General features: G+C 41.9%; 1 protein-coding gene across 1 annotated transcript; it reads right to left on the minus strand.

Annotated features, from left to right (window-relative positions):
• Positions 1–10,390: 10,390 nt before the first annotated feature.
• TMEM178A (transmembrane protein 178A) lies at positions 10,391–53,642 on the minus strand. Its single transcript, XM_033125432.1, has 4 exons — positions 53,134–53,642; positions 23,671–23,784; positions 20,774–20,911; positions 10,391–11,376 (listed from the first exon to the last, which is right to left on the minus strand). The coding sequence occupies exons 1-4, from the start codon at positions 53,531–53,533 to the stop codon at positions 11,135–11,137; spliced, it is 894 nt and encodes a 297-aa protein (XP_032981323.1). The 5' UTR covers positions 53,534–53,642; the 3' UTR covers positions 10,391–11,134.
• Positions 53,643–72,089: the final 18,447 nt, after the last annotated feature.

Genomic DNA, 72,089 nt, shown 5'->3' on the forward strand with positions numbered 1-72,089 from the left:
CCAAATTCATGTATTCAGTGTCTCCAAGGAAAAAATTTTTTTCAACTGTTATTGCCTAAAGGAAGATTTTTTTCTTTTTCCTTTGTGACATTAGAATGTATGAAATCGTGCAGTACAGAACCAGTTGCTCAGTCGTTACTAGGTAAAAGCTTGACATTTTCTGTGACACCCTTCTCGATGATGTAGGTGTATCACAGACCCACAGGCTGATTGCTTTAAAAGTAATGAAACTGTACTAAATTTCATCTTAACCCGTTGCATTCTTCATTCATCTGGCTCCCTGCAGTAAATGGTTTTTGGGTTTTTTTAACAAGTTTATGGAAAGCGGGCGTCCACACGTCCCATTCCACATAGCTGTACATGGCTCTCTGCCCATCAGCCTGCCTCGCCCCAGCTCACCCTCTCCCTTCCCTCACCTTCGCTTCAGCTCTCTTGAAAACCATTCCCCATTCCTGTGAACACTTTAAACTGTTTCTTTATTTGGAAAATTCTTTGTTTAAGAACTGGCTCATCCTTTGAATCAATAATGAATTAATCACTTGTCTTATCTCCCCCAGATTACCTTTCACAGTTGATTTAGTTTCAATTCCTGAGTCCATTTTATTTGAGAAACATGTTGGCATGATAGTGATTTACTATAGTCACAGCAGAGGCATATAAAGCAGAGGCTGAGGCTCCATCGACATGTTTGCAGGAATATAGATACTCAGATATGTCAACCTCAAAACCTACTTAGCTCATTTGCTAGAGAGTTAGCCGTCTTGCTAGAGACAGGCTGAAAGCTCTTGGGGTAATGCTTGGTCTCAGTGTCCTCCCTAGTTAACAGGAATGACAATCAGAGCCTCCATGTACCTCCCAAGGCTGTCTTGAGGTTTGGTTTGGTTTGGTTCTTAAATCACTTGATAACAACCAAACTCTTGAAGAGAAAATACAGAATGAAGTATTCTCCCTGCTGCATAATAAAAACCTGGAAAGAAGTTCTTGTCTTGACTGAACATCAGATGGCTTTATTACACTGTTTGTGGAGCTTACATGCTATGTTTTTAAACATTAGTTCCTGTTCAACTTGGATAAAGAAAATAAAACCTTATAGAGGTGTTCAAAGCATTTCATGGGCTTCTTAAATGTGTGGTTATTGCCAAGGTCCCTGGAAAGCACAGCAGCTCATGAACATCTCCAGAGGATCAGAAGTGGTGACAGACTTTCAGGGCCACCCATCCAGACAGTCTCAAAACAAGGACTAAAATTCAGGAGTCTCTGAGTTCCCATCCTATCTCCAACCACAAAGCTATCTAGCCAACTTTTTTAAATAATTGCTTTCATTTAATAATTTTCAAAAGCCACGGGAATGCTTTTACAGGACAAAGTAAGGAGGACCTACCCACTTAAATATTAATCTTGGAGCAGCCCTGGTGACGTGGGAATTTCTCAAAATGCTCTGGACGAGGAGTGCCAAAGATTAATTAAATTGCTGTCATACCTTTAGGCTACTGCAGAGTAACAGGGTCTTCTGAAGGGCAGTCATGTAAGGAGAGGTTCTGTGCTTATAAAAATAGGTCTGGCATTCTTTACAGAATTACAAAGGGCAGTGTGTGCTCTGGCTTAGAAATACAGCAGCTTGATTAAAAAACTGCAGAGCAGTAACTTCCAAGGGGAACCATGAAAAACACCGAGATGTGAACCTATCTAGATGTATAAAATTTTGAGAAATAAACTCAGTTCAGATACGGTTAAAAATGCACTACTGGTGTTTGTGCTGGGTCTTGGTAAATGATATACATCATTTACCCAAGAGATTGGAGAGAGTAGAAAGAGTAATAACTTTGGAGTGAGCAGGCAGAATCTAAACCTTGGCTCTGCCAGTGAGTACCTTAGGGAAGGTTATTTAACCTCTATGAGCCTTAGTTTCTCCATCTATAAAGTAGGAGTGTTTGTAAAGAGCATGGCTTGGAACAGTCACAGAGGAAACGCTGAGTCAGTCCCTTGGGTGTCTCATCAATGCCAAGAGACAGAACTACAAAGGATTTGAAAATCAGAGCTTTCTTTTCCATTTATTTGTATCTAACCTTCACAAGAAGAAGGAGACCTAGGAATTGACTGGAATGGGACTCTAGCACCATCTTCTTAGACTCAAGTGCTTAAAAGAGAGAGGTGGGTTTTGTTTTGGGGTTTTGTTGTTGTGTTTGTTTTTGTTTTGTGTTTTGAGCTCCCAATAGAGTCCAGAATTAATAAATGGAAAACCAGGGACTTGGGGAGAAATGAAAAGACCTTAACAATGAACGCAGGTCTCTGGATTCTTTTTGCATCCTTATGCTTAACAGCTTCAATTGCTGTGATGAGATATGATGTGAATTACGTGTGGGAATGAGGTTGAAAGCCCACTGAAGCCACAACTGAGTCAAGTTTAGTTCAGGTGTGGCCAAGTTTCTAAAGCAAGTATTTATGTGCTTCTCACCTGACTATGACTGACAGACAAAGCTATGGGAATAAAAATAAAAAGTTTTTTCTGATTCAAGAACTAAAGGTTCTGAGCTTGATGTCTGGTTGTGATTGTGAAGGACCTACAGTGTTCAGGGAGCACAGTCAATGAGTCCCAGGCCCTTCTTCTCAGGATCTAGCAGAGCCTCCAAGAACCCTTGCAATAGCAAGGCTTCCATGCATTTTCCAGAATTCCCAGACGATGTCACTCCACATCTATGCAGATAGTGAGTAAATTTACCTCTAAGATCCTGTGTAGATTTAGAACATTTCCTAAGAACTTGATGGGTACAGTTCCTGCATCCTCACACACCCACACTCAAAAGGTATCATCAGAGTAGAATCATCCAAAATGAGTAGAACATGGGGCAAGTGGTCTGTGCATTTTATGAATGTCATCAATGCGAGCCCTAAGACATGATTGGTGCTTAATGAATAGTTTTACCTGGTGGGATTTAAGATGGGGGTGGCCAATGTGTGACATCTGCCTTTTCCATTCCCTCACGACCGTTATGTTCTTTCCCCCTGGGCCTGGACTGAAATCTCCCCAGTCACCATTAATTGACCAAGTTCACACTCACATTGAATCCTATTTGCCAACCCTGGTAGAGGTAGCTTCTGGAGAACAATTAGAAATCAAAGAGGGTGAAGCTGGCAGTTGGGTCAATTAGAAGGAGCATTAGGGTCATTGGACCATAAACTACAGCTTTTAATCCTGGGCTCCACTCAGCTAAGGATTAATGCCATCCTATGTGACACTGGATTTACCATGAAACTTAGCAGTTTTTCCTTTTTTTTTTCCTTCAAATTATCTTATCCCCTCTTTGTTACAAGAACCATAGTATCCTTAGTTAATAACCTAATTGAAAGTTGCTCAGTTGTCATCTTTGATAATGTCCCTTCTTTCCCCACCCTCCATTCAATTTACCAGCAAGTCTTGGCAAGTCTGTCTCGAGAAGGAGACCAAAGATGGCAGAGTAGATAAACACTGTGTGTGTTTCCTTCCATGAACACATTAAAATTACTACTAAATTACAGAACAATCAACCTTGAGAACTGTCTGAAGTATGGCTGAACAGAAATTTTATAATTAAGGATATAAAGAAGAAGCCACATCAAGACTGGTAGGAAGGGTGGAGACGCGAAACACACTGGTTCCAAACCTACGTGTGGCCAATGAAAATTAAGAGGGATATCTTGGCCACACAGGTTCCCCCCTGGAGGAGCAAAGGGCCCCAGCCCCGCTCCAGGCTCTGGTGCAGGGAAGAGGAGCCTCCACAATATCTGGCTGTGAAAAATAGTGGGGATTCCAACACTTCAGGTGGAATGGAAGGCTGCAAGAAACCTAGATGTCCTTTAAAAGGGCCCGTGCACAGACTCATTCGCTCACAGGCACTTACCTTGGGCTCCGGTGAAGGGCGGTGACTTGGGGATGTCAGAGGCATACGGGGAGCAGACTGAGGTGTGTGGCTTTGAGGTCAGGGCTGGAGATAGTCCCATTTTCCCTGTGAGAGATCCTACTCCCGTCCAGCTGGCAGGCGGCGGCCATCTTTAATGTGTTGAGTCCGCCCCCTACGCTTACAGCCAAACCTCAATCTAATTGGTCTGGTGAGCTATGGGCTACTCCCTGCTGACTCACTGGGACCCCTGCCTCACCTTACTCCCTCAATGCCAGAGGCACTTTCTCTGAGGCAGCCAACCCTGCTGAATTGCTCTCTTTCTTGAAAAACTATTGGAATCTGCAGGACCCACATGAGCAGCAGCTGAACTCAAGGTGCTCTGAGACTTTTGCTGAGTAGCTCCAGGCTCAGCCCTGGCTCCAAACTAGAGTCTACATTAAATCTGTTAACCACAATTCTTCCCACTCTAGTGACTCCCTGAGACCGTGCCTCACCCAACTCATGTACCACATGAGGCTTTATCAGGGGCTGTACCTTAAGGGAGCTGGCAGGTGGCAGCAGGCCTCGGGGTATCCTGGTTTTTTTGTGGAGCTACCCAGGCCCGGTTCTGGCAGCCATATTCAGATCGCAGTGTGGCCTCTCCCACATGCCTCCAGGATTAGTGCAGGCACCGAACAACCACAGATCGCTTTGTAGCTCCTACCAGGTAGTCCCCACCCAGTCACAGGCAGTGGGTGACATGGCCCTGCTCTGGAGATCCTTCCAAGAGGTCCCCAAACCAACATACTTGAAGGGTGGCGTTAGACCACAGCAGAGCAGCACCTAATTAGCCCCACAAGTGGCACACCAAAAGGGTGGTCTCAACAGGCACCAGAGCCCACTGGAGTGAATCCCACTCAGTGGGGTAAGCCCCCTACACAGCAGCCTGTAAGCTGTGAACATGGTGAAACCCCACAGACAATCATTCTGAGAATCAATCCCTCCCACTGATTTAGCCAATAGCAATCCAGACTCAACTATAACAGGGCACTCACAGCCCACACAAGGGTCATTCCTGGAGCACCCAGAGTAGGTGACCAGGGCCCCGTAGGGCACCTACTACACAAGGCCACCTGGCCAAGACTGGCAGACATAGCAGATCTACGTCATACATAGAAACAAATAGAGAGGCAGCCAAAATGAAGAAACAAACACATCCCAAATGAAAGAACAGGAGAAAACTCTAGAAACAAACTAAACGAAATCAAGGCAAGAAACCTACCAGATACAGAGTTCAAAACAACGGTTATAAAGATGCTCAAGGAACTTAATGAGAACTTCAACAAAGAGATAGTACACATAAAAAATAACAGAAATCATAAGAAAGAACCAGTCAGAAATGAGAATACAATAACTAAAATGAAGAATACACTAGAAGGAATCACCCGCAGACTAGATGAAAGCAGAGGATTGAATCAGCGATTTGGAAGATAAGTTAGCAGAAAACAATCAGAACAGCAAAAAGAAAAAAAATGAGGATAGTTTAAAAGATCCTGGAACAACATCAAGCATAACAACATTCGCATAATAGGAGTACCAGAAGGAGAAGAGGGAAAGCAAGGGATTGAGAACCTATTTGAAGAAAGAGTGACTGAAAACTTTCCTAACCTGGCAAAGGAAATAGACATAGAAGTCCAGGAAGTGCAGAAAGTCCTAAACAAATGAACCCAAATAGGCCCACACCAAGACATATTATAATTAAATTCCAAAGGTTAATGTACTTCATAGTGAATATAGTCAATAATGTTGTGATAGCATAGTATGGTGTCAGGTTGTGCTGGACTTATCATGGTGATCACTTCTTTAGGTATATAAATGTGAATAACTATGGTGTACACCTGGAACTAATATAATATTGCATGTTAGCTATATTTTAATAAAAACCTTTAAAAAGTAAAATAAATTGGGGAAAAAAATAGTCTGTCTCCAAAATATATCCACCCACTTCTCTCCATCTTCATTGCCACCCTCTTGGTCCAGGCCACCAGCGTGTTGCCTGGACTCCTATAACACCCTCTTCCTTGACAGCTTCTCCACCTCCAGTCTTGGCTTCTTCCAATCCATTCTCTAACCAGCACAACACTGACATTCTTAAAGTGGAAATCAGATCATATCACTGTCCTTCTTTAAATACTTCCATGCTTTCCATTGCCAAAATAAAACCTAGCCTCCTTACAGTGGCTAGCAAGGCTCTGCCTATCTCGGCAATCTCGCCTGCTCCACTGCCCGCTTGCTCTCGCCACTCCGGCCCCACAGTCTCCTCTCAGTCCCTGTCTGCAGAGAGGCCCTAAAAGAGGACCTGAAAGAGGCCTGTGTGTAGCTGAAGGCCTTGCACATAGCAGGACATATTTTATAGTACTAACATGCTAATAAGGGAAACATGGGAAATAAAGAACAGAAAATTACCTTATTTTATAGCCAACTAATTTGTTTTCCTCTAAGGAAGCTTCAAGAAGACATAATCTAATAGGTTTAGAACAAGTAGAAATTGTACTTGGAAGGCTGGCAAAATATAGATTGTACATGGAGAGGAGATATATTGGATAGCCATTTTCCCAGTATGCAATGGGGCGCCCTGAGCATCTTCAAGCATTGGTGGTTGCTCTGTAGCAAGGAGAACTTCCTCTTTCTGGTCAAAGGACAAGACCCTTGAGAAATTTAAACAATTCTATTTAAAAGGCTTCTTGGTCAGTATAGCTATTTGCATTTAAAGGAAGTCATTTTTGAAGCAGTCCTTTCAGAATTCTACTTAGAAATTTAAAACATACCCATACATAAATGAGAACACTTTAAATTGAGGTGTAAAACCATATTGAGGTTACTAACTTAATATTGTTTGAGCCATCAAATAAATGTTCCATAGTATTTAGTTCATAACACATTTCAAGTTATATCTGGGTTAGTTTGGGTTAATAGTCCCTTTAATTATTCTAATGAGGCCTACTTGCTGCCAAAGCTATATTCTTATTCCATTTAGCCTATTATACTACTGTATATTTTTTTATGGGCTCCCTAAAATTGGTGCTAAGGGAGTCAGTTCTGTCCAGGGAAGATGAGAGTTTATCTTTGTGAATAAACTCTGAATTCATGCATTTATTCTGCAAAGATTTATGAGCACCTACTGTTTTTCAGGGCTAAGCTTTGGGAACAAAACATGAATAAGACTGAGTTTCCACCTTACAAGAGTCTTTATCCAGTTAGGGGTGAACAGGTAATTAGCATGCAGAGTGTAACTGCGCGCTACACTCATGTCAGTAAAGGCATTAAAGCAGCGTAGCGTGTTTAAGGCAGGCTTCCAGGAGTGTTGTGTTGCAGCTGAGACACAAGGGAAAGTCAGCATGAGCCAGGCTGAGGAATGGGCGACCCCAGCAGAGGAAACGGCTTGAGCAAAGAAAGCCATAGAGCGAGCAAGCAGCATCAGCATCCCACAGACACTGGCCTCCACTGGGTCATTTCTCTTGACCTTGTGGCCTGAGTCTCCAGGATCCCAGGTGCTGCTTCGTCCTTAACTCAGGTAACTGAGGCTTTCCTGTGTAATACACCATTTTCATTCTCAGATTTAAGTTTTCAATGGGAAATCTTTAAAAGGCAAAAAAAGTTAGTAATGTACTTTTTATGTTTCTGAGGATAAATTCAAATAATAACGATATGAAGTAAAATCGGCCAATGAAAATGTAATTCAAAAGAAACTTATTTTAATAACTGCATCGAGTTACTTTAATCTGGGATTTAGGAAATCATTTAGGGCTTGAAAAGGGCGACTTTAATTGTTTTACTTGTACTTTAGTGCATATTATCAGAATAAGCTTCACAAGGGCAAGAAACTTTGTTTTGTCTCATTGATGCTTCCCAAGTGCCTAGAATAATGGTTGACACGTAGCAGGCATTCAAATAAACATTTGTTGAAAGATAAAATGACTTTAATGGAGAAATTACATTCTATGTAAGTTTCCTACATCCTGGACCCTTAACTATCAAGGGTCCATGTTGCTCCAAAGGAGGAGGTAGGGTTCGCTCAGCGTGGGCAGCAGTGGTTCTAACATTGCAAATAAACCAAGGACGACACTGTTAAAAGGCAGGGCCTGTGGGGCCTATGGTTATCTCACCAAGGTAGGTGTCTTGTAAATGTCTATACATAGCAGATGGACGTGATTCTTAGTTTATAATCCCAGTTGTTCTGTAAATCCACTTTCTATTCAAAGCCCTATCTTGCAGGACGGGGAGGGGGAAGATTTACCCTCAGTTGTTATTGGGGACACATACACACAGTGTGTCAATGTCACCGGGCCTTCCAAGAGTCAGGCTGGCTACCACTGAGAATCCCATTATTCCAAGGCTGGTCCCTCCCAGCCCATTGGTTCTGCTGTTCATGGTTGGGACATGAGAACTATTGTACCAAGGGCCCCAGTATCCCTGGAAGCGCCACACAGCCATCCTCTCTGAGGTACTGATACCTTCAGGGAGCACGTGGCTTGCCATCCTTTTTGCTTTCCAGTCTCTGGGATGCCCTTGAGCACTTCTAACGCATAAAGTCAGTGCTCTGACCATCCCCCTCCCTTCTGGACCCACTGCATCCTCACTTCAATGAGCTCAGCTACCTCTGCTTTCCGCCCTGCAGAAAACCTCCGAGGCAAAGAAATACAGGCTGGCTATAGGCATGTGGAGGTGAGACAGAGAGAACATAGGGAGAAAACCAAATTATCTCAATAAATTATTCTGCCTCATGCAGTACTGTACGGCCATTTCAGTCATTCTTTATTCACAAGCCAACTAAGAAAATACACCTAAGAGAAGCCCCAGGGCTGGGGGGGCAAATGCCCAGCTTTGGCAACATTTGCTCACACTTTCCTGACAGTAAACAGAAAGCAAGGAACCTTGGGCACATAGCTCTTTGCTCTGAGCTCACTTTGGCTGGAAGGCAGCAGGACTCTGTTCTTGCCAGCACACGTTTAAATCCTGACTGAACTTTTCCTGCTTCTGGGCAAATCTTTCTGGTGCATGAACCCTTCAACCTTCTGTCACTCCAAGGCTTTCTTCCATTCTCACCTCAAATCCCTAGAAAGCTTCGCAGAAACTTCAAAAGTCACTCACTCAGATGCTGCTTTGGTGGTTGGAATATAAATGTTCACGAGTCTTGACATCTTCTATGGGAATCTATAAGGAAGACTTCAAAGAAACAGCGCGCCTGCTTTGAGAATTTCCCACATAAGTAATAAATAAAAATAATTGCCTCTTTCTGTATGTCTCTGATCTCATCCAAAGGGACGGGTTGAACAGCTCTGAAAGATTGCCAGGGATTATACCCACTGGCCTTGGCTAGAACTCGTGTGGTCTCTGGGATCATCGAACCTCTTCCAAAAGGCTCACATGACAATATATGGACACTGCCACTTGGAAATCAGGCTTTATTTGGGAAGGGGATATAGATGATCATTTTCCTTTTATGAGTACCAAATCAGTTTTTATAACGAAGAAAAAAATGTATCCTTTGCAAAATTAAACAGTGTACCGGCAACTTACTTCTGGGTATGGCAACTTCCCCTATTTTAAAGAGCATTTTTATCACACGTTGTATATAGAATAGAGGATAATGTTGGAATTAAAAGGAAAAGCTTAGAAATGAGCTGGTGCCCCCCGACTCTTTCCATCCCCCCAGCCCCCCCCCATTTAAAGATAAGGAAACACAATGGAAGGATTTTAACTTTTGTCCTATATCCACACATAAGAAAAGAATTGAGAAGAAGATGAAGCAAGCATTCTGAGTCTGATCCTCAGCTTCCTCATCAAGAAAATGGAATGATAATATGTACCTACTTCAGATTGCTGCAACCAACGAGGATTAAATGAAATTATACCTGGAAAAAAACATGGCCCAGTTATTGGTCCATAGTAAGAGCTAAAGCAGTGTTAGCTGCTAAGGAGACAATGGCAGCTCTTGCCAGAGCTGTGGCTTTCTGTCCCAGCTGCACATCAGAATTATCTGAAATGTTTTTCAGAAATACTCAAGCCCAGGCCCAGCCACAGACATTCTGAGTCAGCTGGTCTGTGGTGGAGTCCAGTTTAGGTACAGCTGAAGAAATCAGGTACAGAGGACGCTAATGGACAGCCAAGGTCGAACCCCACTGGCTCAGGAGGTCCAAGAAGAAGGGCAGACCATGTATCCTTATTACTGGCTAAAGACCAGGGAGATGGTAAAAAGAGAGGGAGGGAAGGATGGAGGGAGGAAGAAGCAGAGACAGAAAGAGAGAGGTTTAAAATACTAAGGTAAGATTGTAAAAGAAATTTGAAAATGACATCTTTTTTCAATACAAAGTGTGTGATTGCTACAAAAGATAAATAATAATGACTAACCTAATGGAAATGAAGCAATTAGTAAGGCTTAATCATAGTCTTATTAAAACAGGGTTCTTGTCTATCCATATAGTCAGGGAGACCTGTTGCCACAGCTGGATCACAGGAAACACACACTCAGATTAACAAGGGGGCGGTCGTTTAATGCAGAAACCCAGTTAACATAGAGAGACAGAGGTTGCACAACAGATAGGACTTCAAACAATACTGCATATTGTCATGGATTCGCTCTTACACGGTTGATCTGGTTTTCTTATGATCTTGATTCCAGTACAAAGACAGAGAAGAGACTTCAATTAAAACAATAAATAAATAAGGCAACAGAAGAAGAATCTTCCTGTGACGAGGAACGTCCACAAGCACAAACATTTGGTGCCGACACAACGAGACCCCATTCGGACAAGTGCTGAAGATGCTGCATTAAAATTTAACAAGCATGGTACAATGACAAAAAAAATTATACTTGCTTTGTTAGGAATCCGTTTGCAAATAGAAATGACTCTCAGGTCATTGTTATATACAAACTTTCTGAAATAAATGGCAATCATACAAATTTTTTCCATTGCAATGTCTTCTTTTTTCTAAACCTAGAAATAAATGTTCCATGGCACTGCTTCCCTATTCCTCACAGTCGAAGCATAAATAGTCATTAAAGCACTTGAATCCACAGTAGTCTTGTCCTTAGAAAGGTATGGAGGTTTTGCATGATTTTTATATCAGTAATCCAGAAAGGGCTGGCAGGCAACAGGTTGGAATGTCAAAGAGCGCTTTGTGCTTGGGATCCTGATGCAAACTCCAGTCTGTTCCCCTCAGGAGTCGTCCGCCCCATGGACGGGCCCCCGAGCAGTGAACTTGAGTGTGGACAGTCATACCGTGGAGTCCCTGCCAGACTTTAGATGTGCAATCTTGGTCCGGCTAATAAACGGATAAGCGATGCAGAGACCTCCAGCTGCCACAATAAAGCCTAAACTGCACCAGGCGCAAAAGATAGACCAGCTGTAGCCGTGTTCCACATCATCAGGCAGGCTATAAATTAGCTTCGGGAGCCGGTTCAAATCATAGGAGATGCTGGCAGCGTAAGTGCAGAGGGAAATGGTGCAAAATATTCCTATAAATAATACAAAAGGACGGAATGCTCAGTTACAGTTTTGCCTGCTACAGGGCAAATGCCAGGTAGGCCTTTGTGAAAACCAAATCAACCGATGAGGCAATCACTCCAAATTAATAAAGGATCTCAAATTCTTTGACTTGAATTACTTCAACAAACAGGGGCAAAACCTTTATGTGTCAGACCATACGTCAGGTACTAGAGATATAGGAACGAAGAACACGGGAAAATCCTGGTAACTTCAATTATTCAGAATTATCTTGCTTGAATGGTATATATATTTAAATTTAAATTTATATATTTTTATTATTAAAAACAACTTAATAAAAATTCTAATTATTTTTAAGGGAAAATATCTTCTATAGTCACTCAAAGCTAATACAATCTTTATTTCCCCTTGTTCTATACCTGATTTGACACATTTTTATATTGTTGCAATCATACAAAGTCTGCTTTTTAAAATTACCATTTATCATTAATATGTATCATGTTGCCTGTAAATAATATTTTAAATGAATTTTTACAAGTGCTAAATCATTTTTAAGGCACAGAGCCTGGCACATACTAGGACCTCAACAAATCATTGGGAGGTTTTTGTTTGTTTATTTGTTTAATGAGTGAATAACAGTTTTAAGTAATACAAATTAAATCCGGGAAATTAGAATTAATGTAAAATAGCTGAGTAAGGAGATCATACATTTCAACCACTCAGAATGAATGACCTAAAGATTTGAGTGACATAAAGAAACAGGACAGACCCAAAATTTTACTTTTTTATACCAACATATGTATGCAATCCTTCCAGAACACTAAAATCAGGATTCTGATTTAAAAAATGAAAAAATGCCCCAAACACCAGATTTTTAGTACTCAACTGATGCTCCAAGGATGTAGATGCTTCTATTCCACCACAATGGACTCTCAAGGATGCTTTTTTTGGATGGGCAGGGGGTCAGAATCAGGCTGCTGCTAAGCTGAAGATGGGTAAGAAAAACAGAACCTGGCCCCCAGTGACGTATCAGAATGTCCAGTTCTGTTCTGAGTCCTACAGCATCTCTTCTTCATACTTTGGTTTATCCCTGTGTGCAGTGGGGGTCGCACCTGTTTGCTGAAAAATTACTTTGGTAACCTTAGAGATCTGTGCAGCCTCTCCATAGGAAACAGAGACACAGATTTGAGAACTAAAGAGAGGGGACTAAATGAAATAGATTACCACCACCACCACCACCATCACCGCTGCTTTTTAATAGAGCTTTGGTGATCAGAAACACTACCAGAAAAACAAATTAAGAGCACATAGCAATTGGGAGAGAATGAAGATCACCTTAATGCCAAAATTTAAGTGCTGGAGTTCTGCCTCCACTCAAATGAAGTAAGAGCACATCGCCTGAATCCTTTCCCACATGTGCACTTAGAAGGGAAATGTTTTAAATTAAGAGGACACTTGATTGGAGATAATTTGATATTTCCTACTCTTTGCCTAATTCTGTTTTTAAGTTCTAAAGTGATTCTGTTTTTCTAAAAAGGATTAAAATCTTATCTTCCAATTTCTTGCTCCACATTATAATGGCAAACATATCACTTTGAGTTCTCTAAAGAAAGATCATGATGGAAACAATTCTTTTGTAAAGGAGGGAACCAGTCCAAAAAGATTACTCCTCTGCTCTTTTCAAACCTTGTGAAGAGCAAATGTTCTTACATCCACATGAATGTTTTCACTGGCACCAAAATAAAGACAGTGTTTGTATATAACAAGGTCCCTCTAACGAACGTTGGAAATAGAACAACAAGGCAGTTAGAAAAAAAATTGATCTCTGGAGTATCAACAGGTACAATATAATAGTAGAAAATGGCCTGTTCGCAGAAAAAAAAACTCCATTCTGCATTTAACTGTCTGCACACAGCTGAATGCCTAAAAGCAAGGCTTTTTACAAGTAACGTGGTTTTAATGACCTCTGAAAGCCTGAGTTCAAACTGAGACTTTTAAGCATCCTTTGATGTCCAAATGCATTGGGCTGAGATGCAGAAAACGCGTATTCTGGTCCCCAGATCTACTACTAACCATTGTGTGACCTTGAAATTACCTAGCCTCGCTGAGCCTTGGTCTTTCTGTCTAGGAAAAAAAAATGGGGGACCTAGTTACTGAAATCCCGTACTTCAGAATTCGATGTCAGAATTCTATGATTCTGTTATTCCAAAACATGGTATAGAGCAAGAACGTTTCCCAAAACTTCTTAGTGAATCTCGTAAGTGGTATTATGTCACTAAATAAAAAATTGATGATCTTGGAATTTTTCTTTCTATATATACTCCTTTTGATTTTATACTAAATGTTGGTAGTATTAGCATCTCTCCCCTGCCAACTCCATAAGATGGCTTTTGGTGAAATAAAGGTTAGTATAACACCACCAGTTCACACGGAATAGAAAAAGGAATATAAGAAACAATCTAACCTGAGGATTTAACTGGCAGGATGATTTTCTCCGTCCTCGGTGTCATGCATGCTTGTGCTTACCTCATGGACATGGAGAATGATGTCACTAATAAAATGTCTTTCTTTGACCAAGTTGCCAGAAAACTAAAACTCCCTAAAGCTAAATCAGGGGCCCACCATGAGCAAAAGTCAGGGACTTCATGGCATGCTTTTTTTTTGCTAATGTCACCCTTGGATCCATTTGCCTTGCAAACCTGATTGCTCCTTTGTCTTATTTTTATGACTTATTTGCATTTATCTTATCATGAAATACATGCATCTCTGTGTCACTTAAGTTCTTTTTGGAATAAGGCACTCATCAAACCTTGGTGAAAACCTGCTTCATTTTCTTCTGCCTTTACTCAACTCAGCTGAAAGAGGTAGAGAAGGTAATTAAATATATACCCAGTATACACTTCCCCTTTCCCACAAATGTCCCCACAGGCTGCCCTTCACTGGTTTTTTTTTCCTCCTTCCAAAATGCTTTTGCAGTCATTCTGAGAGGAAAGCAAAGATTAACAAAAGAGCCTATCTAAGAGTTCCTACTTTTCAGACCTTCACACCTCTAAGAAAGTTTGCAAATACATAGCTGCCGCAGCTATTATTTGTGGGATGGACAGGATTACAAGCAAATGTACTGAGAGGAGACAAATCATTGTTTCCAATATTTCCAAAAAGCTTTTGTAAAAGAGGCCTAACCCACTCAAGACATTTTAAAAAGGGATGAAAACAAAAACAAACAAAAAACACCTTCAAAGACACCAGGAAAAGGTGTTGGTTAAATGATGAAAACATCTTTGTTGTAGCTGGATTATTAGTCTTAGGTCAATTTTGATACTGTGGAATTCCCTTTAGTTACATAGTATATCTTACAGTAGTCGTGTATTAGTCCGCTAGGGCTGCCTAACAAAGTACCACAGACACGGTGGCTGAAACAGCAGAAATTTATTATCTCACAATTCTGGAAGCTAGACGTCTTAGATCAAGGTGTGAGCAAGGTTGGTTTCATCTAAGGCCTCTCTCGTTGGCTTGTAGACGGCTTCTTCTCCCTATGTCTTCACATAGTCCTTCCTCTGTAACCGGGTCCAAATTTCCTCTTCTTACAAGGACACGAGTCATATTGAATTAGGGCCCACCCTAATTACCTCATTTTAATTTAATTACCTCTTTAAAGATCCTGTCTCCAAATACAGTCACATTTTGAGGTACTAGGGGTTAGAACTTCCACATATAAATTTGGGGGGCACATAATTCAGCCCATAACGTCATGTATGTGTGTGTCTGTGTGCGTCTCTGTGTGTGTCTGTGTGTGTGTTCAATGTGTGAAGTATATTTCTACCCCTTTTACAGGCCTAAGCAAGATTTCATTATTTTAAATGTTATTTAATCAATTTTTCAAGAATTATTTATCAAGCATCTACTATGTCCCAGACCCAATTCTGATTATCTAAGAGGTCGCTTAGTTGAATGAGTTCTTGATGGTCACTGCCATATTTGGTTTGATGTTGATGTGATTAGGAACCTCAAGTGTTCTTTCCACTCCACTTTCCAGCATGTATCTCAGGGAAAGGTAGCAGAGATCTGTCAGACTTCCTGTAAGTTCCACTCAGAGTCTGAGTCAACAGAGCTGAGTCAACAAAACCTGCGGCACAAAACTGAGTTCTGCAACACACTGAGTTCTTCCAACCTAAGAACCAGTTCATCCCAGATTGCCCCACGTAGGTCTTATCCATATAGCAAATTATTTCAAATAATGCTGCATTGTTGTCAGTAGGAATTTAGTTAATGCAAGGTATGGGACGGGGGCATGAGAGATAAGGTACCACCTTATCTTGCATTCAAAAGTTCCAAATCAAATGGTCCTTCCTAAAAATCCATGAGGGGGGAAGTCACCTCTGCCCCATTCTTCCAATGACTTTTCCTTCCCTTCCACTTCTCCCCTGACCAGCTGGGAGTTTCCTGTGGTTACATGATACTCTTCAGCCCATATGGAGGCGCCCAGGGAGAAAGGTTCTTGACTCCCAAGCTAGGTCCTGGCTATTGCTGGTAGCATCTTCAAAAGGGTGAATAACAACTGGTTCTGAAAAGCACTGTATGCAGCTACTTTCCTTATAAAATATTAAAAGGTTTTTTGCCAATATTCTTAATTAGAAGATACCATGACATTATAGAATTTTAGGGACGGAAGGGATATTTTCGGGTCAAAACAGAAGAAAAATTATGCTGCCATTCCAGACCATCAACCTAATTTCCTTCCCCAAAACCTTCCTGGAGCCTGTGGTCGGCTGGTAAGATGTAATTAGGGTAACAGGGCCCACTCTTTGGATCATCCTCTTTTGATGTGCTTGAAAGGCTGAAAGAAGTGGAAGTTACTTCACCCTGGTTAGCCTGCTTGATAAATAGCATAACTGCAACGCCCTAAGGCATAAACATTGATTTTTTTTTCACTCCTTCAAATGGTGAGCTGCTCATTATTCTGATCTGTTTGCAATTACAAAAAAGAAAAGAAAAAACTCATGCTACTTTTCACACAGATCACTCAAAAAATCATTCCTAAATTGTCTTAACTAAATGACTGGGCAGAATAATAGAGATAGGCAAAACTTTACAAAAAGTAAACAAATAAAAGACCCACAGTCTGCAGTTATGAAATCCAGAAACATCCACTCTTTTTCTGAAAGATTGCAGCAATCTCATTTAAAGGCAAAGCCTGACCTAGTGTGACATAAGGCTATTTATAGTTCTTATTGATCCAGCTTAGTGTGAATATTCATATGTTTTGCTGCAAAAATGTTAATGTATTTGATTTCAGACCCTGCTGAGGGTGGTAAATAATATACAACATATGCACCATGTTACTTTTCTAAAATAAAACTTTAAAATCCTGAATTCTAAAACATACCTGGTGCCAAGGGTTTCAGAGAACGCATTAAGGATCTGTAGTTTTAAGTTATAATCAATGGGTAACCTAGATAATTCAATACAGCTACTAACTACAGCAATCTTTTTTTCTTTTGAAGGCACTGAAGCAAAGCAATGGATACCCTAACGTGGGTGTTAATTGTCCCTGAGCTTTGCTGGGGCAGCCCAGGCTCTGTCTCCTCTTTGTCTGCTGTCAGGACACTGGATGTAAGGCCCTACCTCACTGGCTGTGGCCATTCAGGGCACAGCCTGTGAAGGGGAATGAATCCAGGGGCAGTGAGGCCCCCACCAAGGGAGGACCATGCTTTATCCAATTTTTGAAATTCCCGGTATAGTAAAAAATAATAAAAACTTTCCAACAGAGACATGAAAATTGTATTTAAAAATGCTTTGCATAAATTAACCCTTTAAAATATTTATCTTTGTAACAAATTATCATCCTAATTACATGATAATGGCCATCTAATGAAATTAGGTTTAATGTTGATGAAATACTCATCCATGGTGCCCTGAAAGCAGTGTGTTCTAGTAATGGGCCCTCTTTGACAGCTGGAAGAAGAGTGTCTTATTCCCTCCATCCTCTGCGTCCACCTCTGCGACCATGTGTGTAACCTCAGAGGACAGGAAGTCAAAAGGCTACCTTTGGAGCTCCTGCCCCTGGTCCTTTTGAAGGACCCCTAGAGAGGCCCCAGAAAAAAAGCGGGCAGAAAAGAGGACACAACCTGGCTTCCCGATGAGAGCTGACAGTGGGCAGTACTGCTGTTCCACTTGTGGGTAACCAAGAACTGTCTGTATGCAATAAGGCAGAAAGAAAGATTGTTTCGAAGTTTCCATTTTAACATCTCAAACTGTCACATCACTGATGTTCTTCATTGCAGATTTGGCTAATAAGTTCAGGTAGAGAATGAAGGTGCCAATGCACTAGAAGGGGCTAAGTTTAGCATCAAAAAATCTGTGGGAGTAACTGTGTCAAGGGCTGCTGAAGGCACCTCGGGCTTAATTAACATCAATACTTTTAACCCTTCTGGCTCTCATTTCCTGTTACTGCAGCTAATTTATCTCATGCTATGGATTAATGTAGTCATCTCAGTGTTTACAAAGGAAATGTAAAGGCATTGTTTATAGTAAGAACACAAAGAGGACCTCCCTACATCCCACAGTAAGGGAACAGATGACTATTCCGGGGAAGCACATGCAGCTCTTAGAGACCGAATAGAGAACGATGTAGCGACATGGGGAAGGAATCCTTATGGTGTGATGTCAAGTTGAAACCCAGAAGACTAAATACTTTCCATGTGATGGTGGTTGCAAACATTTTCTTTTCTTTTCTTTCCTTTTTTAATGAGGCAAACACATGGGCAATATTTGGCCCAGAATAAAGAAAATATTTAAACAACCGAATTTTTCAAATGGTGGGATCTGTAAGTGAATTTTCCCTTTCTTCCAAAAATGTTGTTTGGGCAACCACAAGCACCGAAAGGAAAACAATGTTGCATTGTGTCTGTCAGCCCTTCAGGACTGCTCATCAAACTTCAAGTTCATAGATCTGGGGTGGCTTTTCTGTTTGCTTATTATGGGTTTTTATTATTGAGGCTATTGTTTTGCTTGTTTTTGTTTAACAATTGCACAGGGGCTTTTGATGATGAATCCTGAGGATCCTTGAGCCAGTCTGGCCCGGAATTACAATCCACGTGTGGATCAGAAATAAGGGCTGAGCAGGGAAAGGTGGAACTAGCCCAGGAAACACGCCTGCTGGCTCTCCTCTGAGTAGACGCAATGCTGAGCTACCCTCCTTGCACTTAATACCCAGCCAGCCCCTCGGCCTCCCAGGGAAAACTCACTAGGCCTGGCTTTTATGGCCTTGTGATTTATTTTACTGCTCACAGTTGTTTTATATGCTGAGAACATCCTAAATTATTCATGTATTACCCACATTAAACGTGTCCTTTAAAAGCTACAGGCATACCTCAGAGATATTACGGGTCAGTCCCAGACCACTGCAATAAAGTGAGGATCACGATAAAGCAAGCCATAGTATTTTTGCTGGTGGAATGTCTTGCCTTTAACTTACAAGAAAAGCAACACCTGGGGGACGCAATACAGTGGTGCGCAAAGTGATACGCAATACAACGAGGTAGGCCTGGACTTCTGCTGAGGTTTTTGTCATCTACAGCTTCTCTCATGTTCCTGACCAGGGCGTGTGACATGGGCCTTTCCGAGGCTGGGGGGAGCGAATCTGCACTGCTCTGATGTGGGCCGAGAGACAGGGAAATAGGCGCTCGGCTAATAAAGGGAGAGAAGACAACAGGGAAGATTTTGAACGACCACTGAGCCCCAGCAGAAGCATGAATGAGTCCTCTGATTCTTTGCTGCCCTCCCCCGCTCAGTCTAGAATTTGGATTTTAAATGAATCCCTTCGGCAGGCACCCGATGGCTGGTCATGAGGGTTCAAATCTTCATCCAAAACCTCAGGAACTAGAATTTTAGCCTCCCTGTGCTACAGACGTGGCAGCCGCTGTGTATTCGCCAAAAGCTGGAAAACCTACGTTGGTTTGGTGCTCACAGCTATTCAGGGGCCATGTGACTTGTGCATGCTCTGTCAGGACACTTACCATGATGATCCACATTCCTCACGGGCTGGGAAAGGAGCAGACGGGAGTTAGAAGAAGGGCCCCTGCCTGTGAATTGAGTTTCTAAGGCTGATTAGTTGACCCCGCCAGAAAGCAATGTGCCACCTCTCAGCCCTGAAAGACAAACTGATAGAAAACAGCGGCGTCCGCAGAGGAGCGCTGCCGCCTCCAGCTAACTCAAGTTTGAGCGACCATTACAGTGAGACTCCCTAGACGACCCACTTGTCACTTGAGGAACAGAACACCAGGTTAGTGGAAATAAGCGTATTCAAAACGGTTACACAGCTAGAGTAACATTAGTTCTGATACTGAGCATACTTTTTGAAACTCTTAATTTGGAATTCACTAACCATTAATACACTAATTTTCTGTGAAGGAGCAGAAGGAAGGATTTCTTTCTTGTAAGTCACCTCTGGTCAGTGTTAGCCGTGAACTCAGCTTCTAACTCCTAGCACAAGTCACCTCTCTGCTTAAAACCTTCTGGTGGCTTCCATCCCCCTTAGATTAAAATCCGTGCCATCGCCTGCCTCTCCCCTCTCAGGTGATACTATCCTTTCCTTCCCTGCCCTCCAGCCACACTGGTCTTTCTGTGGCTCAAAATGCACCCATCCAGCCCTGCCTTAGGACTTGGCACTTCTAGCTTCCTCAGCCTACAGCACATTCCCAGCCTTTGGCTGCTTCTCCTGATTTTACTCAGACATCACCGCCACAGCAAGGCCTCCCCTGAGGCCCCTGTGCCACCCTGTTTATTTTCGCCATAGCTTTCATCACTATCATCAATTATTGTTTATGTCTCCCTAAAACAAAAATGGAGGAGGATTTCGTCTGCCTTGTTCACTATGTGTCTCTCTAGTACCCAGAGCTGTATCTGGTACACAGTCAGTCCTCCAAAAAATCTGTGCAGTGAAATGAATGCATGTTTTATTTGTAAAAATGACACCAAGGACGCCATCACTAAGAGATGTGCTTCGAGTTGACTTGCGACCTGGGGGGATGGGCTGTACTGATCTGTCACCCTCTTTCTCCTCAGGGCTCTGGATAAGCAATGGTCCTTGTCTGCCAAGAGTCCAGGCCAGGCTTGGGGCACAGTATGAAAAAAAAGGGACAGAAAAATCAGAGCTGACTCATATGGAGATTAAACCCAAGACATTTCCATCTAACCTTCTAACAGGCCACAGTGAAGAACTCAGGGATGCATTTTTGACACTGTTCTTTCTTTAAATTCTTTATTACCCACCAAAGCCTGATGACCTTGTAGGTGCTTTTCTCACACGTGAAAACAAAATAAATGGAAAGATAACAAAGGGAAGCTAGCTGCGTGCAGAGTAGCCTTCACTTTTGCTGGGAGAGACATATAAGGGGTTCAGCGTACCTGTCATGAGGAAAAGAAGGCCAGCCACGTGCTGGGTCAGGCTTTCCTCCCAGAAGAAACTGACCGTGGCCACAATGCAGCCGCACAGCAGGACGGCTACGGCCATGCCCAGGAAGCCAGCGGTGATTCTTCTTAAATCTAATCTCAAAACACAAACAGACATGCCACATAATGAGCAGAAGAAGGAAAGGTAGTGACAATTGGAGAATGAAGAGCTTTGTATGAATGTATGTTACGAAAATCATTAAGGTACATGGACGGGCTTGGGGTCTCCAGGGCAGAGGTGATTTAGGGCATCCTCTTCCCAGGTATTTCATAAGAGGACCAAGGGGGTTAGCAAATGGAGGGCTCAGAGTCTACCCTCTCTGAGTTCATGGAAAAGTCCATACCAAGTAGAGAACCAACCAGAGGACAATGCCAAGGTCAACTTGGGTAATGGATAGCAAGTTGCTTAGTAAACGGACAGCGAGGTGGCTTTAGCAAGTATCTTCATTATCCTTAAAAGAACAATAGAAAGGTAGGTTACCACCACAGCAATGGCTATAATTAATCTGACTCGGGAGAAAGAGCCTAAACAGTGAGCTATAGTGAAATATGGTTTTACCTGAGCACCATGGATGCCAATTATTTTCTTTTTCATTCATATCTATTCCTGCCTATTTTCAAAAAGGATTTGGCAAAATGAAGGCAATTGAAATAGGGCCCAAAGTGCACACATGAGACATCTGTTCATAACCGCCCTCTCCCTTTAAACATAGGCCCCAAAACCCAAGCACCCTTTTACCCAGGTTAAGGAGGGACTGTTTCCATGGGTCAAGTGTCCATCACTGTCAGGTCTGATCGATCACAGAAACACAATTGTGATCACTGGGCCAGGAACACAGCCCCTCCCCCACCTTCTAGGCCAAACCCAGCGATGGACTGACTCCACGTACCCGGACACACTTCCACTCTGATTGCTACCCTAAAGCAGCACTCTGATTGTCCCACTACTTTTAGTCTTCTTCCTTCCTTTTTGAATTTGAACCAAACCAACTTCAAAAAACATGTTAGCTAAATTTCTATAATCCTTCTTAAAGCAATAGATCTCAAACATAGGTCTGCAGCCCCTGGGGCCAGCATACACATCCAGCCAAAATAAGGGGCATGCCCCGCTGTTTGAAGTGTGGGCTGCTCCACAAAGGTGGAAGGACCCAGGCAACCGCCACCGCGTTATGCATTCATGTGTCTCCTTGCCACCTCAGGGGTGTTGCATAGAGGATGGATTATGGTAGCTTCCGGTCTTGGACCTAGTCACACGTGGACCATCCCTTTCTTTTAAGGAAATTTGTCACTTCCAACTCACAGCATCTAAATTAAAGCAGGGCTGCCTAGAAGAGCAAGTATAGACACCACAAAGCAAGGGGCCAGGAGCAGTGATAATTTAAAGGGGCTGAATTTCATGTTAAGGGTATAAGAAGTTTTGACACCTCCCCTCTGAGCAGGGGAAATGTAATAATAATTCAGCTACTATTATCTCACAACCTCCTAAATTCCCTGTGGCTCAAGTTGTATTTTCTATGACCATGAAAAGGAATAAGCTTCAGGTATAATCCACACGGGATACGCAATTGTACCAGACAGGTTAAGCTTCTCTGGTAAACATGGTACAGATCAGCAAGTGTGACTTTCTAAGAGCCACGCATAAGACTGCTAAAAGCGTATTTTCATGAGAACCTCAAAAAGGATTAAAAGGAAAATGCTCAAATACTGTCTTGCTGGGCAATAACATGGTACAAACTCTTAGAGTAAAGGAATGAGGTTCTTTTTCAGGATCCTGGGATGATCTTTTCTGACCTGACTAAAATCTGAGACTGTGGCTTTCCAGACAGATGATTACGGCAAAGAATTCCAAACATGCTCACAAAAATTAAGACACAAGAAGGCTTAGATAAGACTCAGATCTGCTGAGAAATGAGAGTTAACATCAGCCAGCAAGAAAGAATTTTCGGGAAGTCCTACTATTAAGACATAAGCCACATTTTAGCCAATGACTTTCCCAGTCCTAAATTTCTCAATCATAATATTTACAATATTTGACCACTACAATAAAGCTTCCATTTATGCATCTCAGATTCAAAACAGAGCCTTTTGATCAGCAGAGATTTACTTTGAAAATGAGACCCTCCAGGGATTTCTGCAGTGGCTTTAGTCAGCAAACAAGCAAGTCTTTGCCACTTATTTCATTGGAAAAGGACAATGTCAACCTCTGATTAGGGTAAACAACAGAAAAGAATTCAGTCTACGTTTTGCTTTCCTGAGTTATCTATCACCAGGCAGCATGAATCAACAGTTTATAGGTAAATATCGGCCCTCTTAAGCCTCACAACGATCCTTTCTGGAGTTTTCCATTTTCCTGACAGTGAAAAAGGTCATACCCACTGTTGAGATGCAGAAGTAACAGACACCCCCTGAGACAATTACGACATACACTCATACAAATATTTTAACAGAAATACCAAGGTCTGAGATAAACACAGTAATCAAAATGAATATTGTATAAACACCACAAAAATAAGAGTACTGAGGTATAAGCTCCTTGGTTTACTAAGATAAGTGACAGAGCAGGTTCTTACACCTGATGACTTGATAAAGAAAAGACTTGTGTACAGACGCCACCAGGGCAAACACACACACACACACTGCACTGTCTCAACAAAGGCTCAGTGCCTGATTTCCACACATTTGATGTGTAAACAAGTTGTGACAACAGCATAGTGAAATGACTCCCTGAGTCTCCCTCCAAGTCAAATTGATCAGCCCAGCATCTTTGAGTCCAAATCTGAGAGGCCTGGCGGGAAATATTTTTGTTCAGAAAGACACCATTTCCCCTCTGACCCTTAACCAGAAATACTCACGGAGCAGGTGCCATTCATCTTGCTGTATTGTCTTGGTTAAATTGAAAGGAATGTTTCGTAAGCGGATTGGCTGAGAAAAGTGGTACTTGATAGCTGTGCATCGCTGCGCAATACCTTGAAGGAAATAAGAAATGTGATTTACTAGGCTGTGCATTTCTAATAGAATTCTGGAGACCTAAGGCAAAACAATGTATTCTAAACTGGTGGAATGGGGGAGGGGATAGGAATTTCCTGATTATTCTCATTAATAGAGGCAAGTCAGAGCAGTGAAAATCTAAAACATGAAAAAAAAAGTAGGGGGGCAGCCGGGTGGCTCAGTTGGTTAGAGGACGAGCTCTCAACAAGGTTAACCGAAAATGGCGACTGGACTTGGAGCTGAGCTGCACCCTCCACAACTAGATTGAAGCCCTGGAAAAACACATTGTTCTCCAATAAAAAAAATAATGATAAAATAAAAATTTTTATTCATGCTTCATTTTTGAATGTATTAAATTTGATAAGTATCTAAACTCCCTTAATTGAGTTACAACACTGAGTTTGTATTAACTAAATACAAAACTCCTCAAGGACAAATGGCCTAAAAGTATACAGATAGTTGGGAGAAATCAGCTTGAAATATTAAGTTAACACAGATAAATTACATGTGTCTGAATCTGATCAAATCTCTAACTCTCAAATGGGTCGCATCAAAAAGTTTATTAGGAACTGTGTTATCTGAAAACCAGAAGCCATCTTTTTTGGTAAAGACAATCTTCTACATGGTGGCTTAGGTGGTGATTAGGTCTCCAGAAAACCTGCAGGAGCCTATTTTACCCCAGGCCAGCAAATGTGATTCCTTAATACAAATTTCACTGACCCGAATTCTGGGCCCTGAGAGAAAGGATAATATTGAAAAATGTCCTCCCTTTCCTGGTTGCACATCATCCCAACGCACCATATTTTGAAATGGGCAAGAGTACCCATCGCTTTATCTAGTACTTTCTCCTACCCTCCCTCCCAACCCATACTGCAATCTGATTGGATTAATTTAAAAGAGATGTGGATGAATGTTAATCCTTTAATCCTGGCAGCTGTTTAAAAAATATTTTCACAAATGAAAATAAATCTCTAATTGGTGGAATTTGAGTAAGTATAATACTTAATGCTGGAGATGGGGTGTGGACTGGGGAGAAATTTTTCACCTATATTCAGAGGGTCTGGCCCTAAAACAACTCCTGTGCTAGGGAAATATGTGGTCCCCTTTACCTCGTTGCAAATATTTTTAGGGCACATCTCCCCCTTTGCCCCTTGCTGGGAACAGGCATGATCCCAGTGGGCAGGGAGAGAAGCAGAAAGGAGGTGAGCAGGCGGCCCAATGCTCTCCCACTTCCCCAGGGGAGTCCTGCATGTGCCAGGGATGAGGTAAGCAGTGCACACATCACCAAGTTACCTTTCCTTTCCCACTAGGCACCACTCAGAAGATCCCTGAAATGAGAAGAGAAAGGAGGCGTGGGGAATGAGAAGGCCTGGCCTTGACAGTAACAAGCAGTCCTCAAAGATCCCGAGGACTGGGAGTCTGGTGGTGAGCCCAGAACTCCTCAGCGGAGTTTGCAAGAAAATGTTCTACAATCCCGGTTCTACTCCCTAGGAAGATGACTAGACTTCAGGCAGAATTAGAGGAGAAAGTGGGAGTGAAGAACAGGTCAGCAGCAGTGTCAGAGCCTGCCACTTGCTGTGGGGTTTTTTTTTTTCCTTGTTCTTAACACTTGTTCCACTGTCAGAGTCGAAAATCTAATAGATTCAAAGAGGAAAGGTTTGGCTTCCTATAGTATACACGTAAAACTGACAAAATGAAACTTGACAAAAATCACACAGGAGAAACCTGTAGTCGCTTGATGGCTTGCCACAGTCAAGTTAGGTCCTCTTACTAAGAAGACAAGTAAGTATACATATATACATCAGATGCTGGTAAAGACAGAAGTTCCATGCAATGTTATGTTAAAGAGCGATACTGTGAAAATCCACAAGGAGGCATTAGATTCAAGTCTTTTTCAATGTCATGCGTGCAAACTTTGAAATTAACTGGCTCTCGGGGTTTAGGGAGCAATGAATCTGGCTCTCTGAAAAGGAACACAAAAAGCATGATCTCATAGCACCAGATGGCATCACACAATGGGGGGAGGAAACATGCAGAGGGTTGAAAAGAACAAGTTGTGGTCTATATTTAGTGATTAATGAGCTTCTTAAAGAGCCAAGTAGAGCCACTTTAATGATGATATAAACCATAGAATAAGATCTATTAATATGCTGCACAGGGGTTAGGAATGGGGTTTATGAGCTGGTGAATTTCTGTTGTTTCTGATGCTTAAAGAGATGAATCAAATTCCAAGCTAAGTCATAGAAATCCATACCCTAGGTTAAATGAGGGAGAGATGTGAGAAACAGCAGAACAAGCTGTAAAAAGTCATTAGTACCAAACAAGATGAAGCAGTATATGTGGTGGCTAAAGGCCTTGCAGTCAGACAGACTTAGATTTGAATCCCAGCTGTGTGACTTTTGACAAATGACTTAACCTCTCGGAGCCTCAGTTCCCTCATCTGAAACAGAGGGGGAATAATGGCAGATACTTTATGGGATTATTATGAGGAATGAAAGCGGTAACTCAATTCAAAGACTTAGCATTAGATGTAGTCCACTCTAAGCACTCGATAAATGTCAACATTTAATGATGAGTTATCTCTTAGCAGCTGCTCACGTTCACCATACAGAACCATTGCCACACGCTGGGAGTCTGTACCCTAAACAGGCATCACAGATGAACCCAGACAGACACATGAAACAGCTGCCTGAACAATGGCCCAACCAATGGCTCTCCTGTTTCCTCTCTATTCTCACCACCTCAGTACAAGACACCCATCACTTTACTCCTGAAGAGTTGGCTAACTGGCCTCCTGGCCACTATTCTCTCCACTCTCCAACCCACCCTGCATGCCTCTGTTAGATAAATCTGCCGTGTGAAGATTTGGGGCCTCTGGAGCCTCAGTTGCCCATCTGTAATGTGGAATATGAAAACCTTTAAGATTTTTGCTATGTCCACCTACCTTTTACAGTATCATTAACTTACGATGTGTCTTCACACTGATTACTATAAATGGAAATAGTTTTACTTGCCATAATGTAAATATGTACTTATTTTAGACTTACGCATTTATTTAAAAATAAAGTGCCACATAGTAAGTGCTACAATAGTGGTTTATTAAATAGCTTGAATGCTGTGCCAGGGTGTCAACTTCCACACGTAGGCAAACAGAGGGACCTGAGGGACCATTCTGAGGTGGCCCCTCAGAGCAATGGGCCTGGGTTTTCATCGTCCGGTTCTGCCTTGCCCTTGTCCAAAAACATACCATCAGCTTCCCCCTGAATCAAACCCAAGGTCAAGGTCCCTATTATGTATTGCTTCCCCTCACCTCAATTTCACTTACCTGTGACTGGTTCCCAGGGTCTTCCACATGCCTCCCAGACATGTGCCCTGACCATGTGGTGCCCATTTCTTCCTCTGCCTACAGCTCTCACCTTGGAACAATCCAAAACCTACTACACCCTTCAGGCCTACTGCCTTCATTCAAAAGACCTTCCCCAAACATAGTAGCCCACGTAGCTGACTCCCTTCTCTGGCTTCATTTTGATATTAGAGGATGAGCCACACAATCTGGCTCTTGCTTACTCAGTCTTTGTCATTTCCTAATAGATCAGAAAGCCTGCCTCCCTCTGAACTTCCCAAGTTCCTTAAAAGTTGAGGCTGTGACTTCTTCCTGGGTCTGTGACGTTTAAGATGTACGTCAACAACAGCTGCTGACAACAGCAGTACAACTGAGGCTTCAGGTTCTCTTGCAGATGAAAGGGTCAGTGAAAAACAGTCTTCACTGTTTCCTAAAACATTTCAAAGGCAACTTGGAATTCTATAACGGGCCTGTGGGCAACAAAGTAAAGATCTCTTTTCCCACCTGCTCTGCCTGCACAGAGGCCAGTTTAAAAGGAAAGATCAATCATGGGGTCACAGGGCAGGGTAGCTGCCATGTTCTTGTCAGAGAGATTTAATTTCAGAGGAAATCAGGTGCTAAGCTGACATAAAATAAAATAAAATGTTTTACTCACTACCTCCTTTCATGGATATGAACAGCCCTCACTTAGATAAATAAATCAAGTACAGTAAGTTTAGAGGCTTAATGCTGACTTTTAAGCCTCCAATGACCAAAACAAGTCCTGAAAGTGAAGCCCCCGAGGGGAAACCCATCACCACAGCTCCAGAATGGAAAGGAAAGAGGCACAAAATTAGTAAATCTAGAATGGCACTGTCCAGTAAAAACATAGTGCAGGTGATATACAGAATTTTAAATTTTCTGATGGTCACACTAAAAAACCAGGTGAGATTAAGTTTCATATATTTTCATTTACCACGCAATATTTTGAAAATTACTGAGATTTTTTAATATACTTTTTTCATCCTAAGTCTTTGAAACCAAGTGTGTGTTTTCCACTTACAGTACATCTCCTGTTGAATAAGTCTCCTTTCAAGTTCTCAAGAGTCTTGTGGCTGGTGGTGGTTGTACTAAAAAGACGAGATTTCCAGATGAAGGCAAGACTTCAATTAAAGTAAAAGCAACTGAAAGCAAGAGTGTTTGATGTAGGAAGTGCCTGAAAGGTGTGAAAGTTATTCCTTGTCTAGATCTCCTCTCCACGATATACTCTCTTGTCTGCTTTGTTTCTTATTTCTAATGCAGAATCAACTTCTTAGTAGTATGAAGCATTAGGATCTGCATTCACTCCAGATTCTCTTTGGAGCAAGACAGTCTGGATTTGCACTCTGGCTTCACCACTCACTAGCTGTGAGCCCTTGGCAAGTTACTTAACCTCTCTGAGTAAACATCATCACAGGAAGATGGTTTTTTTTAAGTGGCAGTGGAAAAACCAGAAATAACAGTGTTCAGACAGGCATGATCTTATGCAAAAGTGGAAATTGTCAGTGTTGGTTTAGGGTCATGGATGACCACTGGTTTCCTGAATTTCGTTTTAAATTTTCTTTAATGTGGTGGTTATTCTGTATCTACAGTAAAAAGTAATAAGACATTTACAACTTTACAACCAGAGATTCTCAGCTTCGTAGAATCATCATGGCACCAAGTAGGTGCCTCACCTGATGGGATGGATATTTATGATTGGAGGCTAAAGAGAGAATGGGATTTTGTGTGGCGCGGGGGGAGGGATTTCAGTCCACTGAGGGCTCTCTGCTTCTCTCTCCCTCCCCATTCTCCTTTTCTCCGCCCCTTTACCTTCCCTCTCTTGCAGGAGATGGGAGGACAGTGTGGAAACAGTTCGTATTCTTTTTTCTCCATCTCAGAGTTGCCAATGTGGGAAAGGGGACAGAACTATGCCATTGGATTGTACCGTTCTTTCTGTGGAAAGCAGACACAGGCAAGAACCAACGCCCCACCCCAAACCTTGTTCCCTGAGCCCTGACTCAGGTGAAACCGAATACAACCGTCTACTCAGTGGATGCTGGACCGCGACACACTGTGGTATTTCCTTCCCACAGAGGATACCAAGTTACAGGGACGAGCTGACAGTCGCTGCTGGTCATTCTTGCTCTAGTCACAACATGCTGACCTAAGAGAGATCAATACAGTCTGAACAAAAGCTGTCTTTTAATCATACATGGGTCTCCAGGTGTTGTTAATACACACCCGGAGGGAAAATCTCCTGGATTCAGGAAAGCATCCAAACAGTTTGTTTGGGAAGTAAATCTAAGCCTTCTTCCCTCTCCAGTATGACTTTTCAATTAGTGTGAATATATATATATATATATATATATACATATATATATGTATATATATATATATATACATATATATATGTATATATATATATATATACATATATATATATATCAAATGGTTAAGCCTGTGTACTCTCAAATACTGGGAAAAACTTAGGAATATGGGGGATTTTTGTGCATTTAATACATGTGTGTGTGTAAGAAGGTCGTAAACTAGAATATTGGCTTTGGAACCAGTTATGTGACTTACAGCCATAAATTCAACCACTCTGATTTTGTAAAATAGAGGTAATACAAGTTCATAGAGTTGTCATGAGGATTGAGCAATATACAGGTGACCTTTGTACAAGTCAGGGGTGGGTGGTTAGGGTGCTGACGCCTTCCCAGTTGAAAATCCTCATTAACTTTTGACTCTGCAATGGGCCCTTGGTATCCCCAATTTGACAAACCGTGGATCCCAACTGAAAACAGCACTTTCGATCTGCAGTTGGGAAACCACGGTTGGGAATGTGGAAATACTGTTTTCTATCCGTGGTTGGTTGAATCTGCAGACGTGAAACCTGCGAATAGCAGGGCCAATAGTATTTACTGGGGGGAAAAAAATCCGCATATAAGTGGACCCATTCAGTTCAAATCCGTGTTGTTCAAGGGTCAAATGTACCTGTAATTTCACCTTCATCTCCAGCATTTGGGAGAGAGTAAGTTGCCAACTCTCAGTCATTACTCTTTTGCCATCAAAAGTCAATCGTTTATTTTTCTTTCACTCATTCATTTATTCATTTGTTCGATAAATATTTATTTAGCAAGTGCCTTTCAGATGAAGAACCTACTTTCCGAATCTAAAATATGGTACCACAAAAGTCAAAAATGAACAAAGTGAAACTAAACTGTAATTCTGAACCAGGGAGAGGGGAAATGAGGAAGGGATGGAGGGAGGGCGAGAGGGAAGGAAGGAAGGAGGGAGAGAGAGAGACAGAGAGACAGAGAGAGAGAGAGATGTCTCTCACCTGTCACATGATGACCTATAAACACTGGTGCCCTTAGCAACTTCCCAAATACTCAAGAAAGAGCAACTTACTGGGGAAAGGCTGCCATTTTAGAATGGGTTGGCAGTGTTCCAGGCAAATTATACTTAAAAACAAGGCACTGTTGGTCATTTCCAGGTGTCTTTACAGAATCCTTCTAATTGAATTACACATTCAGAAGTTTGTTTCCTTTATGAAAATGATCCCTGGATCAAGCTGAATTGACTAATTACTACTCCATATAGAGATTAGGAAAGTAACGTTTGGTAGAGGTAATTTATGAAAATATAAGCAAGGGCAATAGCTCTGCTCAGACTGTGAAAAAAATTTAAACATATTTGCTACTGTGAACAATGTTCTTGTGTCCCCTTCACCAGATGGGCTACTGGATTTATGAGGGGATGTGTCACAGACACATATCAAGATAAATGGAAAGTAGGAGCCCCGTTGAAGCAGCCTGCAGGATCTAAAGGCAGAGCCTGTTCTGTGGCTCACTTCCTAACTTGATAGAATTGTACTCCTGGGCTTTGCTAGGATATGGAAAGCAATTTCAAAAAACAATATAAACTGATTTTAAGCAATATTTTCTACTTTTTCTAAGTCATGATCAAGGCTAAGCAATCATCAAGCAAAACTGACAAATCTGAACTTCATTTTCTTTAACTTCTTCAGTCCATCCTCTCATGGTTAGGTGGCCTGGTAGGTACCAGAGACAAGAAGTAAAATCTCCAGATTGAATGGATGACCAAGGGTTCACTCCAACAAGGGCAGAAGATGGCACTCACCACCTTCCAGGGGCAGAACCTTATGACAGGGAGAAGCCAAATCCCAAAGCCACTTGCAGCAGCCACAAAAGACGACAGGGTGAGGCCCTCTGTCTTTGGCAGCCTTTATCACTATTTCCCATCTGTTCTGGTTCCTCCAACAGCTCGACAGACATCGCTAAATCATGACATAAATCTGCAGCAGATAAGCACACTTTTGAGACTACCAGGATTGTGTTAGTGTGGTTATAGGAAAAGAATAATCATGCTCTTATTTATTATATAGCCTCTTCTGCTGTATTCAGACTGCCTTCTCCCACATCTCTGTAGGTTGCAGAAGCCAGACATCCTTCCCTTTTCACAAACAGGGAGAACAAGGCACAGACCACTTAAGTGGCCTGCCTACGGCCACATTATGAAATAGTGACGATAACTGACTGAGGGCATACTCCATGCCGGGCTATTACAGAGAGCTTGACTCACATTTCCCCCATGAGACAGGTTCTGTCATTACCTCTGTTTTACAGTGGAGGAAACTGAGGCTCAGAGAAGTTAAATAATCTGACTGAAGTCCCACAGATCACAAGTGACAGAGCTGGCACTGAGTTTACCTCTGCCTCCAAAACCAGTTCTTAGATATTTTAAAAGCCCTTGTCAGATGAGGGTCACTATGATTATATCTGATCATGTCTAATTAGTCCCCTTACAGGGACAAGGAGAAAGCAGGCAGGCATGGATTGACATGTGACATTGCTTTGATCATAATATTCATCTGCGTATTTCCACCCCATTTGCTCTCACACTGCCTCCATCCACAAAGAGCAGACACAAGGCTCCATCCAGGAAAGCACTGTCCGAAGCTCTGTGGGCAGATGTCTTTCCCTGTTTGCTGAGCAGGTGTTCAGATGCCTATATCCGACTGGGGCAGAGGAAAACCCAAAGGGGCAGAGGAATGGCTGGGGAGAAAGAGGAAAGCATTGGAAGGATGGGAGAGGGCAAAGAGTCCATCTCTCTGTATCCTCAGAGCCCTAGACACACATGAGTCCCAGATTAAAGGTTGGGGCAGACTGGGAGTGTGATTAACACCTAAAGCGAGGAAAGGAAAACCTCGCCCTTGACCAAGTGGAACTGCTATGTCCTGATGGGAATCTCTCTGTGTGTGGGGAAAGAGCCCCCCACTCCAACTGCACACTCTCAGCTGAAGTCCCCATTCTTCCTCCTCTCAGAACTCACATAATTCAGACAGTCAAAATAACCATCAGGTGCTCGCACTTGACGTATAAATGTACTTCTGGTCCAGCTCCAATGACAGTGTGAAGGGGAGCTGTAATTCTTTGTTTAACACCTGTGCTTATCACATCTGGCCTTAACAAGTCTTTGTCAGAGGACAAAGAGAGGACAAGATGTGTATAGTTCAGAGCTGTACCATATTACCGTCCTCATTGCATCTTGTCACAAACACACACACACACACACCACCACCACCACCAACAACAACAACACATTTCAGCCCACATCTCATCGTAACATGCCCACAAAATGTTTCCAGCCCTAATTTTACATCAAGCACTAAGAAGGACATAGACAACTGGGCAGAAAAAAGAAAAAGTGCCAATAAGCAGTTTTACTAAGCATCACTTCAATCAGCTATTTGGGGAAATAGCAGCAAGAAGGGGAGGGCGAGCAGAGTTGCACAGAGTCACAAAAATTAAAGGTTAACACCCAGCCCCCATTCACCCTGTGGGTCAGCGGCCCTGCCCGGCTGCCCTCCATCCTGCCCCGGGGCCGGGGCTCAGTGAGGCCTCTCCCTCCTGCCACCCGCTCAGCCCAGCCCAGCATATTAGCATTCTTATCACTCCCCTCAACCCAAGGGGAAACACTGTCAGCTGCCTCGTACTTAAGCATCACCCTCGGCACCAGAAGCCTGAGCCTGTGCATAATTGACAAGGAATATGTTGATAAGGAATGGGACTGTTCCAAGTTTCTGAAGGATAACTAGGTAATTAAAAGAAAAATCTAATTTAAGAAACTTCTGAAGAAATTCTTTTAAACTCTCTGGCAACATCCTTTATGGATTATTCTCTTACCAGTGATTTCTGTTTTGCCTTCGTTTGCTTCTCAAAGCCCGCGGCTACATGTTCCAGGGCATCCCCCGGTCCTCGGCCTCCTCAGTGGCCGACTTATATACAAAGCCCCGGACTAGAAGCAGAAAGGCCACCTCCGTTTCCTCGCCATGCTCAGCAGTACCTGAGTTGTCCGAAGTCCAAGCACCTGGTGACTTCCTGCTCGGGATGTAGCACAGTGCCCTCTGAGAACCCCGGCACCTGGGCCAGCAGCTGCCCTTGCTTGTGCAGAGCAATGAAAAGGTCTCAGAAGAGCCCCATTAATGACCAGGAGCACAAATGTGCACAGATGAAATCAGCCTCTGCCGGGCTCCCTGCTTCTGGCGGCACCACTTGGCTGCCTGGCTGGTTGAAGTCCACACCATGAGCCAGCAGCTGCCAGACACATCCTGAGCCATGCAAACAAACATGTGGGACTCCTCAACCAGACCCCAGGAGGTCCATCACTTCCTAACAGACAGCCTGGACCCCCCGTGTTCATCCTCCCACATCACCTCCCTGTCCTGGAGGTTGGCTTAACGTTGGATGATGGCCCTATCACCTGCTACCTTCATGAAATTCCCTGTGTCTTAATTAATCTGTAAAATGAGGCTGGTAATATTAATTTCATATGGTATTCCAAGGCATTCTTTAGGCATGATCACCTTTAATCCATGCTTCCTGCATCACCTCACTTGGTCACCTCTGACTTAACTAACTAATCCTATCCAGCTCAGATTTGTTGTAGAGTTTGTCTAATCTCAGCTATTGAACCTTGTCATTTTCTTCCAATCCAACCCCACCTATAAGCTGAATGAAAACAAACACCGGCCCGCCTTCAGAGAGCTTAGAGTCTAGTGAAGGACACTGGCATTATAATAGCACTAACAGATGTGAAATCACAACTCCGACATAAAGGAGATGCATTCAGTGCTCTGACACCACCGAACAGGAGGCAACCTGAGAAGGCTGATGTCCCAAGGATGAGCAGGATTGTCCTCGTGAGGCAGAAGGAAGGGCACGTACGGGGCTTTGGAGAGGAAGGCCTGCAGGACTGGGGTACAGCAGAGGCAGGGGTATCAGGGAAGATGTTGCTCGAGAGAAAAGGGAGGCCTAGACCACAGAGGGCCTCAAGGCAAGTGGAGACCTGGTCTCTATGGTGAGCCTCAATGGAAGTCATCACAGATTGTAAACTAGGAGACGTCATGATCACAATTGATTTTGTAACACTTCACTCTTGCCCCAGCGTGGAGGAAGGATTGGAAGACGCTAGCGGTCATTGAGTGATAGAGAATACGAGCAGGCCACAACAGCACTGCCCAGAGAGACAGGTGCCCAGAGAGACAGGTGCCCAGTGAGGGGAGGTCCGAGAAGGCCTCCTGGAGTGAATTTGAAAACTGAGTCAGAGTCAGCCAGGTTCAAGGGCAGGCGGTTGGTGGCGTTCGGGGGAGGAATAGGCATTCCAGACAGAAGAGCAAAAGCGAGGGCAGGCGCTGATGGACCGGAGGCTGGGTATTGCTGGCGTATAAAGTGTGAGATGGAGAGTGATCAGAAATAAAGCACGAAGGGGGAAGATTGGCAGAGACCAGGCAGGAAGAACTCCTTCCCACACTGTAAGGTCTCAAACCAGTAAGTTATCAGGAGCCACAGAAGGGTTTAAGCAGAGAAGTGATATGATCAAGTTTCATTTTAGATAGATGATTCTGTCAGTTGGGAAAAACGGGGAGGGCAGATGAGGAGATAAGGGAGCTGGAAAATTCATTAACTAGAAGGCTATACATCCACAGTTAAAGCATTATATATAAGTATTTAAAATGATTAAAATTGGGAACTTCTCATGGCTTAATCTTAACTACAAAGCAGTATGTATCGTATTATCTCAAACGCATGCTTGTGTGTATATTTGCATCCAGACCGGATGAACATAAGTCCTACTTTTTACAGGGTTATATAACTAAGTCGCAGGGTTATCGAGGATTTCTGTTTTCTTCTTTGCAGTTGTCTGCATTTTCTACAATGAGAATGTATTTACGAAAGTTCATCATCAGAAGAAAATTAAGATTTCAACCACATGAAGTAAGCACGAATAGCCCTGTCAAACTGATAGCGACAATTTACATTTTGCTAGTGCCTGATATTCAGTGACCCTATATCTTAAGCCACAAGGTAAATATCATTCTCTCTGTGTTCACAGAAAGGAAAATGAAAAACAGGGAAGCAACATGATTCATTTAACAAGACACAAAGGGCTAGAGGCAGAAGTAGACAGGAACTAGGCAGATAGATGCATGCGCTCCTCAACTGGTTCAATTCTATCTGCGGAGAAATGATTTGAACAGAACAGATCATGCACAATCCAATAATGAAGATAGCCAAAATAATTAGAGACAGCCCAACAGACTGCATAATTATCAGCCTAGATCAATAAAGAAGTCAATCCACACTTTGAATAAATAAGGCCGAGGGCTACACTGCTGCAGGGACTGTTATTCCAGAATCCTGTGCTCAGTGATGACAGTATTTTTCTAGAAGTGAGGAGGGGCCAGCAGAAGAAGGCAAGAAAGCAGAAGGTGCTGGCACACTGTGCCCATCCTCACCCATGCGGATTGTGCTAAAAGAGAGGATAAAGTTAAGAGTAACACAAGTGGTACACAAAAGTGACACACTTAACTCCCATGCCAAAAGGGGTAATATACACAGTCCCCTTTCTACAATTACTCGTCACTGCCCCACATCTCCCCGTCACCCTCAAGAGCTACATAAACACAATCCTAGATGAAGCCAGAGCTGCAGATGTTAGAGCCCCTGGTTCCTGCCTGCCCAGGATGAGCTCCTGCCCTCTCCTGGGCAGGGGAGCTGTGGTCCCAGGAAAACACCAAGCCTGACTGCTTGTCTTCCTTGTGTACCCAGGAAACACAGCCAAGATCACCCCATGGGAGACTGGCCTATGTGACAATTATTTTTACTTATTTATTTTAAAACTTCAAGAAAGCTTAGAGAAACCCAGTGGTATTTTTATAGCCTAACATAACGTTCTTGGCTTTGCTGGACGGATGAGGTGAGACTATGGGGAGGGAGGATGAAAAGGTAGGAGGTTTCCCAAAATTGCCAAGCTTGCAGATTAAACAAGTGCAAATTAGTCAGTGTCCAAATTTATGCTGAAATGGACAATACTGTGCTTTGCAAGCCAATAAAGCAACATTTACATGTAAATACACAGAAAATGAATAACCAATTTACATTTTCTTAATCTACTGCAAGTGGCCCTGAGGATCAATAGGATAACAATTAACTAGAAGTTCAGCATCCATGGATCCTAATTCAACCTTGCCACTGCCAATCCCCCTGTATCTGCTTTTTCTAAAGGAGGTGGTAATGGGCTGTCACAAGAGAGAATGTCTAACAAGCCAAGGCTGTGAACAGGAAGACTGTAGGATGCCCTGCAAATGAGACCTAGCAGTGCCTGTCAATCATCTGGACACTCTCACAGACCCATCCATCTGCCCATCCGGTGACCCCTCTCTATTTCTGAGCCCTCCCATTGTCCCTCGGGGTAAGTCATTCTTACCCTGCTCTCATTCTCCTTTTCTCCTCTGGGAAGGATGGTCACAGCTTTGCATCATTCCATAAACAGGAAGTGCCATATACGTTGATACTGTAAGACTCACCTATTGCAGCACAGCCGAGCACCCCAAAGGCCTCAGGCAGTGGCAATAAAGTCCCAAAGTCTTCACTTGCAGGAGTACCTCCTGAAACCTCACCTTAAGACTATTTGTCCTAACTTCAGACATAATTCCAACTTACCTCATCTTTGGCCCCTGTTCCTAGCCCATGAGCAGCAGCAAAGTAGAGTATAAAAAGGGGCAGCTAGAGGTAGACAACGGAAGCAGAAGGAAGCAATATTTAGAAAAGCAGCAAGCATGGAAAAATCAGAACAAGCACCATCATTTTTTTAAAGGAGAGTAGACTGTGTCAATTAGTTTTGAGGCAAATAATCTACACGCCTCTATATTCCCTAAGGATACCTAGGTATTACATCATAGTTTATAATGAAAACCTTGAGTCATTAAGCCAAAGTTAAATTTAACACTCAGTTTCAGAAAGCAGAGATGTGCATAAATGCATTGAATAAATATATCCATCCAGTTAAATAAAAACAAGTTTGACGCACAGAAAGTTAGGTTTTAGCTATCTGGAAAACTTACTCTTTACTTCCTGATGCTCTAAATACATCACACAATGTAATAATTTGGAAAACTCTTAGAAATCATGAAGTCTGACCTTGCACTATTACAGTGGGAAACTGTGATCTAGAGAGGTTTAAATGACTTGCCAAGGTCCTACATGTAGCTGGAGGACCCCGGACCAGGCCTGTAGTTCCTGGTACCCAGGGTTCCTCATCTCCCCCTTGTGACATAGACACATGCCCTCTATATACAAATGGCAATTACCAGCAGTTCCAGTGTTATTCTCCTCCATCACATACGCGTATGCTTAGTCAGGGAGCACATCTCCTTTTTCTCTTTGTAAAAACTGGTTTGAGTTTTGTGGCGTGATTGTGCTGGGAACGTTTACGGTGCTTTTTCTTATATTCCATGGGTATTGCACTCCTTATCATGTGGCTACTACAGAGTAATTTCACTTCCCTAGTTCATAATCTCCCACTGATTTTGTAAGACTCTTCCCTGTTATTACTGTTTGTAAAAGGAAACAAACAAAATCACAAGAGGATGAAGAAACTTTCTAAATACATTCCCAAAGCAAGAGACCACAGTTAAGACCATTGACTGATGGCTCTCCTCTCATTCCCCATGGAATTGCCTTTCCTCCTTCCTCCCCATCACCGTTCAGTGTTGGTTAGTTGACCTTCTTTCAACTGGTTTCTTTTCCTCCTCTTAGATAGTCTTCTAAGAAAGTCCTCCAAACGACCAAAACGTTTATGACAGGCAAAGGTGAGGTGGTCCACTCAAGACCCAGACCATCTAGTCTGCCTTCTGGATATCCTACTCTGGCTCTCTCAGTAAGAACCAGCCTGACCCTGATGGGGATGGCACAGCTGACCCGTCTGCTTTGTGTGGGAGGATTTAAGTAAAAATGATTGGTCCTCTCAAGGATCAGAAGGTGAGCAGCACATCTGCCATTATAATCATTGCCATGGATGACAAAACAGGTTACCTGGGTATTTCCTTTCCTCTGCATAAAAGAGGAAATTTGGGGTCAAGGAAAGTCATGGCATGTTCAAATTTTTTTCAATAGGACTTTCAGTGAAATTAACTATTATGCCAATTACACTATGTGGTAAGCCACCTAAACTATCATTTGAGGGGAAAAAAGAAATTAAAATGAATAACCTAGATTCATAATATGAATTAAAGTGATCAAATATAACTTCTAGTGGATTATTAAATTCAGAAAGCATATCTCTAAAACTTTTGAACAAAATGAAGCATAACCCATAATTGTAGACTTCTCATTTACATCATGTGGATAATAAGAATTAAATACTCTTATGAAGGAAAAAAAGAATACACCTAAAATTTTTTTCCTGTGGTAACAAAGAAAAAGTATATGGTTTCTTTCTTTCATCAAGACCTTTTCAAAATATCTTCAAAAAAATTTTAAATGAGCAAGTAAGGCAGATTTAAATTATATTATGCGGTTTTCTAAAGGGTACTCCTCTTTTTACTCTGTTATAAACTCTAACTCGAGTTCCTAAAACCAGATATAACTTATTATTACCAATTCCCTATGAAATCACCTAAGAAGAAAAAAATTATACAGCTGAGTCCTTCCAACCAAATGGCAAACATTGCTCCTACAGAAGAGAGTTGCCAGAATAATATAGAAAGTCCTGCTTTCTCCTTTGAAACCCTCAGGAATAAAAAAGAAAATTAGCAATAAGAAAGCTTGTCACATTCAAAAGGGCAAAAGAAAGACATGTGGGTGAACAATCTGAAAACAGGAAAAGGCTCTCGAACTTGGATTATCCTAAGGCTTCCTGCTTCTAGAGAGAACTGACCTTTTTCTCTCCTTACATTTTGCTGAGTTAATTAAGCTGCTGTTATCTGGGCATTCTATAATTACAGATGGTTAATGCTGCCAGAGACCCAACAGGTTACACGGATCCAACCTCTATATTTACAAATGAGAAAAGGAAGACCTGGAGAGGTGAGGGGACTTGCCCAAGGTCATATAGCTAGTTAATAGTAGAGGGAAGAAGATGCCCCGAGTCTCCTGACTCCTGTCACCTCAATAAACTGCAAGATAAATTTGCTAGGAGGGAGATCACTTTAGAATGTCAGCAAAGCCATCGGTCTCTTGGAGAGCTAGCTGTGTGTGAGGAGTCGGAAGAACACTCCTGCGGCCCAAGTGATTCTCCAGTCTTTTTCAGTATTGGAGAGCCTCCCTAGAAACAAGGCTGATACAGCAGCAGAATAGCTCAGTGAAGAGACTGACGAAGGGCAGCAACCCAGAGTCTTTCAGCAATTCGTTCCAGCTATTCTGCTTTCAGGCCAAAGGAAGCATTGGACTTGCAACAATTGCATTGGGGAAAAAAATATATCTAATATGCCAAATCTGTACATGGAAATACTTAGAATGAACTTGACAAAACACCATCTATGTATTGAGTTCCTAATTATTTGAAAATCACCCTAGTAGGTCCTGTGAGAGAACAGAGACAAAGGAACTGTTCCTTGGAGATAGGGACTTCCTGTGGAGATAAGCATAAAAACAAGAAAACCTCAATAATAATATAATCCTTTAGTTAAGGATTCAGAACACTTTATGAGGAAAATCCCTCATAAAGGAGCACTCTATTAATTTTACACTGATTTTTTTTAATTCTTCAAAAATAAAAGCATACCACAATGTTTTTTCACATCTACTACTATTTTTTTTTAAATGCCAAGTACTTTGCCTTCTTTGAATTAATTATTAACATCCTAGTCTTTGAAAGCTGAGAATAATTCTCCCTTCTCCTTGTCCTTGAACTACATGAAAAACTCTGAAGTGGGTGAGAAGAAAATGGACCACATATGACTGATTTGAATCTAACCAATAGAATTTTTTTCAACAGCCATTCTGTAGAAAGGTCACCATGTGTCAGATACTGAGCTGGGTGGCATCTGTCCCTGGCCTTAAGGTAAGGAGAAAAATGGACAAGAAAACAAACCACAATGTAATGTAGAAAGTACTGTAATAGAAGTATGTATAAAGCACATTGGGGTCCCAGCTAATAAAGCAATTCATTCTGCAGGAAATGAGGGGCTAAAGGGAGAGTCAAAGAAATTTAGAGAGGAAATAACAATGGCACTAAGCTTTCAAGGAAGAGCGCCCAGATGGACAGGAGGTGATGAATTCCAGGCAGAGGAAACAGAATACACAATGACACAGAGAGTGAAGAACATATGTTTTGAGGGAATAGCAAATGGGCTGGTGTAGCCTGATCCTAGATTTCATGGAGAGGTGGCTGGGGTACACACAATCAGAAATGTCATTGGAAGCACACAGCAAAGGCTATTTTATGACTGCTGAAAAGTTTAGGCTTATAGCTGTGGGCAGTGAGAAACCATCAGAGATTTTTTTTCTTTTTTACCATTTTAAGTATACCATCCAACTTCATTGAGTACCTTGTGCAGCCATTCCCACTCTCTATTTCCAGACCATTTTATCAACCCAAAAGAAAACTGTGTAACCATTAAGTAGTCACTCCCTCTTCCTTCCCCCTTGTTTTCTGTCTCTGTGGGTTGGCCTGTTCTATAAATAGAATATTTCTGTAAATGGAATCATACAATACATTGCCTTCTGTGTTGTATCCGGTTTCTTTCACTTAGCAAAATGTTTTCAAGGTCCATCCATGTTGTCGCATGTGTCAGCACTTCATTCCTTTATATGGACTGAATAATGTTCCATTATATAGATAGACCACATTTGGTTTACCCATTCATCAGCTGATGGACATTTGGGTTGTATCTACCTTTTGGCTAATGTAAATACTGCTGTTATGAACATGCACATAGATTTTGTTTGAGCTTCTGGTTTCAATTCTTCTAGGTATATTCCTAAGGGTGGAACTGCTGGATCATTTGGTAATTCTGTTTCACTTATTGAGGAAACCAACAGACAGAGGTTTTTAATAGAAGAAAAAATATGATAAGATTGCATTTTAGAAAGATAAATGTACCTAATAGATATTTAAAGAAATAAGATCCCATAGAGATGGTTCTCCAAAGATCCACCAAGTAGCTGCTCATTTGCTCCTTCCTGCTTTCCTTTCTTTCCTGCCTGCTCTCTTGCTTTTTCTTTCCATTTGAACCTTCAAATTGGCATGCAATCTGGTGGTCCAAATATATGTCCACCCACATACCTTGTGGATCTACACCACCTTCTGAGGCTTCTGTGCTAAAATCCTGCTAGCTCAGCCCATCTGTAACAGTTCAGATTGTTTTCTTGCTTTGAAATTCCTGCTCTAAAGAGGTATCAAGCTTTAATATATAGGCCTCTTGGTTTCAAATGACAGGTCCAAGAGGAGCACAGCAATTCCATCAGGAAACGTGAGGTGCCCTGCAGTGGTTTCACACAAACATCCTGACAAGAAGTCTGGGGTTCATCTTAATACACTCTCCCTCCATCCCACGCCTCCAAACAGAGAATCACACGCTGCTAAACAACCCCTTTCTCAGGTGACCTTCCAGGTTTGCAATTTTGAAAGCAAATAATTCTTTACAGAAATTTCAAGGATTATTCAAGCCCAATACAGACACAAGTGGCTTTTTTTGAAATCGGTCAGTTTCTGAAATTTTGAACATGTGCCTCTATCAAGACACCAGGACACAGGCAATAGCAAAGAGTGATTTTCTAATTTTCTTTCTCAAAGATGCCACCCCCTACCCCCACCAGTAAAGATAGAAGTTAATCACTGGAGACAACTCTAAACTCTTATCAGCCCAGAGACAGTATCAGAGGAAGCTGCATTAAAAAAAAAAAAAAGTGCTAAAACTAATCCTTATCTACCATGAATTTCCCCATGTATTTGCCTTCCCACAATTTGCCAGCCCTAGAAACTCAAAGTCCTTTTCCTTTGTCTTGTCATTTCTCAAAAAATGTATTGTTCCTTTGATAAGATGCTACACAAGCCCAAGCTTTAACCACCTCTTTGAGTTATTCATCTCTGAGTACTCCCATGTATATATGCATGATACATATGTTAAACTTCTGTTCGTTTTTTGCTCATTAATCTGTCTTTTGACAGTCTAATTTATAGGGTCCAAGCCAGGGAATTTAGGAGTGTAGAGGGCAAAAAATGTTTTTCCTCCCCTACACCCATCAGGGCAGGATGTGGAAAGAGAACATAGTAAATCTGGAATAGCTACAGGAAATCTGGGTTCTCCTCTCACTCTTGTTTTACCTATGGAATGACCACAGGTAGGACAGGACTGCCATGTAGATTTCTCTGCTGTGACAGTCACCATGGTTGTGTACACAACAGTCATACTTTCTTCGCTAACAAAAGCCGGATTTTTTCCAGGTGTCAGGCAGCCAAGTGCTTCCTGGGGAGACTGGGACCTTCCCCAGCACCATGGAGGAAGCTTGACTGATCTAAAGGAATTATGATAATTCCATTCCACTTGCCAGGGATTGGCTTAGGAATGGTCATGTGACATAATTCTGACCAATGAGACCTGTGAGAAGTCTGCTCAGAGACTTCTGGAAAATTGCATTTATTGTAAAAAGGGTTCACAAAAAAGGGGCATGGCCTCTCCAGCTTCCTAGTCTTTAAACTCTTGTGTTGTGTGAGGCAGAGATTCATTGCACTACTGTGAGCAGGAAGAGAGAAGCCTGAAGGCAAATCATCCATGTTGGGGCTACTAACGCCCAACGGCATTGAATCTTTAATCACCCCAAGTACAGGCTTCCTCCAGACTTCTTGTTATGGGAGCTAATACATTTTCCTTGTAGGTTAAGCCATTTTCATTTGGGTTTTCTGTTATTTGGCACTAAAATATCCTTTACTGATAAACCCACCTGTATGAGTGGATAAATGTTTATCAAGCACTTTCATTAATTGTGTTTTTAAATATTAGACCCACAACCTAAATTATGTTTCATACTTATCAGAAATGCTGCTGTACCTGACCTTTTCAGAAATAAAAACAACTCCAGAAAACTACATATATGGGAGAATACTTGGCCAGGAAAAAAAAAGAAAAGTCTGCCATTTTAACCTGCAAATAGAACTAGAAGAGTGCTACAACAAGAACCTGTGATAATTTAGAAATGAAAACCTGCTCTAAAAAACACCCATACCACAAATTTTCAAAATGAAAATCTGGGCCTCTTAGTTAGCAGCACTCAATTGCCCCCATGGCATCATCAAAATATTACTGCGGAATCATCTATCTGTGTGGTTTAGAGAATAGAGAACTTCTCTGCTTAATGCCTCTCAGGGCCTCTCAGACACTTTTGTTTTAATAACTCTGTCATATTTGGAGGGCATGCAAAACTGTGACCTTTTATGATTTCTCCTGTCATTAAAAAAAAAAAATATTTCCCAAATCAGGTATATTGGGATCAGTTCAGAAGACTAACAGGTCATGAATTATTTGTACAGCTCCCAACTTTCCAAATCAATGATTATACCTGGGGATGACTGAAGCACCCATGCTCACAATATCCATCAGCTCCCCTTAAACCCCCACCCCTAAAAAATACCCCGTCTGGATAAAGTCTCCACCCCCACTGCCAATCATATTGCTGTCTCTAAGCCCCTTCTACAAGATTGCAGGGCCTGCCTGTCCAAATGATAGACTCTGTTTCGTAAATTAAAACTAATTCGAGATTATGCTTATAACAACATCCCTTCCCTCCCAGGCATTCTGATAATACGCTTTGGGAAAGCAAAGAATGGGGTTAGAGGTGGCACACTAGAAATTTCATGTAATTGACAGGAGTTTACAAACAAGTGAAAATCATCTATCAAGGGCATAATAGTAAAAAAAAAAAAAAAAAGGGTAAGGATAACGACTCAAAGTTCCTTTCAACTCTATGAGTCTCTGATTCTACAGGTGCTCACCCGTTTTCCTCCTACCATTTTGAGTTTCAGAAAGAAAAGGTACCCTTGAGGGAAAAAAAGAAAGAGACACAACATGACTTGAATGCTTCTTCAGTGGACATCTTCTGGCTGGATTTTATCTTTTACTGCTGAATACTAAACAGTTTCCTTGTGTCTTTTGTTTGTGACCAACACCTGAACAAAAAGACAGCATTTTTCCAAAACATTCACATTAGTAGTCATTGTTTGTCCTGTCAATCTTGAGTTCAGCTTATCTTTTCATTTTTCTAGTATTTGTTAGTTTTAGGTTCCTTCAACCAATACTTCTATTGCCTGAACACCAAACTAAAGTTTCCCTACAATATGTTAAATGCTAAAGATTAAATCACCTGGATTAAGTGATTCTTAAGTAACAGTGGCATGAAATAAACACTGAGTTTCAACTGGCTGAGACTCAGTTATTCCCATTGGCCGTTATATTTTTGGTTTCTTCCCCCTACAGTTTATTTCCCATGTCAAATTGTCACTCTGATGATCCGGTTCATAATTTTTTAATCACATGACAAGTGATCTATTCTGTTGTTTTTCAGGATAAGTTCACTGAGTACCATTGAACAGGATGCAGATACTTAAAATTCCATGACAACTGTAAACATTACTGTGAGCAATTTTCAAAATTGTAAGAGGTTAAGAAATGGCATTCAAACCCAAATTAACCAACAGCACTCCCCCACCAATTCCCACCCCAGGCTTCCTTACTGCTCTGGGTGTGCTTAAGGAAAGCACAACCTCGTGGGAGAAGGAGGACAGAGCACCCATGTTTGTCACTAAGTAGCCTCTTATTTTCAAAAGCATTTCTTTTCCAACACTCACTAGTAACATGTGTTGGCTGACTGTTGAGTGAAGCAAATGCTCACATCCCCTACACCAAATAAAAATTCCTTAAAATGTAGACAAAGGAGATCAAAGCCAAATACAGCCTCCCACATCCCACTCCCCACACCCCCTACGCTGCCTGTTCCACTGTTATAGAGTCTAAGTCTGCAAACCAGGGCTTACTAGCATGGCAGATGAAAGCATCAGTGTTGATTTGCAGTTCGGTGACCTGTTGTAAAGGGACAGGTAAGCCTTTTGGAATTATCTATATATTCAGAATTTCCCACTTGTATTTCTGGAATCTCTTCCCTGTCTACTACCTGCATAGTAACAAATAACTTGGAGAAACCAAAAGGGAACATATTATATCCTTTAGCTCCTTAGAGGAGAAATGAGTTGATTGAGTTTTCACCAATGAACAAAATATTAAAAACTCTGAACACTGGGGGACATCCAGAAAGTTAATAGAAAATAATTCAATGTGTCCTCAGTAATTCAAGATAACAGGAATTAAAATATGGTTTGTATTGTTCCCCATTTTTTTTTTTCACTTGCTAATGCATTCCCTGATGGGTGCCCCGTGACATTTTTGTTTGGTCTGCAATCAGCTTATCTGGCTGAGTTACAAGAAAGATGGAGTACAGCGTGTAGTTTCCAGTCACTCTGCAGCAAACAAAGGCTGTCAGCTTCATGCCGGCTCTCTCATGCTCCAAGAAGTTCAGATACTTCCTTTTAGTTAAAACTTTGAAATAAAACAGATTAATCACTGCAATCACTTTTAACCACAGGGAAATACTATAAGAGAGCCAAAAAAAAATAAACTCTCGTGAATTTTACCAGGTTTTGAAGATAAAGTCCAAACAGCTTTATTTTGATACAAATCTTTACAACCAGTTGTGGAAAGCTTTCAACAATATCAGTGGGGTGGTGCTTTTTAAAAATAGTAACTCTAGAAAATGCAATTTTTTTAAACCTAAAGTAGGTCTACATAATTAAAATGATCTTATCTGAATTGCCTCCCAAATATTGAGCTAATGTTTTACTACAAAATAGACAGATTTCCTGTTTGCATTATTTGCCAATCCTCCAGTTTGGTTTTCAACTATTTCCTTCCATTTCACCAGTTGTTTTTGCAAATGGGTGGGAAATGAGGAGGATGACCAAATCTGATTATTTTTATTCTTATAACCAGCAAATAATGCAAGAAAATGAGCCCCAGATGTTCACACAGTTGAGTATTAAAGGACAGAGCTCCCTGAAAGATAAGGTGGACATGGAAAGGTGGGCTCTGGGAATAAGAAGACAGACAATCCAAGGTCACAGTTTGCTTGGCAGAGGTCACAGATCAGTAATCTGGGGTATACTGCACAGCAGGTATATTCAAAGATGAAAGGAGAGTTCATTCTTGGTAACTGTTGGAAAAACCCTGAGATCCGCCTAAATTCCTTCAATGTTCCCATTCCTCATGGTTTCCCACTTTGTATTGATATAGGGAGTCTGGGTTATTCCCTCAAAGGAATGTAATGTCCAGATGCTCCCCCAACAAAAGCTTATCTTCTATGGCAATCAAGAACACTTGCAATTATGAGCAGTCTGCCTGATGGAGGTTGAGGGCTCTTTTGAAGCTTTGAAGAAGAAAAATCAGTAGCTAAGGAAAAAAATCACAGCAACTCGGGTATAATTGGATGTGAACTTTCTATGACATAGCAAAAACTCTTTTTTCCCCTTCTCAATTCCTGCTAAATGTTACCCATGAAACATGGTGGATACAAATGTCATTGATTCTGGCAATTTTGATCACAAACCACTTAAAACACCATCAACTTTTGTGTTTATAAATTACTTTAAAAGACAATTTATGTGTGCAAATGGAAAGCATAGAAGCAAATATCTTTTTTTGATAGGAGAGTAGCAAGTAAGAATTTAATTTCTATTCAACATAACCTTCAGGAGTGTTAGCAATAGAATGTGTCGGAATACAGAATATCACACTTGGGTACGGCGAGCCTCAAAACACTGTGGGATAAAACTACAAATCTCATCATTAAGTAGTATGAGCTGGCAGTTGTTTAATTGAAAAGGGTTCATTTATTCCTCTGTCTAATGTCTGAAATGATACAGAAACAAAATGCATATTCTTCTCTCCCCTGTGTGTGATGTAACAGCGCACTGGGAGACTCACCATAAATTTCAGCCATGACAGGAAAAATCACTCCTTCCTTTGCCCAGATGAGCAACTTGGCAATGCTAATGAACCTTGAGAACAGCAGTCTTCAACGTGGAGTTGTGTACATGCCCTCAGGCTACACAAGCAATCCTTTGGAATGCGGGGTGAAATAGTTGAACTGCCATTTATATCTATTTATTACCACATCCCTTCAAAATTTGCTTTTGTCTGTGTTTTACGATGGATGTGTTCGTACAGCCTATGCACGTGACTGAAAAATGAATAAATATAAATTATGTAGAGTGGTGCTCAAAACAATTTTGGAGACCACTTGCCTTGAGAAATAAAGAAAGAAAAAGGAAGTCTTAATGATATCCCCAGCACTCCCAAAAGTTTTGCCAAAAGCATCTTCTGGTCCAAGAGAAGGTCAGAGGATAATATTTGAACTGATGGGTCAGGGGGGAGAAACAGTGTTCGCCTCTCAGCTTTCCTAGGTATATCTGCTCTTGGGAGATAATTATTCCAACACAAATGATACTTTGGTCTACAAATGAGCTGAAGAAAATCATCAATCTATTTCTGTGTCAGGTAGAACTTGGTGGGTCCTGTACGGACTATTAATTTCATGGAAAATAAGCAACAGGAGAAACAGATAAATCATTAGCAGAGTGAAAAACAGACCCAATGAATTCCTACCAATTCTCCAACTTTTTTTTTTGTTGCAGAGAGCAAAATGACAAAGTATTTATGTCCCATTGCCTTTGATATCTCTGTTTATCTCATTAGAGGAAAAATGCTTCTGAAACCACAAGGACATGTTCTATTTCAAGTTTCAAGAATTCAGTCCCCAATGATTTATACAAGTTAACATTAGGCATACAGAATTATAATCTTCATATTTCTGAAATTCTATCATTTTAAATTTCATAAAAACAAAACACTACAGCATTAATTTTCCTTTAGTTTATTGCAGGCAATATATAATATTAGAATTTGATTTACATAAATGAGGTACACATATTTGAAAAAGTAATGTTAATTGTTTTTAATGAAAAATTTTAATTAAAAAAAAATTTTAAAGTAAAGTTAAGCCTGGCAAGAACAGTTGGAACTTTTGATATAATTTCAATGACTAATTCCTATTCAAACTTAATTTCTCCAAAGTTCTACATAATGTATTCACTAGTCTCATCAATGTTTATTTATGAAAGTCAGGGTTTTCAGTAACTGAAAGAAGCATTATATAATCTTTCCAAGTGCGTCTCCTTCCATCTGTCCTCCTGTTTTACTGTTCATCCAGCAGTTTAAACATAAGAATCACACTTGGAACAGAACGACTGGGCGTCCCCCAAAGGGTACAGCACTCCCTCACTTTGCACTGTGTTCTCTGTCATTTACCTACCAATGCAAGCAGTCTTCCAAAGTGCTCATTCCATAACTTACTAAGTGTAGTTACTATAAAATCCATTAGAAAATAAATCCACTACTTGACATAAACTCAATGAGGGCAGGCATTTTTATCCATTTTGTTCACTCTTGTATCTTCTGCACCCAGAACAATTCCTGACTCTCAATATCTATCCGTTGAGTAAATAAATTGGGGGAATGAATGAAATATTATCAGCTCCATTTGACAGATTAACTAAGACCCAGAGAATTTCATAAAGGTAGTAGGTGGTAGGGCCATAATTTAATGGAAGCCAACCTCCAAGACAGGGAGGTGATGTGGAATGAAGAACCTATCTTTAGGTCATCTCCTCTCATTTCCTGGGCTCCTTACACAATCTGTGCCACACACCCCTGCCTTACTGACTTTCTGTGACTTTCACACATAAGAAAGGCTTCTTTCGCACCCTTGGCAGGCCCAGTGTCCAGCTTTAAGTCCATTTTCACAAGTTCCTTACTACTAGGCTCCCTCAACCTACCCCGCTTATTGCTGAGTGGAAGATAACTTCATTTGCATACTTATCGGAGACAGTTTCTACTTTGACCAGCAAAGCTTCCTTAGCATCAAAAGTTAGCTGCAAGAAAGGCCTATATGAAAGTATAATTTAGAGTCAATTGACCAACGCAAATACAAAAGAACTCCCACCTATGTAGCCAAAATCTTCCTAATATTACCTGGCACATAATAGGCTTTCCATGGGCATTTATTGCATCAGGCAGTAAACTATGGAAATAGAGTGCAGACCTAGTATCTCTAAAGCCTTTGTAATTTCTCATGTTATCCGAGTGGGCAAGACAGTGAAATGTGGATTGGTCAACATAGTGTGAGTAGCAGGACTTGTGGCTGGAAATACAATTGTATTCAAACTGTGCTGGTGAATGGTCATTTGTCAGCCTGAGAGAATAGCACAGGGTTTTTTCTAGTCTTGCTTCTTAATGGGTTTATCAATAAAGTCACCGCCATTCTCATTGAGGTAGCTGGTTGAAGGTCCAATCTAGAACTTTGAGGATCACTCTGGGCTACAAGTGAACTAGAATCATAATGAAAGGGTAACAATCAGACTTGGATGGTTTTTTCCAAATACTTGTCCCGTTGAGAGAAATGTTTTTCTGGCTCATGTGATTTCTCTTAAGTAGATTAATACTACAAAGTCTACACACTTCATTTCTAAACAATCTCTCATTGTCCACATTGAATGTTTGTCTCCTCTACATCTCTCAAAAATACCTGCCTCCAGTAACAGGAAATGCAAACAATTCCAGTTGTGAGAATGTTTTCCATATTATCAACTCTACATTTTCCTCTGCAACTTTCACCCACCTCCTGGCTTTGCTCTCTAAGTCCAAATGAAGAAAGGCTGACCTTTTTTTTTTCCTCAAAAGCTCACTAAATATGCCAGGTGGTTCTTGTGACCCTTTCCCAGTCCTCACCACTCTCCCATTTGAGTCTCTTTTTCTTCATTCCCTATTATTAAAATTTCTACATGTTAGGACTCATAAACAAGATAATTCAGAAAAGAAAGTAAGAATGGAACTTGGGACCCTAGTTATCTAGTTTTTTTAATTAGATGTGATGTAAAATTCTAATTAATGTGTGACTCATTTAAGAAATTCATACCACAGCCACTAATGTCAGATGCCAAAACAAAGGTAATAATGTTTACCTACTACGATTGCCAAAGTCACCTGTGAGAAAGGAAAATGTTAGTGATGTTTTCCTTTCTCAAATTATTCATAGCTGTTCATTTTAAAGCTATGTCACCCTTTCACTTCACAGATGATGAAACAAATCCAGAGGAGTTGTGGAACTATCCCAAGGTAGGTGAGGAGCAATGTTAAAAGCACTTCAGGCATTTTTGGCCATCTTCCAAATAACAAATTATGGCCCTATAATGTACTGACGTCTGTCATTTTCTCCAAACTCCTCATGTCTTAATAATGTCAGCTCATTAACTTCCCAGGAAACTAAATTTACATTGTTATTACTACAACAATCATAGAATTCAGAACTAGAAAATTCTTTTAAAAATAGAATTTTTTAAAGAATTCCTAATACTACAGACAAGAAACTGAAGGCCAAAGATGCCCGCACACCTGTTGGAGACCACACTGCAAATGACCAGCAGAGCCAGCAACAAAGCCCATGTCTTCTGATTACAACCTAGAACTTTTTAGTGTTCTGTACAAAGGATTAGCTAAACATCATTGATATTATAAACCTGAGTTTGTTTTAATCTAAAACATTGCATTCATCACATAAAAATAGAATTCCTCTAACTAGTATACAAATTCCGTCTTATGAAAGTACTACTCGTAGGCTGGACAACCATTTGTCAGAAAGATTGTAGAAGAAGGGAATTGAACAACGGGTGGTAGGTTGGATTCAATGACCTCTAATGTCTCTTCTATCTTTAGGATTTGACTCTGGACTGCCCAGGAGCTGGGCACCTCAGCCAGCCAGGGCACCTGAACAGGTGGGGAATGTACTGTGTCCAGGAACAGGGTCCCTCTCCTGCTATTGGGTTGGACTCTGCCCCGATGTTGCAGGCATTATTCTATATCCAATTTACATGCAATCAAATACTCTAGGCATAGAAAGAATGGAAAGAAATGCAGGTCTTTTCCAAAGACAGACTACACTGCTTAGCGTTCAAAATTGCCTTGCCTAAATGAGCATTCCATAACAAGCCTCCAAATTCAGCTTTTACGGTTTATTCATGTACTATGTTACTATCAGAATTAATTATGCAGCATCTTTATGAGGAAAAATCAGATTTGGATGCAAGTTAGGAGAGGAAAGAAAAAGGTGCACTTTTTCTTTATAGGAAAAGTTACTATATCTGACTCCCCCCAAAAGCTCTGGAGTCCTTCCATGCACAGACAGGTTTCAGATGGCAGTCCCCAGCTGAGCTAGCCATGGGAAGGAGGAAGTTGACATGCTTGAGAAATGAAGAATATGCCGACTAATAAGATTCTGACGGCCAAAATATTATTAACCCCTTCCTTTCTGAGTAATTCCATTCCAAACTGTAATTCAACACAAGTCTGTTCTTTTGCTTTCCTGAGTGGCTACTAAATAATAAAATGTACTGGTTGCAGACTTTTTCCTTTTTTTGCAGTAATGAATCCAAGGGAAAGATGGTTTTCTTTTCATCTCAAAGAAAAAGAATTTATATTAAGGGTGGAGCTCTGCAATTTAGAAGGAAGCTTTCCCCATAGGATTGTCACAATGAATATTTTTACATGAGATTACCAAAAAAACATCAAACTGTCTGATTACATGCATGGGGACCAGGTGTTGCATAGGTTTCATAAGAGTACATTGATGCTCTACAACTCAGTGCCAAATAACAAAACAACAACCAAAACAGCCCCACAAGGTATCACAAACACATAAAAGAGTGATTATGTAGAGGTTCCATGTGCAAATCCAGAAAGCTACACTTTGAAGGATTTGGGCATGTTCTCTCCTCTCCTCACACTCGTGTGCCCAGACATTGGGAAGGTTGAAAAAAGTGGATGTCCTATCTGAGTCCAGCTTCCTCCACCCATGCACGGTATTTTTGCATGCATGGTGTATTTGCGCTCTAATCCATAAGAACCCTGCACTTGGGGGATTTGCAAGAATAGTCCTCCGGCCTCCTTAGTTCCCCATTAACCTGCCAGCTACTACATCAGTTCCATCTGTTACCAACTTCAGCTCGACACAAGAAAAAGCCCCTTTCCCCCACTTCGGAGGTTTGCACCCCTTTTCTTCCAAAGGTTTTTCTCAAAAGAAAGCACAACTTGAGGGAAGGAGCTCGACTGGGAAAGGTCAGGTCTTTTTGATTGTTACCCCATAGGGAGCAGCTTCAAGAAAATCGACACATGCATTCCAAGTCAGGCAGGTGTACAGGCAGCGAAGGATGAGCGGAGAGGGGAAGGAGGCAAAGGAAGAAAAGAAGCAGATAAAGGCGGGGGTCGGGGGGCGCTAAAGCACGGACTTAAAGGAAGGGGGGAAAGGAAGAACAGGGTGAAAAGGAAAGAAGAGTCATGGAAAGAAAGAAGAGCGAGAGAGAGAAGAAAGAAGGAATGAGGGATAAAGAAAGGAGGCGGCGGGGAGGGATGAAAGAATGTGCCTGGGAGCGGAGTGCGGGGACGCGGCGGGGAGGTGGTGGCTGCAGGCACCGGCGCGCCCCTGGGGAGCCGCGGGCTGTGCTCCGCGCGCGGGCCGCTCACCTTTCAAGATGAGGGTGTCAATGTCGCGGTCGATGCCCAGGAAGTAGCACTTCCTCCAGAGGCCCGAGTAGGTGGCGAAGAGCGGCCGGCCGCACTCGGCGTCCAGCCCGCCGAGCCCCAGCAGGGAGCGCCAGGACTCCGGGTCCGTGCGCCCGGGGCCGCCCGGGAGCAGCCGGCGCCCCAGTGGGGGCGAGTCCCGCAGCGGCAGGTGAGACAGCGGCATCAGACGGTTCTTCTGGTCCGGGGGATCGGCGCCCGACCGGCTGCGCTCGCAGCTCTCCTTGTGGCGCCGGGGGTCGGTCTCGTACCAGTGGTCGGTGAAGATGGCCGTGACGAGCAGCCCCAGGGAGCAGAGGCTGAGGCCGAGGCTGAACGCCGTGATGAGCGCCCGCGGCTCCATGGCTCCCCGCCCCGCCGCAGCCGCCGGTGGGCTCGCGCGCGCCGCCAGACACAATGCACTTGGCCTCAGCTCTCCTCCGCGCTGCCTCCCGCGCCCCCCCTGCCCCCCACCTCCCTCCCGCGGCCTCCCCGCCCCCGGCTGCCGGCCCGCAGCTCCCTCTCCGCCTTGCTTCTTTCTCTCTCCTCCCCACTGCCCTCCCGCCCTCTCAGCGGCCCCCAGTCTCCTCGCCTGTCCCCAGCGGAGAGCACTTTCTGGCCCTCCTCCTCTTCGCCAGCCCCCCGGTCTCACTCTGTTCCCCCACCCCCCGCTCACTCTCCTCGCCCCTCTTCCTTCCTCCAGATCTGACAGTCCTCACTTCTCTCCAGTGGTCCCCCTTCCCTTTTTAATCCTCCTCGCCGCCCTCACTTTTCTTCCTTATCTTCCTCTCTTCTTTTAACCCTGTCCCTACTTACCCCTTACTTTTCGTCAACTCTTCCACTCTCTCTTTCCCTCACTCATTTGTCCCTCTGTTGCCCCGCTCCGCGGCCCTTTATATCCCCGCCCGGGACCCGATGCTTCTCTGCACCTACCCCAAAGCACACTGCCTCCTGTCCTTTCCCCTCCAACGACCTTAAAAGACATCCACCAGCATCAGACTCAGTCTTGTCACTTGTCCAACTTGATTTTGATCAGTATCCCGTTTTGTACCCAGAAGCAAATCCCATCCAGGTCGGGCTGCGTCTCAGTGTTTAACTCCTTGAAATCTTGATCTAGAGCTGAAGACCCTTTCTCCCGCCCACTGGCAAGCTCTGTTGTCTTCGTCTTTCCCTCTCACTTGCCCATTGCAACCTCGGAGCATTCTCTCTGCTCCAGCCCCTCTTCTGAAAGAAAGGACACCGACTGTCACTGAAGTGACAGACTGATGACCCGAGTGTGTCTCCCCATTTCACTTCAGCCTGCAGGGAGATGGACTTCTTCTTCTTTGATTACCTCCATCGCCCACCAGACTGACAGCCTCCTGGAATTTCTAGAAGAGCATAGGATCAATAAACCTTTGCAATGGCACCTGCTCTGTGAAGTGATTATTGCCTCTGAATAAAGAAATCCCCCAGGAATAAATCAAAGTAATGATTTTTCTCCTGGGCAAGTTTCTTGCATGGACTGGGAGGAACAACAACAAAGCAATGCTACACACCGAAGGCAACATGTCAGCTCTCTTCCATTCAGAAGAGACACAGCAATCACAGATGTTCATTCTGAGAATGGCAGGAACAATCACATTTTCTAAAACGAAGAAATGTTAGGACCCAGGGTACTGAAAGAGTTAATTGCTTATGTTGTGTATTCTTACAACAGAGGTACAGTACCCTCGTGCCATTCAGTGCCCTTGGGGGCCCTGTCAGAGACAGAAAACCATGTTGCATGAGCCTAGGGATGCCAATTCTTATGTTCTTATGCTATGAAATATTAATGATCAAGAGATTATGAAGCATTCATTAGATGCTAAATGTCATTACTCCACAGTTTAATGGGACTTATTAATTAGTGCCCTGCATCAATTGGTATTAATGTGATTTGTATATTTCTTCTGGACTGGCACCTGTAAAGGTGATATGAGAGTCTTGCTCAGATTTATTTTCATTGCTATTTGTGCTCAGTGTCTTCAGAGGATATGTTTCCGATGAAGACTTGTACCTCCTCTGAGCTGTTCAGTTCACAGATCACTTAAGCAAATCTTTCAGTCATATCAGACCCCCGTGCCAATTTCTGCTGACCTGACAATGTGAATTACTGCTTGGATTTTCTCACAGCTTCAGCAAGATCTATGGTGAGCTCCAGTCTAATTAAGGAAGACAAAGAATTATAATTTTAGTGTTCCTCTCACCTATAAGCGTTCCCTTAAAAGGAAATGCTAAGCTCATCAAAGGAGTCTTATCTGGACTTACACAAAAATGATGAGACTTAGAAGCTTTCTTTTCTTTATACCCAATAATATGTGTAAAATCCTAGATCTTTATGGATACACAGAGAATACCGTTTTAACTGGGAGCCTATAGTTGACATTTGAAATTCACTCAAGTTGTCATGTGTCCTTTTATTTCTAAAAACTGCCTCTTGAGATAAAGTGATTACAAACCTTGCAAGTCTTAGGGGTGGTCAGAGACTTGGCAAGTCCTCGCTCCCTTTTCAAACACTGATGTTCTGCAGGAAACGAGTATTCTGCCATACTTCAGAGTCACCTGATTATCTTCACACAATAACCCTGTCCCCAACTGGAATAGACACAAGGAAGCCTCTGCTTTTCAGGCACTTCTGGTGAATTTAAAAGAACACGATGTTCTGCCTCATTTTCCCTGCCAGAACTCTTGGCTCATCCTCTCCTTAGAACATAGCATTATCCTCAAAGTTCATTTATGGCTATGTGTAAGATCAGTCTCAGCATATAATCCGAGGTGTATGATGGATTACCCTTGACAGTATTTCATAAAAAATGTCACACATTACAAATACGCGCCAGCAGCACGTAATGAGCGCACGGCCTCTGCTGGTGTTAACACCATCAGCAGGGATGTGACATACGATGCGGACGCAGGCTTTGCTACGGCAACTGCACATTGCTCCATCCACGTTCTTAAATTTTCTCTTTTGGATATTTCCAACAATCAAATGCCAGCTACTAATCCCTCCACTCTGGTAGGGGAGCAGGAAATGCACCGATAAGTAAATGGCTCCCATCTTTAAGATGCTCCCCGTCTAGTAGCAAGAGACAGACACACAGACTGTTCTATGTGCTCGAGTAGAAATAAGAACAAAGTGTTGTGGGGACATGGAAAATGAAAAAATTAACTGCTTGGGAGAGTCAGGCAGACTACTTAGAGATGGTAGCTTTGGAGTGAGTTCTCAAAGGATGAGTTAAATTTTACCAAGAGGATTAGATCAGGCATACTGGAGTTACAGTTAGAATATAACTCTTTGATTTGCATGTCTAGCTCGCCCATTGGAGGCTTCAGTATTTTGGTCCACTGCAAAATAAGAAGTTTTTCCCCTTTTCCTGCCTCCCCCCAGCCCCAACTCCAGTCATTGTTTCTCAGTCTAGTTGTGTAGGATACAGCTCCCTGGCCCATGCTGGTTTTATGAGCCTTGTTCCCCAGGTCAAATGACCCCTCATGATGGTGCTCTGGCAGCACACGGTAGCCCACGCCAAACTCCGGCAGCCCACAGCAGCTCAGCTCCAGGGAGAGCCGTTGTTCACAATCTTAGCTGTAGAGGGTACAGCTCACTGGCCCACATGGGAATCAAACCAGTGACCTTGGCAGTGGGAGCACAAGGCTCCAACCACCTGAGCGACCTGGTCGGCCCAAGAATTTTTCACCTTCTTGTTTTTAAATTATAAAGTCGTCATGTTCTAATGCCTGCCTACAAACTACATACTTACAGATGAGTAGAAGCAGAAGTCTAAGCAAGAATACAGTCACAGTATGAGGGCATTTAGCCTGGCAGGAAGTCAGCATGCTGTGAGATCAAATATCCAACCAGAACACTGTGGCGTGTCTCAGCTGTGGCTGTGCTGTGACCTCAATGTTTTCAAACTTAGCTTGTTCTTCACTTGTCTTAAATTTCTCTTTGCTGTCTCCAGATCCGAAATCCCCCCATGCATCTGATATCCCTCAGAGAATAACAACATTCAAAAATGACAGAGACAGAGCCAGAGAATTTCCACCTGGGTGTTTCAGTGTATGATTGAACTCAACATGTCCAAAAGTAAACTCTGCCCCTCCCCACTTCCCTCTCTCTGATATTGACAAGTCATTCAAGTCACTCAGACTCCATATTTTAGAATTATCTATCACATTCACCAAGGGGTGGGGATTTTTCCTTTGACATGTCTTTTATAGCCAATTTTTCCTGTACATTTCTTCCAAATGTTGTCACTATGCCTCTCTCACCTCACATCTGGATTATTATTACAGCTTCCCGCTGGTCCCCACCATTCCAGGAACAACCCTGCCTGGGCTTCTCCTGGATATTGTTGCCAAATGCGTCTTCCTCAAATGTTACTTTGATTATGTCATTCTTCATCTCCCAACTCTCCTTTCTAAATTAGAGAGAATTATATCTACTGTATTACTCTAGAGGCCTTCTTTGTTTCTGTCAGTATTCCAACAGCATTTAAACATTCCAATGTGTTGGCCATGTTTAAATATTTAGCAAACAAAATATTTCACCTGCTCCAAGCATACTTACCATAATATATAGGTGCTTTATGACATTCATTGTATTTCTCTTTACAGTCAGGAAGTTCTTAAATAAATATTTTCTTATAAAAATGTTTATACACACACACACACACACAGCTCCAATTATTACAGAACTATGGCAATGATTTATTGACATACCTATGCTAACTCTGAATATTCTAAAAAGCTTTCACCCTTCACCCCAGTGCTAAGACCAAAAGCAATACCCCTCCTCATTTCAAACATTTGGATTCCATAACATTTACCCAATGCAATTTAACCAAAACCAGACACTGGCTCTCATAAAGAATAGGCTTTTTTTTTTTTGGTCATAACAGACTTGTTTTTTGTTGTCGTTGTTGTTGTTTTAGCATTTAATATAAGGACGTAGTCCATTATGTTATTGATCTACAACATGTCATTTCTCTAAATAACTGAGGTATCTTATGTTAAAGTCATGATTCTAAATTGTTTCCCTAAAACAATTTTATTTTCATTCGGCAACATATAGTGAGCACCTCTAATGGAAGTCACTGTGCTAGGTCCCACTGGATTTTGCAAAGATGCAAAAGCCATGGCCTGTGCCCTCAGGGAGCTATAGATTAGTGGAAGAGAAAGATACCATGTTTCCCCAAAAAGAAGACTGAGCCGGACAATCAGCTCTAATGCATCTTTTGGAGCAAAAATTAATATAAGACCCAGTCACTTATAGTAAAATAAGACTGGGTCTCATATAAAATAAGACTGGGTCTTATATTAATTTTTGCTCCAAAAGATGCATTAGAGCTCATAGTCCGGCTAGGTCTTCTTTTCACAGAAACACGGTAGAAATGCAAGATACTGACAGACAGCTACCTTGGATGAGTGGTATCACAGAGGTGCAAACAAAATGCAATAGGAAAACCTATGACAGAGAGGTTACTTTCCATTGGGAAGACCATGGGTCAACCAAGCGGATTAGATGCTATCTCCGTTAGGTATTGGAGGAAAAGGGCTATTTTCTGTATGTGTGTCAACTTAGTCCAGGGCAAATCCAAAAGTAAATTTTAGAAGGAGCGCCTACCACGGGGCTCTTCTCTACCCCACGCATGTGGTAAGCCATCTTGGCAGTACCATTTTGTCACTAACTAGGAGCCTGGAACCATAAAATACCATTAAACCCCCAAAATAGACAGTGTCTGATCAGTTTCTCATTGCACTGACACACTACAGAATGTCACCATTCTTTTTCACATTCCTGTTTCCTTTTTAGAGTCTTTAAGCACATATGGTGGGAAAAAAAAAAAACCACTTTCAAAGAAACCCATAACCATGTTAAGTCCCACTCAGAGTGTGATGCTTTTAGCAGATGGTGGCTCGTTAATTGCCATACCTAACTGTATTCCCACCTTATCTGTGTGTGTGGATACTGGGTTTTGAAGTTGGGTCTAATTCAGCTCATGCAGACCCTGTTTGACAACCACAGCATTATTGGAGATAACTAAGATGGCCAGTCTCTCCAACTCACAGCAGCCAGTGATGCTTCCAGTGGGAACAAAAAGGCAGCGTTTCCAGGTGTGTCCCCTTTTTCTTACCCTCCAACCTCCTTCCTCATGTGTCTGCTCCAATGCATCAGGATCTAGGGACCACACATGGCTGCTAGAGTCAGACCACTTATAAATTCCAGATCCACTGCTTCCTACCTACTTACTCTTAGCCAGTTACCTACCTAACCTCTCCAAATCACCTAAATTCTGAAAAACAGGGATATCAGTATGCACTTCACAGGATTAACGATTAATGATCATCACATGCTAGGTGTGTTTCCTCTCACTCCCACTCCTGCTTCCTTCTCCTCCCTACTATATCCACGTAAATATATAAACATATTTCATAAACCCATAACCTAATTATATTAACCCTGTATAATTTAAATGTCATAAATACAAATGGCTAAATAAGTTACTAAGAACATGATTTTTTCGTATTACTTATTATTTCTATTAATCATGTAGGCGAAGCGATCTACTATTCTTATTTGTTCAATTAACATTTATTGAGCACCACAGGCCAGGGAGAGAGCATTCCAAGAAGAGGAAACAGCCAATTCAAAGGTCCTGAGGCACAAAAAAGATTTGTACCACTGAGGAACTGAAAAGAGTAGTGAACGAGGCATGAGATTCAGGTGCAAAGTTAGCCAATCGTCAGATCGGACATGGTCTTGAAGGGCAGCCGATGGAGACTGGACTCCAGTCAAAAGAAAACCTTTGAAGAGCTTTAAGCAGGGGAGGGACATGAGTTGATTCATGCTTTAAGTGTCACTCAGAAGACCATGTGAAAAATGAATTGGGACTGAAGTCAGAAATCAGGAAACCAGTCAGGAGGATATTGTAATAGTGCAGACAAGGAGTGTTAGTAGCATAGAGTACAAAGACAGCAGTAGAAACAGAGAAATGGATAGAGTCTGAAGTCACAGAATTACTGTGAATCCAGATAAGGAAAATGAGAAATCAAGAACCATGCCTACATTTCTGGTCTCAGTTTTTGAATGGTGGTATCATATGACCTGAGATGTGGAACATGCTTGGGGAAGAAGGAAAAAAAAAATCTGTTTTGGACTGAAGTTTGAGATGCCATTTGGAAGTCTCCATTGGATATATGAAACTGAGAGTAAGGGAAGCAGGCTGGCATGGAGATTTAGATTTTAGAGATGTCAGCATATAGGTGTCGATATTTAAAATTCATGGGACTACGGAACACCGAATGGAAACAGAAGAATGTAAAAATAAAAACATGTTTTCTTAAGTCTGAGCCCTCAAGACCTATTCTGCGCTTCATGAAACAGCCTCTTGGAGCGATACTGAGCCTGCCATCCAAATCAATCTCCTACACCTTCCCCTGAGCTCCTGCACTGAGTCCACACTGTAGGTGACATGACAGCCATGTCCTCCATCCAGGTGCCCCCTGCCTCTCATGCTCCCTATCCAAACCCTGCCCCAGCAGCCTGGTTTCCACAAGGCCTGTGTGTAGCCAGGACTCCTACACCATGCTCATATAAAACAAACCAAAACAAAAACAAACAAAAATTCACAGGACTAGATGAGATTGCTTAGAGGAAGTGTAGATAGAAACACTAAGAGTTCAGGTCAAGGCAGGCTCTGAGGCAGTTGAGCATTTAGAGCTCCACTGGCAAATGAAGTGGCACAAATGGGACTAGGGAGAAAGCCAGGAGGGAATCCAAGAAAATGTACGGACCCAAAGCCAAGACAGGGGAGTCTAATGATATGCTCTGATGACATAGCAACAGAACAATATAAAGTCTGGGATGTGGAGTCATAGAGAGTTTGGTTCAAATTCTAGTGTGATTTTTTTTGTGGGGTAGAGGGATTTACTTAGCCTCTCCAAGCCTCTGTTTCCTCATCTGTGACATGGGGATCTGAGTAACAATATCCTTCCCAGGGTTGCTCTGAGAATCAAACATAGTGAATATAAAACACTTAGAGACATAGTGAATGTAAAGGCTGACATATAATAAGTGCTCCATATATAAATGACAGCTGTTGTCACTGTTGTTATTTATCATTGCCAACAACATTTTGTGACTGCTCACATTTGCAGGTCATGATCGTAGGTACAGTACAGAACATTATTCTCCCAAGAATTGTGCCTTAATGAAAAGCAGGAAGGCCTACCATAAGATCCCTAAAAACATAAATTGGCTACAGTATTGGTGGAATGATGGATATTCAAAAGTATGAAAAACCATTATACTCTCTCAATAGCCTATTCTGTTATGAACCCATAACAGGGGTTTAATGCTGCTTTGTGAATAGCCGAAATAAGCTGTCAGAGTACGATAAGGTATCTCCATTTCTCAAAGTCTTTAAATGGACGAGATAGAAAAGCCTCTGCAGAAAATGACTGCCCATAGCTACTGCATTTTGGGGGTACAAATCATAGCTACTGCATTTGGGGAATATGAGTGCCTGGACCTTCCCCTCCCCATGCAAGGGGCTGGGGAAGCCCTGAGAGGACAAGGGGACTTTAAGCCAGCTGTGGATAGATGAGAGGAGAAAAAGAGACAGTCTCTCTCTTAGAAGGGCAGGGAGAAAAGGGTAAAGACTCAAGGAGGACCCAAGACTCAGCCAAGATGCCACTGCTAGAAGCCAGAAGGCAGCTCTCCATGAATGATGAGAAATCCAAACTTTGTCCACATGAGCGAGCTCAACATTCCAGATTCACAGTCTCAAGACCAGGAGACAAAGATTGAGTCAGACGTCCCAGAAAATGGTGAATTCAACACAGGTCAATAGGCATTTGCCCCCACCTCAGACAGCAAGGCCACCACCCTGGACAACTCTGTTTTTATCTTCCATTCTTGATTTGGATAAACCTTTAAAAATTACTTGAGTCCAGGTAATCGTTAGCCAGTGCGTGAATAGCTATTATGAATCAGATACTCTCAAGAGTACGTAAAAATGTGTTGTGTTCTTCACAGCTCTCAGCATGCCAGGATTTCATCAGGCACAGTGGAGTGTAATCATCACAATGCTTGTGCACAATGCTTGGAGAACCATCCTGTTCTTTTGGAAGGAGTAACCAGTTTGGCAGGATTTGGCACACACCTTCCCACAGCCGCACCTGAGCCCCTGTAATGAGTGGGTGCCATGTGGCATTGATGGTCACTCAAGTGGAGAAGTAAGTGAAAGCTTGAGGACAAATTACTATTTCACCTCAACTATTGGTATGGAGAGGTAGGACCTTGTCAGAGTCAGATTGATGAGGCTAATTAAAAAAGAGGGAGAGAAACAGAGAGAGCGGAAATGCACCAATGGCCAAAAAGGAATCCAAATAGGTGGCTTTGATGTATGAGTTCCATCTGCCTAATTTATTTGGTGTCTGCAATCTCTATGTGATCAAGAGCCTTGGACTGCGTGAGTGGTAAGTCAGGGAGGGGGGTGGCAACGGGGGAGATGTCTCTGAGTGTTTTCCAGCCAGGTCACCATGTGCGCTTATGAATCCCGCTGAAACAAACCAAAAAAACACAATGAAAAAGGGATTTTCTTCCAAGGTTCCTCCTATTTAGCAAAAAGACATCCCCAAAGTTTTAAAGATTGAAGTTGAATCCTAACTTTAAGAGGTTACTTTCTGGATACTTAGGAAAATTCTTTGATTTCTCAATTTCTTTTTCTGAAAGCGGTCTGAATATTTTGGTCCTGAATTTTGTAAGCATGGTTTTAATTACTTGTTTTTTCCATTCTCACTCAGCAGTTTACCCTTTCCCATTTCATACCAACCATTTTTGCTAAGAAACTCAGGTTCTTTGTGTCAATAAAATAAGAACTTAAAATGGCTCTCACAGCAATATTGTTAATTGCATTTATAGAGTTCTTTTAAATCTTAATATTTGTAGCAATGACAGCAAACTGGATGTAAACTACTGAAAGGGGGAGGTCAAAACCCAGAATCTAACCAGGATCAGGACTAAGACTGTCTGAGTTTCCTGGGAATGGAAAGGAAGTTTGAAGAAGAGAGGCTATAGAAATTACTCCCAAGACAAGCAGAAAGGAGGTGACAATAGTATATAGTACATAATCAAGAAATGTTAGCTATATACCACAGTTGACCCTTGAGCAACACAGGTTTGAACTGTATGGGTCCACTTATACATGGATTTTTTTCAATAAATATACAGTTGACCCTCCATATGCCTGGTTTTCGCATCTGTGGGTTCAACCCAACACAAATGGAAAACAGTATTTTCTATCTGCGGTTGGGAGTCCATGGATGTAGAAGGCCAACTGTATGCATTTTTCTACATCATTTTATATAAGAAACTTGAGCATCATGGATTTTGGTATCCACAGGGTGGGTGGGGGAGTGGTCCTAGAATCAAACCCCCCTGGATACCAAGGGAGAGACTGTAGTTAAAGCTCTGGGGGAGTTAAAAGTTACATGCAGATTTTCTACTGCACTGGGGTCAGTTCTCCTGAACCTCGGGTTGTTCAAAGATCAACTGTATTATTCTCTAGCTCTGTAGAGAAAAGCTGTGTAACATAAGCAGTATACCAAGCAGTTGTCTTAGGTAGCTGCATGCAGAGTTTCTCCATTTCACAGTAGAAAGAATTGAGGACATGGTGACAGTTGCAGGAAGATGGGTGGGTGGGTGACTGGACTTCACAGAAGTTCTCTGCTGATCTATAATATGTTCAGCAAACGTTAATGTGTCCAGAGGAAGGAGAAATCTTATAAATGGAGATGGCCAAAAAAGCACTGATGGGAAAATTAGGACTTGAGCTTTGAAAGGTCTACAACAGTAAATGGGTAGAGAGGAAGGAGTATTTCAGGAGTGGAAAACCATGTGCACCCTGAGACAGTAATGAACAAGGTATGTTCACAAGACTGTGAGCATCTTGGTCCTGTTAGAATGGAGGGCTGGTGATGAAAAGTTTAGGAAAATTTTGAAAATGTTCATCAGATTCAGACCGGAGAGAGTTTAAACAACATTAAGACCTCAGGCAATGAAGAAAAGAAGAATGACATGATAGAGTAAGAGAGATTAGAAATTAATCGAGTGGTGGTAATAAACTAATTGGCGAGAAGAACTTCAGATCACCCAGGCCTGGGTAATAAGAGTCGTGATGGTGGCATAGGAAGGATGCCAGAAACATTCTGGATAAAAATTGTGAATCGGTCAACCAAAGGGGGAAAAAAGAGTCAGACACAAACGCTGGAGATTCAAGCCAAGATGAGTAGGACAATAATGGTTCTGTTGACTAAAATAAATAAACCAACTTTATATAAGCAAGTAGGTAAATAAATCAGGATGGAAAACAAATTTGGAGATTTAAGCTCTGGCCATTTGTGTTTGAGAGGACAGAAGGGTATCTATATAGAAATATCTATCAGACAGAAAAGGAGATGTGGCAGGTATCCCCCTAGAGGCAACTATGTTGAGAAGTCCGTGCGAGTAGACAGAGAAAAGAAGAGCAGAGATCGTATCTGGAGGCAAGGGGAGGTGGAGGGCAAGGTACCAGGGTCTGGCAGCATGTTGTGAGGGAATCAGGAGAGCCACACAAGCTTAGGATGGAGAGTTTCCGAAGGGGCTTGGTCAGTGGTATTGAGAATTGCAGGAACATCAAGCAGACGGTAGAAGAGAGAAAAGGACCTCAGTGACATGAGGCCTGGGGCCTGCAGCAGGGCAGTGTCCACAGACCAATTAAGGCAGATCAAACTTCCCAGGGTCTGAGGAATGAACAGAAGGTGAGGGTTAAAAATGTTACGCATGTTGATTCATTTTTGGAGAACATTGGCAGTTGAAGGAAGGAGAGGAATCATTCTATAGCTAGAGAGCTCAGGAATATTAAAGTTTCTTGAAGGCAGAGAAAGCTCATGTATGTGTGAAGAAGAGACATGGAGAAGGAGAGACCAAAATTACCCCCTATAACTGAAATTAAAATAATGATTTGAATAAAGAACAATGATGGTACCATTAATAATATTACCATTGCTGGTCTGCAATCAAGTTGCATTTGTCACAGACTAATTTGATGTCAAATGGAGAATTTGTTTAAAAATCTACGGATATCCCATTAGATATGAGAGAGACAAAAATGATAGGTCTGAAGGTAGAAGCTTCCTTTTTCTATCTCAGTGAGATCATCAACTTTGGGGTTGTGGTAATATGGAATAACTCCCCTCTCCCGTCCCTCAATCTATGACTATATCACCTTACATGACAAAGGGGACTTTATAGCTGTGATTCAAAATTTTGAAATGGGATTATCCTGGATTATCCAGACAGTTCCAACCTAATTACATACATTTTTAAAACCAGACAATCTTTCCTGGCTAGTCAAAGAGAGGTGTACAATGGAAAAACAGAGTTGCATTGTTGGTGGCTTTGAAGATAAAGGAAGTAAGCCACAAGCTGGGAAATACAGGAAGCCTTGAGAAACTGGAAAAAGCAAGGAAACAGATTCTCCCCCAGGGCTTTTTGAAAGAAATTCAGCCCTGCCAATGCCTTGGCTTTAGCCCAGAGAGACTAATTTTGAACTTCTGACCTATAGAACCACAAGATAATAAATTGTCTTGTTTTAAGTCCTTAAGGTGGCGGTGATTTGTTATAGCTGCAATCAGAAGCTAATACAGTGGTTAAACGGCTTCTTTTCTCAGACAGGTAGCCCACAATTCAGCACTACTTCCCCTCCTCCCTTACCCTGCTCCCTCTTTGATCATGCCCCAAGGGTCTACTGAATTCCAAAAGATATGACAATTAAAATTCCTAACAGCTGGAGGCTGAATGTCTGAGCCAATCCTTCTGACCTCCAGGCGTCCATTTTCTTCAGGCATTTATTTCGGCTGAGCACTCATTCCCTTGCCCAAGGTGCTGCTTTATCTGCCATCCAGGAATAGAAATGATTGTAGCGGATGCTCCAGAAAGCCACAGAGAAGCCTTAGTGCAAATGATTGGGTCTGTTACAGTCACAGGAGAGATGCATTCGATGTATTCTTCAGATTTTTGCAGAACCATGAACTGTTTCCTGTATCAAAGAGCTGAGAAGATCTTTTTTTTTCCTTTCAACTTCACTTTAAATTCAATCAGAATAAATTTCCACCTGGCATGTAACAGAATGAAGCACATGTAGCCATAGCCCTAATTACCTGAACCCAAGTTATCAAGGCCCTAGAGGTTGCCTTTGGACTCAATATGGACTGTGGGGGGAAAAAAAACCCACGTTTGTTTTTTTTTTTTTTTTTGAAAGTGACATATAAGTAGATATATACTGAGTGAGCAGTATTGATCAGAGGAGGGATTTATCTTACAGGAGGAAGGAAAGACATCAAGGTTAACTAGTAAAATGAAAGAAGGTAAGTTAATAAATCCAGGGGAATGTGGACAGGTCATGAATACTTTATGGAGAAACAGCCAAAAACAAGCAAACAAAAAAAAACACAAGAGGAGAAACTGAAGCATGTGTATTCTTAGCGCCATAGAAGTGAAAGTTGTCAAGATCACAGTTGGGGTTTAGACATAGAGTTCAACTGAAGCTGAATTACACCTGCCCCCGTCTCTCTTGCTTCGGCAATGGGGCTTATTTCCCTTGTTAATAATGTCCTGATAAGAAAAAAGTACATTAGTTACTTATCAAAAGTTGGGCTACCTGGGTCTAACGAGCACCATCTTGAGAGGAGATATGAGTAAGGATTTGGAGGAAGGGTGGTTGTACAGCCATGAATGAGGTCACGAAAGAAAAACATTAGTTATATCTAAAGGATTATGTTGGACCCTTCCAGCAAAGAGAGCTTCTGGCCTGAAGACCTGTTGCATCTCTGGTTGAACAAGCAAATGAACAAGTGTAGGCATTAAAAATGTGTTTGTATATAAGGCTTGTCTTGCCCATCCTGCATGGAAGGAAATCCTCGGCACATAGGCCAAGGAGCAGTTCAATACCGGGGGCTGGGTGGAAGCCAGCCTGAGAACAAACACTGGTGGCAGCCTGGGGCTCACCCTGCCTCACTGGTGTTCAAGTGGGCGTGTCCGCCCAGGGGGGTGCGTATAGAAGAGAAGAGGGTCAGTGGCACTCATCATTCGTTGTAAAAACAAGACCAGTGTTCAATGGTCTATATGTGGGCTAATTTTTGGTGTAGACTCACTTAAGGATGCTGTAAGTTACGGCAAACAAATCTATTGATTTTGATATCTTCACATAAATCAGTCCTGACAGAAAAAAAAGATGTGAGCTTATTTGTACATTTTTCAGGGACCTTTTCTCTCTAACGAGACAAGGGAAGGGGCAAAAGGGGTGGAGGAACAATAACGTGATGTATCTTTTTCAACTTTAAGATGCATTTTTGTGGAAATTCTATGGTACTTACTCATATATTAAGGTTTATGTTTTATCTTCCTTGATAAAAGGTAGACAGTGAAAGTTGTGTTGATATCAACTTGTGCACACACACACACACACACACACACACACACATCTGTTAATGTATACTACCTCTCAACTTGACAAGTGAGTTAATATATGTATTTATGTATGTGGAATATAGTGGGAGGGGCTAGAAAATCCCACTATTAAGAACCCATTGCACCTGGTAATTGTATGGCTTAGTTGCAGGAAAACTGAAGAAATAAACTCTCTCAAACGACAAAGTAACCTAGTGATCTTGGAAGGAAAAAACACACATAAGCCTTTCCCATACTTATTAATGCCAAACCAGTGATCCACAATGAAAGTGTGATGTGTTAGTACACATAATATCATGTAGAGTGATAGGTCATATATCCAATTTTTATTAACATTTCTGTTTGCCAATTCTTCATTTTCTTTGAAGTCTAGCCTAATTTATATCAGCCTGTATTAAGCACGTCTTTTTATTCTGATGCTTTGATATCTGGGGCCTTGTTGACAGTGGAGAGACTGCCTCTCCCAAGGCTAGCCAATTCCTAGAGATAGTAAAGGACTCGCCTGGAAGCACCCCTTTTGTATGCAAATCAACCAATCCAGAGCCATGCCTGAACCACTTCCATTATGGGGTTTGCCCAAGCTGAGCCACTATGCCCTGCCCTAATCACCCCAGGGCCAGGTACCACACAATTAGAGACCTCCACTATTCCCTAGAACCTGCTGGAATTATTCAGACTAGCCAATCCTAAACTTGTAGACCCTGCCTCACCTTTTTCTTCCCTGGAACCCACAATAAGGACTCTTGCCTGTGTTTTCCCCTTGCTCCCTCTGCCTCCTGATTGATCTTGTATACCCTCACCTCCACCCCCAGGGCATGGCGTGGCCCCTCCCCTTGGGAACTTTGAGTAACAAACTATCAATGGCAGTCATCTCTTGATCTATTGGCCTTACCACATAGGAATAAAAACAAAACCTACATCTTAAAACACAGCTCTATGGGTGTAGGCTCAAGAAATTGGGTTGATGAGTGAAAGTAAGATTCAGTTGTTTGGGAGATGGTACTAAAAAGGCCAAGGTGATAGCTCAATCATAAGAAAAGTCTACTTCTTTTATTCAGTTTACCTATTGCCAAATATTCACACTACAAATTCAGTGATTTCACAAACATTTATTTAGCGCTATACTATGTACCAACTAGATCTATATACAACCATCTCTCTACTCTAATTCAAGTGTAACCCTTATATAAGCCCCTGAAATTGCCAAGGCCAGGGAAGAAGATCCACAGTCACATCTGGTGGGCCCTGACCACCTGAGTTAGTGCAGATGCACATTGTCCAGGACCTTACCCACTTCCCATCTGTGCCACCTAGAAGTAGGGCCACAGCAGCGATAATCTCGCCTTGGGTTTCTTTCACCCCATCTACAGTAATTTGTCCTTTAAATCACTCCACAAATATGCAGCCTTTTACTTAACACCTAAATATGCTAATGGGAAGGATGACTGCCCTCTTTACAACATAAATATCATTAAACGCATCCATGTATCGTCCCAAAGTTAATGGGGGTGGGGGGTGGGCAGTGTCTATTCAGTTTCATTTAAATAATTGTACACTTTTATCCTTAGAAAACTTCCCCATCCCAGTTTTATAGCGAAGAAACCCAAGACCCAGAAAAACAGCGATTTATCTTGAATCAATGGCTAACTGGGGATAGAATCCCTATCCGTCTCCTCTGCAGTTATGCCCTACCTCGCTGTGTGATTTAGAGCACATCGACCAACTTCCCTAAACCTCAGATACTTTTCCTGAAAATGAGAATAATAGTACCCTTTCACAGCTTTGTTGTCTTAGTCAAGATTCAAATGAAAAGTGCATTGTAAACTTCAAATAGGAAATGAACAATGTATATTATTAATAGTATCATTAAGCTAATAGAAGAAAGGAGCCCCCAAGAAACAATCTGGGCTTATAGTCCTACCTTCTATCAGAAGACAGAACACACATCCTAGAAATACACTCAGATGAAACATTCCATCCAACAGCCTCGAGCTACCATACAACCTTTGTCTGTAATTATGGATTTATTTTTTTGCCCACTGTGTAATCCCAGGATTACTGTGGGAATCTAGACGGAAACACTTTTAAATTATTTAATCTCCTTTTGCAAATACATATTTAGCTACAGAAGTAACACATGTTAATTGCAAACTTTCCAGTAACACAAATGTGGAAAGCCAGCATGACCATAATTCTTCCCTGACCTTCCTCACCGCCAATCCCCACTGTTACATACACAGCTTTTTAACACAGAGAAATGGGATTATATTTTACATAAATAATTTCATGTTTCTTCCTCAGCAATCTATGATGGACATCGACATCCATATAAAGCTGCCTGGCTATGTTTCTAGCTACATAGTATTCCATAGCATGAATGTATCATAATTTATGGCCCACTGCCATTTAGGTTGTCTCTAATTTGTCATTCTAATACATGATGCTATGGTTAACCTTATTGTGTCTGTATTTGTGGACACTTGTTTGAGTATTTCTGTAGAATCGATTCCTGGAATTCAAAAAGTAGACACCTTTGGGACAGCTTTTGTTTTCACTTTAAGTAACTGCCCTGAGTTTCATCATTCTTTTCTCACCAACTACGCCTCCAGGAAGACAATTATGCACAAACCCAAGGCAGATGCAGTCTAGATGGTGCAGAGTCAGTAATGGCACCAGAATAGAACCCATTGCATAAGAGGGGGTATCTGGCAGGTTCTGCAGAGTGACTCAGCCCTCTCATCGCTTGCCTCTCAGCCTGTCATACTCCTCGTTCCTGCTGACTCGCAGCATCTGTGTGTATAATGAAACTTTTGACAACACTAGCCTAGGTTGCTTTAAATATACCAAGGAGGTCATGTCACAGTTAGCGAGCATTCATAAATAATTTCCTAATGAATAAAAACAAGAGGAAGCCGAAACTCCCATTCTGCAAAAATGTCCAACTCAGTCTCTATTTGGAGACAGGGAATATCCATCCCTCATCAGCCAGGTGAGGCCTGGGCATGCCCACTGCATGCTTCCATCCAATGGGCTGCTCACATCTCCAGCCTCTCAGCTCCCAAAGTCTCAGCCTGTGCATCTGAACTCCAACGCCTGGGAAAGTGCTGGAACAAATCCCAACTTTCGGAGTTGCGTTCAGCTTCAAGAAAATATTTTCAGGAATCCAGTTGTATACTGAACATTCACGGACTGATTCCAAGTTTATCCAGTTTTCTAGACCAACTGCAATTCACCTGGTAGATCTGGACGTTTGGTTGTGCTATAGTTTTTCTAAATTGAAATGTTTCTCATGTTCAAAGATCTCCCTGGTGTTCAAAGCAAAATTGGTTTCCTATAAAAACTTGGCATTGCTATCATTAATTAACAAAAAGCAGAATGCCTCTGTGTGTTTACCTTCACAAAGTGTATTCACGCAATGCATTTCTTTCCCAGAGGTATAGTTTATTCCTATAGATCAGAAATTAAGAATGTATTAAAAGGTAAATAAATGCATGTCTTTCACCAGGGAAGTTTTGAAAAGTATATATTTCATGAAAAGACATCAGACACAGAGGTGTGAAAATTAAATTGAGCCTCTCTCTGTGAGAAATTAAATTATGTTAAATCGTTCACTTTATCTGAGGCGAATTTTCTGTGGCTCAATCCAATTTGCCAAACAATGTATGGGCTGATCATCCAGCCAGCCAGTAGCTATTCATTGGCCAGCTTTATGGCTGATCTGACTTGTTAGGAAGGCAAAGTAGAGGGTGTGTGTGTGTGTGTGTGTGTGTGTGTGTGTGTGTGTGTGTGTGTTCCTAGTTATATCAGTAAGGACTCACTGAATTTTAGAGCTTAAAGTTAGAATTCTTTTAAAGACTGGTGCTAGAAAGCAAAACTAAAACAAAGTTTCTCTGTGTGGTTTATTTTTAGTCGGCATAATTTGCATCACGGTATCTCTAAATCCATGAACCATGCTAAAACATGAGTTGTAGTTCATATGCATTAGATGATTTTAGGTCATAATGACTTCTGGGATACCCTTAAAGTCTGGAATCATATTTTATATTATTTTTGCCTCTGTGACTTTTATAATAAGATTACGGATGTAAGTAATATTGATTAATAAATACTAGATATTTAATAAACACTTGCTGACTTTAATTAAAGGCGGTCTCATACCTCCACTATTGATGTTCTATGACAGACAATATCAAATATTTTAATTCAAAAATCCTACTTGGAATCCTTCAGGCTTGTCACTCATAAGAAGCAGGAGGCACAGAGGGACTTAGAGTTGAAGGAAATGGCCTTGTTGGCAGTCCTCTTTTCTTTTCCCCTTCTGTTGAAATCAGGGCCAGAGCCAAACAGAGCAATGCCATGTGTCCTGGGAGCACTGAGTAACATCAAT

This window comes from Rhinolophus ferrumequinum, chromosome 13 (genome assembly GCF_004115265.2).
Source record: "Rhinolophus ferrumequinum isolate MPI-CBG mRhiFer1 chromosome 13, mRhiFer1_v1.p, whole genome shotgun sequence".
Lineage (NCBI taxonomy): Eukaryota > Metazoa > Chordata > Mammalia > Chiroptera > Rhinolophidae > Rhinolophus > Rhinolophus ferrumequinum.

Bases quoted from the DNA above. Each gene is read 5' to 3' on its own strand.
- TMEM178A (XM_033125432.1), bottom strand. From the start codon at position 53,533: ATGGAGCCGCGGGCGCTCATCACGGCGTTCAGCCTCGGCCTCAGCCTC. The intron at 23,785-53,133 runs GTGAGCGGCCCG...ATTTCCTTCAAG, and splicing joins TGACACCCTCATCTTGAAAG to GTATTGCGCAGCGATGCACA. The intron at 20,912-23,670 runs GTGAGTATTTCT...TTTTGAGATTAG, and splicing joins AGATGAATGGCACCTGCTCC to ATTTAAGAAGAATCACCGCT.